The 72,089-nt window shown below is 41.7% G+C and overlaps 1 protein-coding gene across 1 annotated transcript; it reads right to left on the reverse strand.

Moving 5' to 3' along the window:
* Window positions 1–3,938: 3,938 nt before the first annotated feature.
* On the reverse strand, window positions 3,939–15,121 carry LOC141095621 (mycocerosic acid synthase-like polyketide synthase). Its single transcript, XM_073581739.1, has 3 exons — window positions 14,963–15,121; window positions 13,068–13,249; window positions 3,939–11,358 (listed from the first exon to the last, which is right to left on the reverse strand). The coding sequence occupies exons 1-3, from the start codon at window positions 15,042–15,044 to the stop codon at window positions 5,905–5,907; spliced, it is 5,718 nt and encodes a 1,905-aa protein (XP_073437840.1). The 5' UTR covers window positions 15,045–15,121; the 3' UTR covers window positions 3,939–5,904.
* Between the last annotated feature and the right edge of the window lie 56,968 nt (window positions 15,122–72,089).

Genomic DNA, 72,089 nt, shown 5'->3' on the forward strand with positions numbered 1-72,089 from the left:
TCCATGTAGAATCATTATTAACTTAATCATGCATAAGAAATTGATTCGGTGTGACCACCTGATTTTTATGGCCTAAATGATGGCCTGGAATAAACTCCAGAAAATAAAAAATGGCTTCCCTAAACTGGAGCGTCTGCAGAGACTTCCCCTTTCTTTTGTAAGTTCTATTTTTATGTTTGATTTGGATCCTAGTTGGGCTGATTGGGGAATCTCCAAAATGCAAGATATCTATGATAGCAATACATTTTTTTCATTTAATCACCTTAATAATAGATTTAACGTTCCCCATCTGCTTTAATGAGGTTTATTATTTTAAAAGATCTTGTGAGGCCATTTGTTCGCGCTAATCCTCCTCTCTCGGAGCCTGCGATCAATGTCCTATGCAATTTGGGCCACAGGATATTTTGGACCATTCAATATTTATACCATTGGTTTAACAAAGATTTTAAATTTATCAAATCCCCATACATGATTAAAATGGAAGCAAGTCTGAATATTTCAATAGATATAGATGATTGGGAACAGGCCATCTCTCTAACCTATTCCCCACCTTGTCCATGGCTCTCCGTGAGTCGTATTTTAAAATAATTTCTAGGTGGTATTATTCCCCTTCTAGATTGGCACTTATTAACCCAACCACCTCCCCTCTTTGCTGGAGAGATTGTGGGCAATACGGAAGTATTTTACATTTATTCTGGTCTTGTCCACATATTAGACCCTTTTGGATTGAGATATCCTCCCTTATTGCAATTATTCTGAAGAATTCAGAGTTTTCCCTGTCTCCCCAATTGGCCCTTTTTTCTTTAAATTCAGAACAATTAGGTCCGCCTTTAAGAAAGCTTATTCTGCATCTGCTACTAGTTTCCAAAGTTACTATTGCCCTTTTTTGGAAGTCTACAAAGATTCCCTCTTCGAAAGATATTGTGAAAAAATTGTCTCTTCATAAATCTTATGAGCATAAATTAGCATTGATGAATAATTGTTTTCCTAAATTTTCTAAGAAATAGTATCGCTGGCTGGAAATATTCCCATAAAGTGTGATCTAATGTTTAAATATTGTTTATTGTTTTTATTTATTCATACCCAGGATGTTTCATGTAACTGCTTTTGTGAACTACTTGCTACTCCTATGTATTGTTTATTTATTCATTTTCTTGAACATGTTAATAAAAAGTTTGCAAAAAGAAGATGCCTATTATAATATTTGACAGTCACAGAACCTTGGAGATAATACAGAGGCGTCCTTATACCCTTTCAGGACGTAGAAAGAGATTTAAAAGGTCAAAGGGGTCTTCAGCAAGATGTATCAGAGAAGCCATCAAAATAACCTATGTAAGGGCAGGTAGGGCTGTTCAAGAAGGTCTGAAGGCTTACTCCACAAGAGCGATGGGAGCATCCTGGGCAGAGAGGTTGGATGGCTCCATCAAACAAATCTCTATGACGTCAATATGGTCTTTCCCTTCCACCTTTTATAAGCACTACAGGCTGGATTTATCTATCTTTTGTGACCTCACAATCAGGAGAAGGGTTCTGTCATGGTTTTGGACAGGGTTCATGCTGGGTTCATGCCCTGCCCTCTCAAGGTTAATTGGTTGTGGCCTCCTTTTGGTTCTGGGAGGGATATTTATACCCACTCTGGACTTGGATTCTTTGTCAGTTATACTTTCATTCTGTCTGTGTGTCTGACCCTCTGGTGTGCGTGTACATACTACGGTTGTCTGCTCTCCATGCATGACCCGGTTCGTTTACTCTCTCGGCTTCTCTGCTTGACATTTCTAGTTGTTTGGCTCCCTCGCTTCTGACCTTCTGGCCTATCTGTTCTGACTCTGCTACTTTGTGTCCCTTTTGTACCTCGTTGCTTTGCTCGGTTTTCTGACCTCCGGCTCCCACCTGACTATCCTTCTGTTTCACCTCTCCGGTACCTCGTTGACCTCCCTGTTTTGACCTTGGCACATTTGACTTCTCTCCAGCGCAGTTTGGCTCCCCTGCACGTGGTTCAGGTCCTGCTCGCTGCCCGGTGAATTCCCCGCTGTTCTGCTCTCGGTTCCCTTACCGCAGCGAGCAGCCCTCACTGCAGCAGTTGCTCCTGGGGTCCGTGACAGGTTCTACATGCTGTGGTCCCTCCCTAGAAGTAACTATTCTCTGTAATTCTCTCATGGTGCTGTCATGGGTGACTGAGAAATAAGACATTTCATACCGCTAATGTGTTTTTTCAGAACAGCACCCTTATAATCCTCCCGCTACTAAGCAGTTCACTTTTCTGGTTGGTGGGTCTCACTCGTTGAGTGAAGAGTTTGTATATAATGTGTAAATAACTATTGGAGATCCTCTCATGCTCTGTAATCCAACTGATGTGGAGAGAGGTGCCGCCCCTCTCCCATAGTACTTTCATGGGTTCCGAAAAACACATTGCTAGAGATGGGCAAACCCAAACAGTAAAGTTCGGTATCCGTACCAAACACCTACTGTTCGGGCACGGACACCGAGCATGGACTTGACCGAACACCGGGTGTTTTTTTCGCGCTGTCATGTGTAAGACAGCTTAGCAAACACTGCTTCTGATCAGCGGTAAAATCTTTACCGCCGGTCAGACAGCCATGGTTCCCACAGTGTCAAATTACTGTACAGTTACTACAGTTACTGTAGTCGGCTGATGGGACTACTGCTCCCAACAGCCGACGCCTATTGCTGCTAATAACAGTGGAAGCAGGGCCGGCGCCTGCGATGTAAATAAATAATTTAAAAAAAAAGTGGCGTGGTTCCCCTGTATTTTGATAACCAGCCAGGCAAAACTGACAGCTGAAGGCTGCAACCCTCAGTTGTCAGCATTAGCAAGGATATTGTTCTTTTATTTTGGTTTTATTACAGGAGACGAGGGCATTAATGGAATGGGCGATGACGTGAGTATGGTTTAATGTAGAATAATTAAAGGAGTCTGTGTCATTCTTTCAATTAAAAGACTTTATTCTGGCTGTGTGTTTATTTACAATATACAGTAACTATAGGAATAGTAATGGAGAGGTGTCTTATAGACGCCTCTCCATTGCTAGGCTGTGGGCTTGATATCACCGGGCAATACAAAGGTGACACCAACATCAAAAATATGAGCCCCACTTGCCACTGCTACAGGGCAAGTGGGAATAGCCGGACAAAGCGCCAGAATTGTCACATCTGATAGATGTGCCTGTTTTGGGTGGCTGCCGGCTGCTGTTTTTAGGATGGGGGGAGCCAATATCAATTGCCCCTTACCAGCCTGATAATACCAGCCCCTAGCTGTCTGCTTTAGCAAGGTTGGTTGTCAAAAATGGTGGGAACCCATGTTACTTTATTAAATTATTTGAATATTAAAAAAACAGCATGGGGACACCTCTATTCTTGATAACTAACCTTGCTAATGCTGACAGCTGAAGGTTGCAGCCCCCAGCTGTCAGTTTTGCCTGGCTGGTTATCAAAAATACAGGGGAACCCACGCCGTTTTTTTAAAATTATGTATTCACAGCGCCGGCTGATGAATACTCCCATCAGCTGTTATTAGCGGTAGCAGGCGTAGGCTGTTGGGAGTAGTAGTACCATCAGCCGACACCTGTGACCGGAGGTAAACTTTTGTCATTTGACAGCGTGGGAACAGCTGCTGTCTGACCAGCAGTGATGATTTTACCGCCACTCAGAAGTAGTGTTTGCCGCGATGTCATGCATATGACACTGGATGTTTGGGTCCCCCGTTCAAGTGAGTTGGGTTCGGGTCTGGGTACTCTTCTGGTAGCCAAACCCAAACTTTTTTTTTTATCTGTTCGCCTGAACCTGCGGACACGAACATCCAGGGGTCCACCCATCTCTATACATTACCTGTACGTAATTTTGTATTCACTCCTTTTTGATAAAAAGATGAATTTATTGTGAATTATTGTTGTCACACAATAAGACTATAAAAGCCCAAGTAGAGGGAGTGAATACTTTTATTAAGCAGATTATAAATATAGTGCTTGTAGTTCATTTTAAATATTGTTTCGTATCGCAGTACAAGAAAATCGCCAACATATTCCTATTCAGGTCTCACTGTAAATATATTTAAACTTTGTCTAAATTATATCTAAAATACATATAAATTGGACACATATTCATAACAAAGATGGCAGAAGGAAAAACATCCAGAAAATCCAGAAAAATCAGTTACAGTACTGCTCATATACAGCCATAGAAACAGCTGCTCATGATATAAAATAAATGTTCTAAACAAATTTTTAACAGAATCAGTAGTATTTCAATAAAATAAATGATAATATAACTATATATAGAATATCAAACTATCATGGCTCTTTAATAACTGAATAGAAAAATCAGAGCTTACGGATTTAAAATTGGAAAACAATAAATTGTTCAATAATACTGACTGCTTTCATCCTTCATGTGTGCTCCTACTACAGGAATGACAACTACAGGGTCATAGTAACATTATTATGGGCAGAAAGTGGCCCCAGCTATCGCAATGGCTTGCAATAAGACAAGTACATTGAGTTAATTTTTCAATTTTGAGCCCATCTGTGCCAATTAGACTTCTTTAACATGTTTAAAAAGAACTAGTCACCTTGAAAATACAGTTTAATCTCCAGCATATAAAGCAGTAGAAGCTTAGTAGATTTAAGATACAGTTTTGTGGATAAAGATTCAGTATAATCAGTGTTTTCATCATTTCATCCTCTGCTCGTTTTTGGTGACTGACATCTTTCGTTGTATAAGGGTGTATTCAGAGATAGTTGTGAATCACTGATATGACTGCCCACAGGACTGAAAATCCAAGAACAAGCAAAGGTTTAAATTATGAAAACCAGGTTGTCCTAAATCCTTTATTACAAAATTTTGCATAAATCTGCTCAGCTTCCCCTGCTCTATAACATGGTGCCTGCAGATTGGACTGCATTTTCATTGTGACAGATTCCCTTTAAAGAATTGAGTAGTATTATATACCATATATACTTGAGTATAAGCTGAGTTTTTCAGCCCCCTTTTTGGGCTGAAAAAGATCCCCTCGGCTTATAATCGAGTCACGGTCCCTGCGATTGAAAAAAAAAATGACATACTCTCCTCTCGTCGCTGGGGGCCAGGTGTCGGTGTCCTGAGCAGGCGCGCCTCTCTGTCTTCCGGGTCCCTCTGCAGTGACGTTCATGTCAGAGGGCACGATGATGTAATTAGTGCGTGCTGCGCCCTCTGCTGCCTGAATGTCACTGGAGAGAGACCCGGAAGACAGAGTGGCGCGCAGCAATGGAGTGGGGACCGGTAAATATAGCCAGTACTGGGGAGCCTGAGCCAGCAGCGACACCGGCACCTGACCCCCAGAGCGCGCCTGTGTCCCCGCCTGCTCAGGACATCGGCACCTGGCCCCCCAGCGACGAGAGATGAGTATGTCATTTTTTTTTAAATAGCAGTAGTAGCTTCAGCAGAAATATATGGGGCATATATATCAATGGAGCATCTTAAAGAGCCACCATTATCCTTTGTGCAGCATTATATGGGGCATATTCATCTATGAAGCATCTTATAGGGCCACCATTATCATATGTTCAGCATGAACTGTATGGCCCATTATATGGGGCTCCTGATTCAATATGGATATTCAAAAACATTTAACTTACTGATGTCTCAATTAATTTTACTTTTATTGGTATCTATTTTTATTTTTTAAATTTACCAGTAGCTGCTGCATTTCCCACCCTCGGCTTATACTCTGGTCGGCTTATACTCGAGTATATACGGTAATATATACCGAGCATTTTGGCAAAATGATCAACCTATAAGGGGAAACTTGCCTAACATCACAATGTATTATCATATATTAATAAAATTGCTCAAAATGCTGTAAAGAAAAGTGCTTCAGTTTAATTCAGTTGTTGCCAACTTGTTTCCATATCACAGATAAGTTTCTTCTATTATTTCACTACTTTGCTCTTTTTCATCCCAAGTTTCTTTAACCAGTGACACCAAACTGGAGACTGTTGTGCTGGGATCCAGTAGTTTTACCAGAGGTATATTTACATTCTTCTCTTTAAAGATACGACTTTGTAATGTCATAGCCGACATTGAGTCAATCCCCAGAGAACTGAGAAGAGTACTGCTACTGATGTCACTTAAGCTGACTCCTGTTAGCTCCGTAACTACTAACAAAATGTAATCTCCACTGGTTTCTCTATTGCCATCAGCAGGTTGTCTTTCTTTTGGGGTTTGCTCCCAACTCTTCATCTCTTCCATTACCACATTATAGAACCGCTTCTTCAGACCTGGAATATGTGACAACATGCTTTCATACATGGTTTTGAAGTTAAAGTTGGCAATTGCTTGATTTGAGTTATTTATTTGAAGGCATTTCTTCAGATACTCATGAATTTCCACAGTATTTAAAAGGAGTATTCCTTTTGCTTCTAAGAGTTTATGAATTTGGTGCTGATTGAGTAAAACTCCAAGGTTGAGGCCACCCCAACAGATCGATTGTCCACAAAGTCCCTTATTCCTTCTGTATTGGCAGAACATGTCTAGAAAGGAGTTGGCAGCTGCATAATTTGCTTGTCCTGGATTTCCAACAAACGAAGCAACAGATGAATAGCACACAAAGTAGTCAAGTTTCATGTTTGATGTGGCAAGGTGAAGATTCACTGCTCCACCTACTTTTGGGCTGAGAACTTTCTCAAAGTGGAGCAAGTTTAGGTTCTGCAGAATTCCATCATGAAGAACAACAGCACTATGGAAAACGCCTTTTACTGGGATATTTGGAAATATTGTTTTCATTAATTCCATAGCATATTTTACTTCAGTGTAGACGGAAATGTTACATTGTATGGCAACTATCTTGGCAGCTTCCGTTTGATTCTGAACTGCAGTTAATTGTTGTTCCATTTCTGGGTTTGGCTTTCTTCTGGATAATATTGCTATATGGCTACCACCATTATTGACAATGAATTTCACAGTTTCGAATCCGAGACCTGTCAGACCACCTGTGACAACGTAAACTCCATTATCTTTGAAAAGCATTGTATCAGATGCTGACATTGGTATCTTGGAGATAGCATTGGTTAGCTCAATTACAAGTACGGACTGGATTACAAAGTAGCTGGTTTCTTTAATGTCCAAGCCAGGTTCATGTTGAACCAAAACGTTTGGAATGATAATGTTGGTTTTTGGAGATACAGAATAAAGCCACTTATGCAGTTCTTTTGCATTCTGATGTAAATATGCCTTCTGGAAAGGAGCAGAAATATCAAGCAAGTGAATGTGAAAGTCTTGATTGCTGCTAAGAATTAGATTGTGCCAGTTTTTAACATTTTTATGATCAGATAAAAATACCAAATCTTTAAGAAGTGGTAATGTATTAAGCATTTCTATAGGGACAGCTCCAGCTGTTGGAAGAATAACCATGGAAGTGCACTGCTTATCAATCACACTACTTCCATCAGATATCACTGTTTCCCATCCAGATTCTTTTGCCATCTTGGACAAAACTGTGCATAAAACTGACTTTACATCAGATGTTAGAATAACAAGTTTAGGCTTATTCTTTGCACGTGGTAGCTGATTGTGCAGAATTTCCCAGGACAAGATAAAGAATGAGATACAAGGTGCATTTTTTATCATTGGTACTTTTTTGACTAAGTAGCACACATTTTCTGGGAGAATGACATTAGAGGCTGCAGTCATCGGATAGCAGGCAACAACTCGATCACCAACGTTAATTTTCTTAACAGCTTTGCCAACAGCAGTCACTACACCGGCGAAATCAAGAGCAACGAGCTCATGCTTATCACTAGCCGAAGAGTTCCAGTACAGAGTATTCCCATATTTCCAGCTTGAAAGGCTAACAGGAAAATAATCATCTGTGTGGATGCAAATTTGATCAACACGAATCGTTAAGTCTTGGCTTTTAAGCATAGAAACATTAGAGTTAGTTTGCTCAGCAGAAATTTTAGCCACCGTATAAGGCTCCGACGTGTGAAGGGTAAAATTATCAGATTTTATTTCCTGTGTTCTCCTTTCAGTGATGGTGGTAGTAATTTCACCTGTGTAAATTGACCCTTCTTTAATCCAGATCTCTGGATACTCCTCCGGATTATAGTGAAGAAGAACCTGGGCTAATGCTGCGACATCTTGGGAAGTTGAGGAGCTAACATCGATCAGCTGAAATGTTATTTCAGGTATTTCTATGATACATGATCTTGTCATTCCAACAAAAGCAAATCCAGCGTTAATACGATCAACAGTATTGTCAACAGTTCTGAATGTCACTGTCCGGATGGAAGGCTTGGGGGTCTTTTTTTTCATTGTTAAAATCAGCTCTTGATAGACTTCACAGCATTTTGCTAGATATTGCGTAAGATTATCTGGAATATCTTCACTTAATTCTTGGATTCCCCACATAAATACAACATCTTCGCAATCACTTTTAAGAAGCTTATGTGGTTGAATACTCGAATTCCAACTGTTGAAAGGAATGTATTTCACGTCATTCTGCATGTAGTTTGATAATTTTTCACCTATTCCAACTTTGTCAGAATAAATGAAGAACTTTGTGTCCTTTTCTGATCTCTGACTGAATTGTGAACTCTTTGTCCAGTTTACGTGCAAAAAAGTGTTTTTTATTTTATTTGCAGTTTGTTTTACAAATGTCAACTGAGCACTTTTTATTTCTACTAAAATGGAGCCATTGATATCTGCAAAACATCCGCAAAGTTCAATGTACTTTTCTGTTGTTTTTATCATTTTCATATAAATAATCATTTCTTCTTGAAGAGGCTGTAGCATTGTTAAACTTCCTATCGATGATGGGAAGAGAGCTGAGTCTTTTGTTCCCGTTCCCACACAAACTACCATTTGAAGGAAACAATCTAAAATGACTGGATGTATGTGGTACTCGTACATTGTTTCCCTGACTTCTTCACTCACTGATATTCTGGCAATTCCTTCATTAAGATCTTTTCCATAATGAACATCCCCCAGCTGTTTGTAAGCCTTCCCATACTCAAACCCAAATGTGGAGAGTTGTTCATACACATTTTCTGATTTGAAAACTGAAGTACATCTTTTGAAGATTTGTTCAGCTGAGATTTTTTTGTCTTTGTTCAGTTTATAGTTATGTTTCTGTATTTGCCCACGTGCAAAAACATGTGATGTTAGAACTTCAAATAGGGTTGCTTTGTCTTCTTGGCGTAACTTGATTTTTAGGTCCACAGAGTCTTGGTGGAGAACACAAGGGCTGGAAAATGTTGCACTGATTTCTAAAGAACTTAACGGCAATTTAGGTTTAAAGCTGGTAGCCGCAGCTGCCAATCCAAGTTCTACATAGAATGCACCTGGAATAAGGGTAGAGCCTCCATTTTTATGTTCATAGACATATGGTGTATTGACTTTTGAAACCTTGCAGTGGAAGTCAGACAAATCTTCACTCAAGCTGTGGATTAATGGATGATTGGGACTTGATGATGTTTGGTTCCCTTGTCTAATTTTTTCATATTTAATATCTTGTTTGACACAATCAAATTGATATCTTGGAATTGTTGAGGGTGAAGATTTATAGGCATCGAATACCTTACTCCAGTCAGGATTGTATCCTTGAGTAAAAAGTGACATCAGCATGGAAAAGACAGTTTCATATTCTTTTTGGGGCTGTATAGCAGGTAATACTGTTGTTTTTGCTCCTAAAGTTTCAATGATGTTCCTTTGCAATGCTCTCCGAGGGCCTATTTCAATGAACAGTGGATTTTCTTTATCTGTTGCAGAAGCTTCTACAGCTTGTTGAAAAGCAACTGGTTCACGAATATTTTTAGCCCAATAATCACCAGTGGTGAAATCTCCTTTGGATGCTAGCTTACCTGTCACAGTAGAAAAAAGATCAACTTCCATGTTTTTTTCTTGCAAATCATGTAAAGTCTCTTCTACTTCATGTAATATAGGATCCATCATTGGGCTGTGGTATGCTGCAGGAACATTTAGCTTTTGGAGAAATATATTCTTTTCACTGTAATTTTTGGTCAGTTCCCCATGAAGGAGTTCTACTGAGTAAGAATCGCCCGACAATGTGCATGAAGTAGGACTATTGTAAGCAGCAATGCATACGTTTTCTTTGTATGACTGAACTATTTTTGATACTTCAGTGACTGGTAGATTGCTAACTACCAGCATACTACCTCCGGTGGCTTTGCATTGCAGCATACTTCTGTAATAAATGACTTTTACAGCATCTTCAAGTGAAAGAAGTCCAGAACAATGAGCTGCAGCAACTTCTCCAACTGAGTGTCCAACAATGCCATCTGGCTTGATCCCCCAATGTGTCAGAAGAGCCACTAACGAAACCTCAATTGTAAAGAGCAGCAGCTGGGCCACATCTGGTCTTGAGAAATCATCAAACTCTGTCTCTAATAACTGCAGCACAGAAATGGAGGTGTAAGCTTGGATCAACTTATCGATTGCCACACATTTTGCTCTAAATACTGGCTCATGTTCAAGTAGCATCTTACACATTCCTTTATAAAGGACTCCATTCCCACAGAATATAAACACAATGTGAGGGCTGGATTTAACCATAGGAGCCAATTTGCTCACAGTTTTTAGCTGTTGGTATAAATGAGTTATAGAAGAGGCGAGAAATGCTGTTCTGTATTTGTAATTTAGGTGACTTCTCCTGCAAGCTGCTGTGTAGACCAGGTTCTCCAGGGATAATGATTTTGTGTTGCTTAACTTTTGTTTTGTATCTTCAATACAGAGTTGAAGGGAATTGCTGGAAGATGCTGATAATATGAATAATTCGGCTGGTCTTTTTGAATGATACTTAGGGTAGTCTTGATTATCTTGCTTGACAACAACATGAACATTAGTTCCTCCAAACCCAAAACAATTTATTCCTGCCATTCTTCCACATTTGATGTCCTCTTGCCATTTTTCAGAACTGGTTGGAATTTCTAGATTGGATTCCTCAATGATTTTGATGCCATTCTCTTTAGAGTAGTGTAACGATGGCGGAATAATTTCATGTTGCATCATGAGAAGAACTTTGATCAACCCAGCAGCCCCAGCAGCAGATTCAGTGTGACCAATATTTCCTTTCACCGATCCAATCTTCAGGGGCTTCATTCCATCACAACGTTTTTTCCCAATAACATTTCCTAAGCTGGCAACTTCTGTTGGGTCACCAGTTGGTGTCCCAGTGCCGTGGGCTTCAACATACTGTACAGAACATGGATCTGTCCTACTGTAGATATGCTGTAATAGATGTTCCTGCTGATGTTGAGATGGCCGTGTAATTGGTGATACAGTGTGTCCATCTTGGTTTACTGCACTTGCAGTTATAAGTCCCCAGATTTTGCAGTATTCTTCTTTAGCCTGAAAAAAATGTTAAAAAAAGTTAAACAGAATGTCCACAGGAAAATGGAAGTAGACAGCATCATAATAACCTTTACACCAAAATGTAAAATGGTTATCTATTTTTTTATGGGACTAAACACTTATGAGTCTGTAGTTTATTACATGCTTGTTTTGCCATTTGCTGATCTCTCCTGGATTCAATCGGTCACAGATTGCTCCTGGTGGTGTTTCCTATTTTCTGTGATGTCATGTTGTCAGAGCAGTTTCTTCTCTTCCGCTCTGCTCTATCATTGGGGCATGAGTGCTGATGTCATGCTGATTGACAGCTCTCTCCCCACTGCAGAACTCAGTGCAGATGCATTGGGCTAGTGTGATTTATGTTTTATGAGCTACCACATGAGCAGTGCAAAGAATTGTGTAAGTGATTGTGATTTCCAGCACCTTCACTGGGTATAAGTGTCACAAGCAGACCAATCAGACATCACTGCTCATGCAATGGAAATCACAGAAACTCAGTGTGCCTGCACTGAGTTAGGTAGCAGGGAGCTGGCTGTCAAACAAGATGATGTTGACAGTGACACATCGTCGACAGAGCAGAAGCGAAGGAACTGCTTTGTCAACGTGATGTCACAGAAAGTAGGAGAATCGGTGCCAGGAATGGTCTGTGACTGCTTTGAGTCAGGAGAGATTGGTGCATGGCAGAACAAGCAGTAAATTAGCAACTACCTACTGTTAAGTGCTTAGTCCCAAAGGAGAAAAAAAACACCCAGGTAATCGCTTTTAAATGAACTTAGGAAAAGGAAAAGTCTCACAAAAGTATTGGTCACTCTGGAGAAAAGTTGATGGTAGATGAAGCATAGGCAGTTAGCAAGTGGAAGATTGCAATTAAAGAGAGAAGAAAAACAACTAAAATGAATGATACCTAGAGGTGTAAGAAAAGATTTGTGGTACACAGATCTGACCTAGTGACTAATCCTCACGCAATGCCATGATGTCATATGTCTTAGGGCCCCGTTACACGTTTCAATGTCCCAGCGATCCCACCAACGATCCGACGTGGATGGGATCGCTGGGACATAGTTAGCTGATCGCTGGTGAGCTGACACATAGACAGACTCACCAGCGATCAGGACCAGCGAGTACGCTGGTATCCAGGGTAAACAGTGGGTATCTAAGAGCCGTGGGGCTCTTAGTTACCCGGTGTTTACCCTGGATACCCGATCAGGACCAGCGTGCATGCTGGTATCCAGGGTAAACAGTGAGTATCTAAGAGCCGAGCGTTTACCCTGGATACCAGCTCCCAGCGTCTGCTGTATGGCGCTGGGAGCTCGCTGATCGTTGGTCTCTCGCTGTCACATGCAGCGATGTGTGCTGCCCAGCGGTAGATTTATGGCCCAGACCATTAGGCAACGATTAGCGATCAGCCAACTGATCATTGATTGTTGCTACGTGTCACACGCAATTATGACATTTCGACATCGCTGCAACGTCACCAAACTGGTGACGTTGCAACGATATTGTTCACAATATTGTTATGTGTAACGGGGCCTGTAGGAAGCAACAGATTCAGCTAGAAGATACCGAGGTAAGGATGTCAGCCACAGAAGTGAAGTCCTTCTGAAACAGACTGGAAATGACATCGAAATTGGACGTCTTGAATATTTTTGGTCATTTCTAATAATAACAATGAGGTAGTAGAAAACATTGAAACTGTAAACATTTCATACCTTTTTTAAGGGTTTTAGAAGAACAATGCCACATCCTTCTCCTCTTCCATATCCATCAGCTTGATTGGAGAAAGGTTTACTTATACCATCAAAAGAAAGCATTTTCGCTTTACAAAGTGCAACAAAAATGCGAGGTTCGATGATACAGCTGACTCCGCCACATATCGCCATCTCACAGTCACCTTAAATATACAGAAATAAATATAAATTTTAACACATATTAAACAGAAGTGTGCAATTGTACAATACTGTTCAATATTTGTGTTGAACACTGCGTTTATGGTCAACTAGAGATGTTTATTGACCTCCAAGATTAGTTCACTGTAGAAGCCCTGATTGATAGTCCAGTCAAGATTCAAGACTGTTCCATGTGGACTCCACATTTAGGTTAGACTATCACTGTGGCTCTTTATGAGTAGTGCAAAGAACTAACATTGAGACATAATGATGTTGTGGGGCTTAGACCATGCCACAGGTGCCATGCAAGGCCTCACACTACATCATGACATGTAAATGAGATTATGATGTGTCACACTGTAATGGCGTTGCAGGGCCTTGTCAATGTGAAAGATGCCAGGAGCTGAAGACAGACAAAAAAGATGTCAGACTTGACAGAAGAAGACCACTAGAGCAGTGCTTCTGGGCAGGGCATGGCTGGGTGATTATCATTGTTTTCTTATCCCCTTTTATTAGGGTGAATTTGATTTTTTGAGGATAATTTTATTCAATCCAACTCAAACCGATTCACTCATCTCAAGCCAACAGGTCACCATTCACAGGTTGCTCAGGCATCAGATGATTATGTGCTGAGCATGTTCATCAAAGGTGCAACGCAATAAGAAAAGAAGTTGTAAAGCTTTTATTCATATGGAATACATAGGTCAAGTACAATGAAAGACATATCTATCAAGTTTCAATTTATTTACTGTATTTTTTGCTTTATAAGGCGCTCCAGATTATAAGACGCACCCCAAATTTTGAGGAGAAAAATAGCAAAAAAACTTTTTTAATAAAATGTTGGTGCATCTTATAATCCATGTGTCTTATTGCTTACCGGGGGTGGTGATGGAGGAGGCCGGTGTGGAACATTGCTACTGTGATGAGGGGGTGTTTTGATGTGAAGCGTGCCGCTGCCGGTGTCTGATACTGCCGCCACCCTCTGTCCCCTGATGCTTGCTGCCCCGGTGATGTCCCTCGGTGCCTGCCACCACCCCCATGCTCTGTCCCCCGGTGCCTGCCACCACCGCCGTGCTCTGTCCCCCAGTGCTTGCCGCCGCGGTGCTCTGTCCCTGGTGCTCCCTGGTGCTTGCCACCACTGCCGCGCTCTGTCCCCCAGTTCTTACTGCCCGCCACCGCCGCACTGTCCCCCGGTTCTTACCGCCACCGCCGCGCTCTGTCCCCCGGTGGTTGCCGCCACCGCCGCGTCTGTCCCGTTCAGCGTGGGGGGTTTCTGCCGCTCCATGCCTGCTTTCCTGTGGATTTCTTCCTGGAAAATGGCCACCGCCCATGCGCAGATGGAGATCTCGGCACTGAAATCTCGGGAGATGAGATTTCAGCACTGAAATCTCATCTCCCGAGATTTCAGTGCTGAGATCTCCATCTGCGCATGCGCGGCGGCTATTTTCCAGGAAGAAATCCACAGGAAAGCAGGCATGGAGCGGCAGAGACCCCCCACGCTGAACGGGACAGAGCGCGGGGGTGGCGGCAACCACCGAGGGGCAGAGCGCGGTGGTGGCGGTAATAACCGGGGGATAGCGCCGCGGCAAGTACTGGACACCCTCAGTGGCAGCACAGAAAGGTATATCCTCTTTGTAAGATGCACCCCCATTTTCCTCTCAAATTTGGGGGAAAAAAAGTGCATCTTACAAAGCAGAAAATACGGTAATTGTTTTTACCTTGTCTAATTGCTTGGCATGCATAATGTAAAGCAACTAATGATGACGAACAGGCAGTGTCAATTGATAGGGATGGTCCCATCAGATTAAAGCAGTATGATATCCTGTTAGCAGCTATGCTCGTTGCTGTCCCAGTTCCATTAAAATGATTAATGTTATCTGGAGAATTATTATAGACACCGTTGGCATCTCTGTTCATAAGACCTAAAATGTATAAAATAGTACATTATTATGAGTTAACATCTTTATCATTTATTTTCTTATTCTCTACATGATGGAATAATGATTGTGTAATGAAAACATTACTATAATATATAGAAAGAACATAATGACAACGTAAAATCCAAAACATTCTAATAATTGATAAAGTGCAATGTAGTTAGTGAAGGTCAGAGGAAAAAAGTAATGGTAGTGATAATGACATGTGGAATAGCTGTATTTACACAGGAGAGTGGAGATCATTTGATTTTGTTTAATCACACAGGGTAAAAAGATGCCCACATCCACAGAATCAAAAATGTAAAAGAGTTTTCTAGTTTGGGAGTATCCATTTCCCAACTGCAGTTTTTTAAAAAACAAACTGAACTGTACTCACCCTCACCAGGTGCGGTTCTGAGTCCCCGCTTCTGTTCTGTTATTGTCTGCAGCACCGTCATCATGTCAACAGTGCCACAGCCAATATCTTAGCTCATCAGCTTGTGCCATCAGCGGAGGCAAAGTCACTGAGCTCAATGATTTGCTACAGTTCTGTTAATAAGAGCCAGTGCTGGCCTTGGGGAAGGGGAGTAGGGCTCATGTTTTTAAAACAAACTGAAGTCAGTGGACATCTCTGCCCTTTGTATCAGCCAGCATACTATTAACTCTGTAGGGGCTTTGTAGAAGAATATTATATACCGTATTTTCCAGACCATAAGACGCACCTGGGTTTTAGAGGAGGAAATTAGAAGAAAAAATTGAAGCAAAAAATATGGTCAATTCTGTAATAATATTCTCTATCCTGGCATATATATCTCCCAAATCCTGTTATGCATGCCCCCCTCATCCTTATCCTATTATGAATGGACCCCTCATCCCTATCCTGGCATGCATAGCCTCCTCATCCCTATCCTGGTATGCATGGCCTCCTCATTCCTATCCTGATATGCATGACACCCTCATCCCTATCCTGATATGCATGACCTCCTCATCCCTGTCCTGTTATGCATGGCCCCCTCATCCCTATCCTGGTAGGTATGGTCTCCCTCAACCCTATCCTGGTATGCATGGCCCCCTTATGCCTATCCTGGTATGCAGGGCCCCATCTCAGTCCAGTTATGCATGGCCCCATCCCATCCTGGTATGAATGGCCTCCTCATCCCTGTCCTGGTATGCATGGCCCACATCCTTGTCCTGGTATGTGTGGCCCCCATCAGAAAACATAAACCATTATACTTACCTTTCCAGCGCTCCCTCACAGCATCCTGTTCCGATGCCAGCAGCTGATTTATGCCAGTAAGAATTTCACAGCATTGACGTCATGCGCTGTCTACAAGCAGAAGGCAACTGCTGGAATGCTCACTGCTCTACACGCCGAGATTATGGGACTAAAGGAAATGAATATTCAATGCTCTTCACTCCCATGGGAGTGGAGAGCAGTGAATATTCATTCTCTTTAATAGTGGGCACACGTGATCACCCAGCAACTTCAGGAAGTCGGCAGCTGCTGCTGTGCCCTGTCATGAGGTGACTTGTCCTGTGTGATGCGACCCGCAGGTTGGTGCTAAAACGACAGGACAAACAAGGGGAACACCGGGGAAGCAGTTACAACGGTGGGCCCTGCAATAGGGAACGGGGACGTGGAGACCTCCTGCACTCCTCTGAGGCAGTGTCCCTGAACACTCCTAACGTTCCCTATACAGGCTCTTCACCTGTCGCCGAGCAGGATACCTCAATCCCTAACTCGCCCTGCACCTATCCCTTACTAGTGAACTGGATGGTGCAGACACTAGTTCCACCGCTGTACTAATACACACAAAGGAAATACAACAAAACAGGGAAAACACACAACTTAGCTTTGCTCTGCTGCAATTGCTCCAAGCAACAGAGTACGACACCCAGATCCAGCTTCCACCTGAATAGCTGCTAATCCAAAGGTCTGGCTGAGCTGCTAGGAACTCCTCTCAATAGCTCCTCTCTCCACCAAGGTTGGTTGGGAATGAATAATATTACCAACAGTGATTGGGAACACCTGAAACCCCTTTATAGGTAGGAGGCAAGGTAATCACACCTGCTGAGTAATTTATGTGTAATAACCCCAGCGGCTACCGGGGGAAAAACCAGCACTAAAGCAACTACAGTTGTAGTAACCCCAGCGGCCACTGGGGGCAAAACCCACACTTAAGCAACTACAGTGTAGTAACCCCAGCGGCAAAACTAACCTTAAGCCAAAGGCTTAAAAGAAAAAAAAGGTTATATGTGCTAGATCTGCCACAATCCAACATGGATCGTGACACTAAAAACACACATGTGACATGCACAAATGTGAACAAGTCTGTTGGACAATGTTCACACCACCCTGACTGAAACACAAACAAAGAGCACAGAATGACAAATGTGCAAAAATACCTTGCAGTAAGACATATGACAGTAGTCAGCACTTGCTGACTACTGTCATATGTCTTACTGCAAGGTATTTTTGCACATTTGTCATTCTGTGCTCTTTGTTTATGGATCGTGACATGCCCGCTATTAAAGATCAATGAATATTCACTGCTCTCCACGCCTATGGGAGTGGAGAACAGTGAATATTAATTCTCTTTAGTAGCTGGCACATTTGAAAGCCTAGCAGCTGCAGGAAGTTGGCGGCTGTGACTAACAGTGTGTCCGCTATTATAGAGAAATGAATATTCACTGCTCTCCATTCCCATGGGCACAGAGAGCAGTGAATATTCATTTCTTTTTACTGGCAGGCACAGGCATTAGCCACAGCAACCGGCTCCTGCCTCCTGTGACCTGCTGCTCTGCCGCTGCCCCTCCCCCACTTCCCCATCCACAGTAGAGCAGGTTCATCCGGAATAAAAGATGCATCCCCCATTTTCTCCACATTTTTGGAGGAAAAAAGTGCGTCATATTATCCGAAAAAATGTGGTAACCCCTGTTGGTATTATCTGCAGGACATCTCAAAACTCCCTATCATATAGTCCCTGATTTTGAGCTGCTTAAAGAATGAAGAATAAAGTATTAACACAGTCATATAACTAAATACAATGCGTTATATAGTTATTAGTTAACCTATTTTAGTGAATTTTCTAACCAAAGCTGAAGAGTACAATCAGGTGTATGCACAAAAATCATAGGACCCTGTAGCCAAACTGTATGAGTCTCATAAGTCACTCGCAGCTCCCAAAAATCCAGCGTTTTGCTTTTAAGACGAAACAGGAACTCTTAATAATCACTGTGCAAAGGGGATTTCAGTTTCTAATTTTCTTTCCCTGGTGCAGATACCTTTGGTGACACAACGAATAAATCTTTTTACTGGCCTGAGGTAGTCATGGCTGAAAGTATTGGCTCCCTTGAAATTGTTCCAGAAAATGAAATATTTCTCCCAGAAAGTTATTGTAATTACAAATGTTTTGTTGTACACATGGTTATTTCCTTTGTGTATATTGGAACAACACAAAAATAAACAGAAAAAAAAGGCAAAATAGACATAATTTCACCTAAAATGCTTTAAACAACATTGTTTGGTACCTTCAAAAAAACAAAACATGTATATTTAAAATAATTTTCTGTGAGAAATACTTCATTTTCTGGAACAATTTCAATGGTGCCAACATTTTGGGCCATGACTGTATACCAGACATCTGGAGCATTTAGCTTAATAAATCTGAAGCCTGAAAGTTGATCAAAGAATATAGACCATTATGCATCTGTTTAGACAAATGATGCCAAAATTTATAACACCCTAGAGAGTGTTGTCTATGCAACTTACTTATCTTTTCAAAAAAAATTTTATTTATGTATTTTAGGAATATTTATTCTAATTTTCTTACCTATAAACACTCCAGTGTTACTTCCATGTATAGTTTCGGAGGCATAGCCTGCATCTTCGAGAGCTCTGTATGTGCATTCAAGCAATAACTTATGTTGCGGGTCCATATGTTCAGTCTCTGATTTATTCATTCCAAATACTTTGTAGTCAAATTCATCAATCCTTATTAAATGAAGGGATTTTTTTTAGCCTTTTTATATTTCTAAAAATCTTCTTTATAGCTTAGATATGTATTATGATACAGTACATGATTCCAGTATCATCAAGAAAAATGCAAAAAACCCAAAATGTATTAGTTGTGAGGTTTTTTCATTTAATAAATTGCCCTATGATGTTACAAACTTTTGCGTACTAAGGAATACATTCTTGTATTCAATTTGAAATGATCCCTACATTTGAAGTGTATATTAGATTTCTTTTATAATGTGTTTACTATTTGGCAATTTCTTAACAAACAAATGTTGTTTCACAAATAAAAGTTGTGCTATTGTTGGTTGCTACAAGAAAAAAAACCTTTATTTTTCTGTTTGAGAGTTTTGATAAATGAAACCCAGGATCTTGGGTTGCCAAGATATAATTTTTTCAGGTATGTACAATTAAGTAGGGTCATACAAAATAGTGAATGGGGCATAATGGCGTAATGGAATTTTTGGAGAAGCAAATAAATATGACAGTTATTATGTCTAAATTTTATTAGGAAATGTAGATTAAAAATATGGTGATATTCTTACGGATATTGGAATGAAATGACAAAGAAATGGTGGTGGTGTAACAAAAAATCTATGGGATAGAATGTCTTTCCTCAACTACATCACGTAGACTAAAGCAAATATTTATTTTATATAGCGCTTTTGCTCTTCATATAGAATACCAAAATTTCATAGAAGTTATACAGTCATATGTAAAAGTTTGGGCACCCCTATTAATGTTAACCTTTTTTCTTTATAACAATTTTGGTTTTTGCAACAGGTATTTCAGTTTCATATATCTAATAACTGATGGACTCAGTTATATTTCTTGATTCAAATGAGGTTTATTGTACTAACAGAAAATGTGCAATCTGCAATTAAACAAAATTTGACCGGTGCAAAAGTATGGGCACCCTTATCATTTTCTTGATTTGAACACTCCTAACTACTTTTTACTGACTTCCTGAAGCACTAAATTGGTTTTGTAACCTCATTGAGCTTTGAACTTCATAGCCAGGTGTATCAAATCATGAGAAAAGGTATTTAAAGTGGCCACTTGCAAGTAGTTCTCCTATTTGATTCTCCTATGAAGAGTGGCATCATGGGCTCCTCAAAACAACTCTCAAATGATCTAAAAACAAAGATTATTCAACATAGCTTTTCAGGGGAAGGATACAAAAAGTTGTCTCAGAGATTTAACCAGTCAGTTTCCACTGTGAGGAACATAGTAAGGAAATGGAAGAACACAGGTACAGTTCTTGTTAAGCCCAGAAGTGGCAGGCCAAGAAAAATATCAGAAAGGCAGAGAAGAAGAATGGTGAGAACAGTCAAGGACAATCCACAGACCACCTCCAAAGACCTGCAGCATCATCTTGCTGCAGATGGTGTCACTGTGCATCGGTCAACAATACAGCGCACTTTGCACAAGGAGAAGCTGTATGGGAGAGTGATGCGAAAGAAGCCGTTTCTGCAAGCACGCCACAAACAGAGTCGCCTGAGTTATGCAAAAGCACATTTGGACAAGCCAGTTACATTTTGGAAGAAGGTCCTGTGAACTGATGAAACAAAGATTGAGTTGTTTGGTCATACAAAAAGGCGTTATGCATGCGCTGTATTGTTGACCGATGCACAGTGACACCATCTGCAGCAAGATGATGCTGCCGGTCTTTGGAGGTGGTCTGTGGATTGTCCTTGACTGTTCTCACCATTCTTCTTCTCTGCCTTTCTGATATTTTTCTTGGCCTGCCACTTCTGGGCTTAACAAGAACTGTACCTGTGTTCTTCCATTTCCTTACTATATTCCTCACAGTGGAAACTGACTGGTTAAATCTCTGAGACAACTTTTTGTATCCTTCCCCTGAAAAGCTATGTTGAATAATCTTTGTTTTCAGATCATTTGAGAGTTGTTTTGAGGAGCCCATGATGCCACTCTTCATAGGAGAATCAAATAGGAGAACTACTTGAAAGTGGCCACTTTAAATACCTTTTCTCATGATTTGATACACCTGGCTATGAAGTTCAAAGCTCAATGAGGTTACAAAACCAATTTAGTGCTTCAGGAAGTCAGTAAAAAGTAGTTAGGAGCGTTCAAATCAAGAAAATGATAAGGGTGCCCATACTTTTGCACCGGTCAAATTTTGTTTAAATGCAGATTGCACATTTTCTGTTAGTACAATAAACCTCATTTGAATCCAGACATATAACTGAGTCCATCAGTTATTAGATATATGAAACTGAAAGTGCTGTTGCAAAAACCAAAATTGTTATAAAGAAAAAAGGTTAACATTAATAGGGGTGCCCAAACTTTTACATATGACTGTATTTGCTGAAGATGTAAAGTGGTATCTGGAAAAATACAGTATTCCTTATGTTATTGGATTATAGTAATGTGAATATAAATTTGATATTGATGATTTTGGGGGTATTTATGTTGATAATATTTTAGGGATTTATAGTTATATATTTTAATACTAATAAAGATGAAGAAAAAAACTACTTTTTTATGGATTTATCAATCAACATAATATTTTCACTGTATTGTATGGGTTTTTACAATTACAGGGATGTCAAATATGTTTGTTATTTACTTATTTGTGACATTTAGTTTTTTAAAACGTGTGATTATTGTATTGTTTTTCCATTAATAATTTTGTAAGAATCTTATTCTATTACAGGTATATAGAGTGCTGGTATATATATAGAGTAGATATATCTCTATCTACCAATACAGTTTGCCTGTAAAGAAGAATAAAACAATTTAGATCTTTAGACAATTTTTTTTCACATTTAAATCACCGACCTGATATGAAAAGGATGTGAGTTGAATTCTGAGATCGACCACACTTAAAGATAATATTTACCTATATATGAAAGCATGTACTAAAACAGTGAGAGACAAAGGGGCCATTCCTCTAATGTCCTGATTTGGAGAAGGAGAATGTATGCAGGGAGAAAGTGGAACAATCACAGTAGCATCTTAGAAACCTGATGTGTGACCGGATCTCCTTCTCCGTGGGCCCATGTGTAGTTGAACTGACTACCCGTGGTTTGTCTGCCACTGCTTATCTGTGCCAAAGTTTTCAAAGTGTCACAAAATGTTAGACAAATTTGTCACAAGTTCAGATATTAAAATTCTAAAAATATTACTCCACTTTTAACATAACCCCCACCCACATACTGGAGTTTACAAATTTTTTGTGTAACATTTCAAAAAGTTCCAAGTCATAAACATAGCAAAACATACAAAATGATGAGGACCTGGCTCTTTTTAAGCGCTACTAACAAAAAGAACAGTTTTGGTGCAAAATTCATGAAACATGCAGAAAAACTTTTATAAACATGTCAGAAAAGTAAAAATGACACAGAGTGCTTCAAAAATTCCTCCCAGTGTACTTACCCGTTTACAAAAGCTGCTCGCCTGGTATATATTTTGCCTGGTTTGGTTTGATCGGCATCATACCATTTTTTCAGATCAAATCTTTCTTCTGGTATCTCTGCTGCACAATTTTTCCCATTAGAAATAACTTTCCAAAAATTTTCAATCCCTTCACCTAGTAAATGAGCATTTTAAATATTATAGAAGAGAATTGTATCAAAATAATTTCATCACACAATAGTTGATAATTATACGAGGAAAAAAGTAGACTAAAAAGAAACATTGTTTGCTTTTTTATTTCATTTTACTTTTATTATATAATTTATGTTTATAATATATTTATATTTCTTGAAATAGGAAATAATAAAAGTTAACTAATAATTTGTATTAACCCTCAAATTATTTTGATAAAAAAAAAAATAGAACTCATCATGCCAAAAAAACTAACATATTTTTCTGTGTTCGATAGAAAAATACATTAATAGTTCTGAATCTTGGAGTATGGAGTTATAAAGCATAATTTATTTTTTTCATGTAATGTACTTTTGTGCAAAAGTAGTAAAACATAGAAGCTGTATATTTACTTGGTTAATGGTGCAAAGAAAAAATGCAAAAAACAAAATTGCTGCATTTTGTTTTTTTCATTTCACTGGAGAGTCAATTTAAATGAAACATTTTTTTTAGCAAAATGTAAAAAATAGCAACTTTTTATTTTTAGGATTAAAATTTACCATGCAGCATAAGTAAAATATTTTAGTAATAATGTATACAAAAAATGACAAGATTTTAACACTGAATGGAACAATGCAACAAGATAAAAAAACCTGACACAACTCTGATTCCCAAGTGCACTTATAGTTCACTTTACCTACTTGTAGTGAATGAAAGTGAGGGGAGCAATTAATTTTCACAAGGAGCCACATGAAACACCTTGACAGTTGCAGAGGGCCAAATCAACAAGCCAAGCGTAACTGTTCTCAGCATTATTAATACTATTATTATTGTTTTAATTATCACTTAATATTGAGCAAAATTAAGTATGTTGATTAGCTGCTACCGCTTATACATGTTACGATAGATCTAATTCTAAAGTATTCCTACCTGTAACAGCTGTTCAAAATAATATAATTTACTGCTTTTTTTAAAGTTTATAAAAAAACAGTAAATTGTACTGCTCCTGTTGTTCAGCCTTAAGTATGTATAATAAGTATAGATGTACCTTGATCAACAGCTTCCCCTACCCATAGTATCATGCTAACCATAGCTACATTACATATAGTGCAATGCCCCCACTGACTCCCACACACTATGCCTTCAGAATCCCCCACACAGTATAATGCCTCCATAGCCCCCACATACAGTATGATGTCAATCACCCTCACACAGTATGATGGACGCCACAGCCCATCCATACACAGTATGCTGTTCCCCACAGCCTCCCCCATTCACAGCCCCTTGAATACAGTCTGATGGACCCTACAGCTAACCACATATAGTATGATGTCCTCACAGTTCCCCACACAGTATTTTGAACCCGACAGCCACCCACACAGTGTGTTGTCCTCACAGCTCACCATGCAGTATAATGTGCCCCACAACCCCCCGCACATATAAAGATGCACCCCACATCCTCCACATACAGCATGATGAACCACGCAGCCCACCACATAACACATTATAATAAACACTACAGCCTCCAGCACATTGTGATTGATGGTCAGACACAGCGCCCCACAAAATATGAAGATCTCACAGCCCCCAAACAGTACAATGGCCCCCCCACATAAGTATGATGTCACCTCATCCCTTCCCTCAACACCCCATTTTGCGAGCACTCAGTTTCTCCCAAGTGCTGATTTATAATAAAAAAATAATAAAATCACCTACCTAACCCTGTTCACGTAATCTTTCATTGTATGCATAGCTGCGTGCATGTGGTCTCACTCTCGCATGAAAACCTGGCAATGCAGCCGGCACTCGGACCAGAGCGTGCGGCTACATGTATTTCTATGCAGCCGCACTATCCGGTCGCAGTGCTGGCAGCAGTGCAATTTTTTCATGCGAGAGACTCGCACGAGAATCATGCGAGTCTCTCGCAAGTGAGTATGAGCCCTAAGGATGAATTAAAGGGTGGCAGTTGGCAAAATGGGCCTGGGGATGGAGCAATCGGCTTGGGGCTGGAGGAAATGAAATTACGGGCCATATTCGGTACTAAAGTCGTTGGTTCCCCACCCCTGCACTAAGCCATCAATTATATTTTGGGAATACCCCTTTAAATTGTGAATCCTGGTTTATAACACTCACTCACCTCCAGGGAAATTGCATCCTATACCAACAACTGCTATGTGATCTTCTCCATCCTCCATCCTGATCCTCTAGTTCTAAAAAAAGAAAAAATTAGAAGATTAGCATATTGGTCTTATGGTCTTATTATAGGAACGCAATTACCATTGCTACCATTTTGCTGAATGATTAATTCAATTTTTATTTTTTTTGCATGTAAGTTGATAAATGACACTGCAATGAATCGTTTCACATTTATTTCAAGAAATTCTTAGAAAAAAAAGTTCTGCTGTTATGCCAACATTGTACACTTTTCTAGATCCCACTGTCAAAAGGTATGTTTCTAAAATATTTTTTAGTAATTTAAATTGTCCTTGTGTTGACAGTTATAGATATAAGAACACTCACGTACTAATGTGCATTTGTACCATACTTTAAGCTAATGTTCGCTTTTAATCACATTAACATTTATAGGGCTTACTTTTTTTCACTAAGGTTTTTTTTTCCTGATATAGGATATGTGCACAGGTTGAGTAGAATTTCTGTACCATTTCTGCATCTCTTGGAAGTAAAAAGACAGCTGCAAAAACACGTCTTTTTGGTGTTTTTGAGCCTGCGCTTTTGATTGATTTAAGTGAAGTCAATGGTGAAAAATGCACAGAGAATTGACATGCGGCAGATAATTTTCTGCACCAGTTCTGCAAGTCAAAAATACTCAACGTGGGCATGACGCTTTAGGTTTCTCATTCACTTTGCTGCTGTCAGGTTTTGTCACAAATCCACTCAGAAAAAAAACGCACCAAATCTGCAACGTGTGCACATTGTCATAGAGGTTTAAAACCTGTTCACATCGATATAAAATATTTTTTACACTTTATTTTTCTCTTAATTGCAAGTACATCGGTGGGAGTCTGGATCGCTGAAATACTCACTGATTGCTGAAAAATGCACAAAAAGGTGCACAGCTCAGGAGCGCACAACTCTCGGCACATGCATAATGGAGTACAGGTTTAGTGGAAAGAATAGGCTTTCTAGTGTATCTGCACCCCGGTCTGTGTGGGCATTGAAGCGCCAGATTTGTGTTCCTGTATCCTAAGCTGCTCACCTCTCTAGAAGTTTTTGTGCAATTGGTGTGGGTCTCAGGAACCAGACCCCCACCAATCTACTTGCATTTAAAAAAAATAAACTTCATATAAAAAATAAGCGCAAAGGTTTAGTTACTTTTCAAAGATTAAAAAAATTGTTTCAGCTGCCACTAGTGGGAGCTTATGAGCTTACTATATATTATGTCACCTCTGTTATCAAGATCCTATTCAAGAAAGTACGTCAGGGATAGTTATGGAAATACATTTAAAAAAGATGCCATATGAAACTAAAGCTGATTAATATTTTTACGCCAAACTTTTGCCTGCCATATATAAATTGCAAACTAATTTTCTAGAAAAAAATTATTAATCATTCTTGCATATGTATGTTTCAATTCTTTCCAATTTCCAGGTTCCCTGCTTGCTATAATTTATAACAATCTTGTTATATTGCTGGGAAAAGACAATGCTAGGATTGCTGTTTTTTCATAGCTGCTGGCCAAAAAAAGCAAAATATAAAGCAAAAAAAGAAATCACGTATATTTCAAAATAGTATCGATGAAAATCTCAAATGATCTCTCAAAGAACAAGTCCTCAAAGACAGAAAAGTTTCAAAACCAAATTATATTTATATGTAACTAGATTTTCTCGGGCAAAAGTATTAAAATATAAAAAAAACTATAAATAAGCTTTTAGCACAATCATACTAATCTGTAGAATAAAGTTATAATTTCACTGATGCAGAGTGGATGCTGAAAAAACGAAAGTGAAAAAAATTGTGCAATTGCATTTCCATTCCTTCCTCTCCCAAAAAAGAACAATAATAGTTTTTCAGCAATAACTTACTACAAAATAATTTCAATAAAAAATACAACTTGTACAGCTATGATTCATGGAACACATTAATTAAAAAAAAGAAATCTGTGTCTTCGAAGGTCAAAATAGTTGCCCCTGAAGGGATTAAGCCTGTGGATGTAACCAGGAGTATTTGCAGTGACTGGCAAAGAAGTAGAATCATGATCAAGGAATTGATGCACAAGTGCACTATAGAGCTGCCTGCCTTTATTATGCAGGGATTAATCTATGTTTATATAGCATAAAAATATCTATCTAACACATCTTTACTTATAAAAAAACATTCAAAATGTCATGCAACTTACTATTATTAAAATTATAAAACAATAGAAAATAGATTACCTTATTTTCCGGTAAATAATGTCTTTGCTAGAACTAGACGAAAAGGTCGTGCTCGACGGCAGTTCACTTTTATTATTATGGGCACAGAAATTGCCAAATCAATTTATCCAATCACAACAGAAAATTAATTATATCATGATACAAACCATGTAAAAGAGGCTTCAATAGCAAAAAAAATACCAATACTTGTAATACTTACATGCCTGGGGTATTGAGTGAGTGGTAGGAATCTAATGGGATTCCCTCATTTTGTACTTGCAATCCCCCAGCCCATCCTTATTTTTGATAACTTGGGTTTCCTTAGAAGAAGGATTGGCTGTGATAACAAGCCAGAGTGCTGAGAGATAGCTTTAAATGACTTAATCTAGAAATGGAAACTGACAAGTAGGGATGAGTCTAACTTTATGATGCACATTTTGTTTCGTTTAATGATTCTGTCTTCCTTGTTGGATTATAAACAGACTCCAGGACTCTCATTCCTTTCTCTCACCACAGTCTATTTCTTTCATAACCTTTTGACATGCCTCATCAAATATTAGTGCATATTCATTTATACTAATCCTTCCATTTACTTTGTGTACACAGTATTTTTATGTCGCTAGAAGGATTTGTCACATATAGTTGCTTATCTTTTTTTTGCAATCATTCATTTTCAGATGTTCTGGAGAACTTAAATTTTTACAGTGTGGTCTAAAATTATTTATTGAATGGAGTGAAATGTGATTCACATTTGCCATTTTTTTTAGGAAATAGTGCCATTTTAAGGCTGTGTTCACATCTGATTTATGGCTTTTTCGTACAACCGATGTTACAATGCAATGCCTGTTCCATCATGTATCTGATGCCAACAGCATCTGAAAGACTCTATTTAAAGGGCGTATGTCAGTAGGATCAAGATTCCTAAGCCATCTATTTGGGCATGTAGGGTGTATAAAGTTGAATCAAATGACACCTTGATTGTTGTAATCCGATGAGCATTTTCTGAGATATTCACGTTTTTTTCAAATAGGTAAATAATTTGAAAAGATCTCTGGAGGCAGATTCTATGGAAGATCCTGCACTGGAACAGAGATCTTTTAATCTCATTTAGAAAGTGTGACTTTTTCAGGAATCATTCTTCACATTACAGATATCAAGATATCATTTGATTCCAGTTTCTATGACCTGCATGTCCATTTAGACAGCTTGATTTTACTGAGATGGCCTTTAAATTCTGGTTTCGTGCTCAACATTTTGAAAAAAAGAGTAATATAGTATTCTTCTGGTCGAATTGTTCAGAGCTAAGTGTGAACATAGCTAAATCACATCACTGAAAATCATATCCTAACATGTCACCCTTTACAAATTTACCAAACACTAGAAAGGAGCAAATCGATTTGAGGCAAATAATAAAAATATAACACTTTGAAGTTCACAAGAAAATTGAGTTTTACCAAAACCTTATCTTTTTGCGATTTGAGTAACATAAAAAAAGCCATATGGTTACCTCCTCACCACTATTTTGCTTGATTCTAATGATGAGCGAATATGCTCTGATAAGGTGTTAACCGAGCATGCTCAGGTGCCAACAGAGTGTCTTCGGCATGCTTGAATAATATATTTGCATCCCCAGGCCTGGATAGCAGCCGCAATGCATGCAGGGAGTGCCTAACAAACAGCCCGAGACATGCAACCGCGGGGACTCAAACATATTTTTAGAGCACGCCGAAGACATTCGGTTAGCATCTAAGCATGCTCTGAGAGCACCTTATCTGAACATGTTTGCTCATCACTACTTCATTTCTCTTTAGGGTGGGTAAGGCCGGTTTCACACTAGCGCATTTTCAGCGCGCGCACGGCCGGGGGTAGCTCCGCCCCCGAGCCGGCTCTCTGCCCGGCGTGCCCGCCCCTTCCTTGTAGCGCCGCCTCCTAGCGGACAGCGGCGCCTGCGATCGGCGCACCCTATCTTTAGCATAGGGTGCGCCGATCGTGCGCAGGCCGTGCGCTAGTTGCGCTTTGACCTGCGCTGCGCACTTTTGACGGTGCGCCGTGCGCGCCAAAATCCGAAAAGTTTGATTTTGGCGCGCACGGCGCACCGTCAAAAGTGCGCAGCGCAGGTCAAAGCGCAACTAGCGCACGGCCTGCGCACGATCGGCGCACCCTATGCTAAAGATAGGGTGCGCCGATCGCAGGCGCCGCTGTCCGCTAGGAGGCGGCGCTACAAGGAAGGGGCGGGCACGCCGGGCAGAGAGCCGGATCGGGGGCGGAGCTACCCCCGGCCGTGCGCGCGCTGAAAATGCGCTAGTGTGAAACCGGCCTAAGGGATTAAAAAACATTATACTCATCCTTACCCATCACCGTTCGCTCATCTCTACTTGATTTCTCTTTAGGGCAGGTAAGGTGTTCAAAATTAAAAAGCATTATACTCATCCTTACCCATCACCTTTTCTGGCTCCATAGCTCTCTTCTAGTTCTCCGCTGGCTTACTTGCTCCGTCTTCACTTTTCAGCACTTCTGTCACTTACTAGGCCTCAAGTGACATCATGATGATGCATGTAATGATGACGCATGAGGCCGAGTTGATATGAGAACTGGAGATGAGCGACCTTGTTTCAAAAATGTTCACCAATCTCAAATTCGGCACAAACTTATCATATTCGGATTCGTGTTCGGTTTCCCGAACATTTTTACTCAAAATAGGCAAAATTCGGTCACAGTACGATAAATCATCGCATTTCCACTAATGCTTTTGTTATGACTTTGGCTCGGATAGTGGTGCTGTATGATGAACAAGGGGAACGTGGGGACGTGTTTAATGAGGGGAGGGGTGTGGAGAGGTTAGAGGAGCTGCGGAGTGTAATTTTTTTTAGTTTTTTTTCTTTAATAACTTAATGTGTATACATTCTGACAGCCAACCAGGGTGCAGAAAACATCCACAACATCATGACACCAAGTCGTCTGTGATTGGCTGCCGAAGTCCCTGTCCATATAAAAAGCAGACATCTTGTTTTGCTGGCGCCATTTTCTTAGTTTCACAGTGCAGAGAGGCCGCTCCTGCTAGTGCTGCTACTGAAAGTAAATTTGTCTCTTAGCTACAGTTGTGGCCAAAAGTATTGACACCCCTGCAATTCTGTCAGATAATACTCAGTTTCTTCCTGAAAATGATTGCAAACACAAATTCTTTGGTATTATTATCTTCATTTAATTTGTCTTAAATGAAAAAAACACAAAAGAGAATGAAGCAAAAAGCAAAACATTGATAATTTCACACAAAACTCCAAAAATGGGCCAGACAAAAGTATTGGCACCCTCAGCCTAATACTTGTTTGCACAACCTTTAGCCAAAATAACTGCGACCAACCGCTTCCGGTAACCATCAATGAGTTTCTTACAATGCTCTTCTGGAATTTTAGACCATTCTTCTTTGGCAAACTGCTCCAGGTCCCTGATATTTGAAGGGTGCCTTCTCCAAACTGCCATTTTTAGATCTCTCCACAGGTGTTCTATGGGATTCAGGTCTGGATTCATTGCTGGCCACCTTAGAAGTCTCCAGTGCTTTCTCTCAAACCATTTTCCAGTGCTTTTTGAAGTGTGTTTTGGGTCATTGTCCTGCTGGAAGACCCATGACCTCTGAGGGAGACCCAGCTTTCTCACACTGGGCCCTACATTATGCTGCAAAATTTGTTGGTAGTCTTCAGACTTCATAATGCCATGCACACGGTCAAGCAGTCCAGTGCCAGAGGCAGCAAAGCAACCCCAAAACATCAGGGAACCTCCGCCATGTTTGACTGTAGGGACCGTGTTCTTTTCTTTGAATGCCTCTTTTTTTCTCCTCTAAACTCTATGTTGATGCCTTTGCCCAAAAAGCTCTACTTTTGTCTCATCTGACCAGAGAACATTCTTCCAAAACGTTTTAGGCTTTTTCAGATAAGTTTTGGCAAACTCCAGCCTGGCTTTTTTATGTCTCGGGGTAAGAAGTGGGTCTTCCTGGGTCTCCTACCATACAGTCCCTTTTCATTCAGATGCCGACAGATAGTACGGGTTGACACTGTTGTACCCTCGGACTGCAGGGCAGCTTGAACTTGTTTGGATGTTAGTCGAGGTTCTTTATCCAACATCCGCACAATCTTGCGTTGAAATCTCTTGTCAATTTTTCATTTCTGTCCACATCTAGGGAGGTTAGCCACAGTGCCATGGGCTTTAAACTTCTTGATGACACTGCGCACGGTAGACATAGGAACATTCAGGTCTTTGGAGATGGACTTGTAGCCTTGAGATTGCTCATGCTTCCTCACAATTTGGTTTCTCAAGTCCTCAGACAGTTCTTTGGTCTTCTTTCTTTTCTCCATGCTCAATGTGGTACACACAAGGACACAGGACAGAGGTTGAGTCAACTTTAATCCATGTCAACTGGCTGCAAGTGTGATTTAGTTATTGCCAACACCTGTTAGGAGCCACAGGTAAGTTACAGGTGCTGTTAATTACACAAATTAGAGAAACATCACATGATTTTTCGAACAGTGCCAATACTTTTGTCCACCCTCTTTTCTATGTTTGGTGTGGAATTATATCCAATTTGGCTTTAGGACAATTCTTTTTGTGTTTTTTCATTTAAGACAAATTAAATGAAGATAATAATACCAAAGAATTTGTGTTTGCAATCATTTTCAGGAAGAAACTGAGTATTATCTGACAGAATTGCAGGGGTGTCAATACTTTTGGCCACAACTGTAGATAGGATACTGTCCTGTCCAGAATCTAACTAGAATGTGCTAAAACTGTGTTGCAGTCTCAGGAGGCCCTATTTGCTAATCCAAATCGTTTGTGATAAAACTGTTGCAGTGAGAAATGAGAAGGCCAAATTTCCACTTAAAAATTGTTAGGCCTAATATTGTGATTCAGCCAGGAAGCCCAATGTGTTAATCCAAATCATTTGTGATAAAACTATGTTGCAGTGAGAAATCAAAAGGCCAAATTTCCACTTAAAAATTGTTAGGCCTAATATTGTTGCTCAGCCAGGAGGCTCAATTTGCTAATTCAAATCGTTTATGATAAAGCTGTGTTGGAGTGAGAAATCAGAAGGCCACATTTCCTCTTAAAAATCGCTAGGTATAACAGTGTTGTTCAAGCTCATTATCTAGGAAAATAAATAGTGATTGTTCATTTAGTGACAGGTGACTGACAGGTGTGGGTCTAAGGTTGTGAAACAGCAGGTTAAAAGAGGGGAAGGATACATACAACTTGAGTGGGAAGAAATGAGGTCTTGATGGAAGGAGGAATAGGCTTGGTGTTTAGGCTTCTGTCATTCTATCCAAAGAGAACCGACTACATCTGTTACTGGATGAGCTACTCGACTCCCTTTCTTTTGCCAGCAGTATACCTTATAGATGAGGCTCAGAAAGAGCATATGCTCCAGTGGATGGCAAGCGCTGCTTCAGGTGGCCTCATAACTCATATTATCTTCCAAATTTGTAAAAAAAAACTTAGTAGAGGCAAAATTTGAAATGATTTGACAACTACATGCATGAACCGGCACATGCGCGATTAACATGCCTCAGTCTGGGAATCTCACTGCTCTAAAATGCCAACTAGTGGGCCTCGCCAACCACCGGTTGTCCCATCAGCCACATCTGCTTCTTTCTCCTCTGTCACCGTGCCAAGTGTTCTCACACAGGTCTCCAGATGCAGAAAATCTGTTGGCCACGGAAATGCTGCCTTTCCACCTGGTGGATGCAGTCAGTTTCCAAAAGTTGATGGCCGTCTCAGTCCCCCAGTACCAGTTGCCTAGTCACCATTACTTCTCTAAGAAAGCTGTACCTGCGCTACTCCAGGATGTCACAGACAACATCATCTTTTCTCTGAAAGAATCTATATATGCCTGGGTGCATTTCAATACTGACACCTGGATGAGAAACATGGGCAGAGGCAATACATGTCGCTGACTGGACACTGGATGACTCTGGTGGCTGTGGGGGAAGGCGGTCAAGGGGTTGCTCCACTAGTCTTGGAATCTCCAAGGCTTGCAGGACAAACCTCAGTATCTAACACTTCCTCCACTGCTTCTGCCTCCTCCATCTGTGCCCTCAATCTCTCTGTTAATGAGACACGCGTTCCAACAGTGCACATAAAATCCCCCCATCTCTGTACTGCACAGCCATGGCTCACCGCAATCGAGCACTGTTTAATTTAATTGTGCACAATGAAGCAGTCATCAGTGTGGGATGTGTTCAAATGACGTCCACATCTCTGCATTTTTGTGACTCTTCTAATCTCTCTGTATCTCTCTTGCAACTTGATGACACTGACAGTAAGCTCAGTGGCCACTTCCATCTGAGAACATCCTGCTTCAAGCCTCCCAATGGAGAGGTACTGTTGATCAATTGTTAGGTCTCGTCTTGGTTTCATGATGTCAAAATGTGAACAGCATGATGTGGAGGACTTTTTAAATGCCAACTCTAATTGAACCCCAAAATTTATTGGCCAATTTATGGATAATAATAATAATAATAATAATAATAATAATAATAAATTTTATTTTTATAGCGCCGACATATTCCGCAGCACTTTACATTTCAGAGGGGATTTGTACAGACAATAGACATTACAGCATAACAATAATCACATAGATCATAACAGATACCAAGAGGAAAGAGGGCCCTGCTCGCAAGCTTACAGTCTATGAGGAAAGAGGTAGACACGAAAGGTGGATAAAACATCTGTTGTGAATTTTGCCATTAAGCTCTTTTTAGAGAACAGCAAGTTGTGCAAAAAGTACTGAATAGTTGGACATGTGCATTTATAAATTTAGAGAAGGTCACATTACGTTCATCTGAAAAGGTTAGCATGCATTTTAGAATCATCCTGAAATTTCACCCAAAAAGCCAAACATCACTTTTTATGATTAGTGTACATAAATTATTTAAAAAAACATATTTCTGAAAGCGCTTTCTCCTCATTAACCTAATGGGCAGCATCATCCAAGGGGGGTAAAGAGTGTAAGGTTGCAGAGTGACATGTAGATGTGAGGAATATTCTCTTCGCTGTATAGGAAGATGAGGAGTCATGCCCACAGTAGTTTTCACCACTTATGTGCAAGACACCAAATATGCAGCCACTTCTGGCTGCAGATGTTCATCTGGAAGGCGTTCCTGTGCAATGGCTGGTTGGCTGAGTGCTTGTTGCCATCTAAGTTGACGCCTATGCATGAATTAAACCATCATCATAGTAAAGTTTATAGCGTAGAGCCGTAAAAATAAAAAATCACATTTTCCCACGAAAACAAAATAAACAAAGACACAAGCAGCAGTGGATGTTCCTCAGTGAAAACTATACTGCTATTGTAGTGCCCAGAATGTCGTAGTGCCCAGATCATGTTTCAGGAGATATGCACTCGTAAATTAGGCGGACTCTTGTCGCTACAAAAATGCCAAACATATGGACGCTAAATGTGGTTTAGGCACACTGGGGCTCAGAAGAGAGAGTAATTTGGATTTGGGAACGTAGAATTAGCTGAATTTCTTTTGGGGTGCAATGAGCCATTTTGCTTTTCCAGTGCCTTTGTACTACCAGTAACATGGAAAACTCCTATATTTCTGTTAACAGATGAAAGACCTGAGTGGGGGCTTTTCTGTGGATTGATTTGAAGCTTTTGTTTGGAGCATTTTACATAACATTTTGGATCACGTTTATCCTGCGCTCTACACTGGGCACTTTGGGCTTTCCATCTAAATCTCTAAGTGACGCGATTCAGATGAAGCCCTCGAGGGATTCATTCACTATAATGAGGCAGCAGAGTTACTCTGGACTCCTTCTGGCCTCTTTTCTGTGTTTTCCTTTTTTTCAGAAGTGCACAAACCTTCGGTCAACCATGCTTTTATGCACGCCTAAAAACATGGACACCGTCGGATCATAGGATAGACGTTGTCCACAGTGCCTCCATTTGTCTCATTATAGGGAATCTTCCCTTGGGAATTCCATCTCAATCACATATTTCAGAGATTTACACGGACACCCCGTTGTAAAACACTCTGCGTAGAACAAAGGATAATTGTGAGCCAAACCATACTTAATTCTTTGAGGGGCAGAATAAAAAAAATCAACAGCAGATGAAGAATTGGTTTTATTTATTTTTTACCCCGTTACTCGCGTGACATAAATGATTAGATTACTTTATTTTTTGGGTCAATGTGATTACAGTGATACTGGATTTTTATTTTTTTTTTTCTGTTTGGCCGCTGTCACACACTAAAAGACTTTTTATTGCAAAAACTTCATCACCATATGTTGAGATCTATAATTTTTGTATTTTTCTGCTGAAATGGTCATGCCAGGGCTTGTTTTTTTGCAGGACGAGTTGACGTTTTTATTGTCATTCTTTTTGCTCACATAACATTTTTTGATCGCTTTCTATTCCGATTTTTGGGAGGCGGTATGAACAAAAATCAGCGATTCAGGAATTTTTTTTCTTTTTTTTCTAAACATTTTTTATGCTTTGGCACTTTTACAGAATAAAAACTTTTAAGAATAAAACTTGTAAACCTTTCATCCTTCCTGGCTTCTGCTGCCTCACCACTAAGCCTACAGCTGCATCTTCCCCCGACCTCCCCCTGACTTTGGAATACAGCCATCCCCTCCATGGCACTCACAAGTGCACTATCCTGAAGCACCTTAAAGGTATAGTAACTGAAGTTGTTGCACCATTGTTATTAATATACTGCACCACCGATGATAATAGGGAAAATAAGGAGCATACACCAAATCTAATGTACTAAAGACATCTGGCAAGAGTAATTACTATCAGGGCAGCACGGTGGCTCAGTGGTTGGCGCTGCAGCCCTGAGTTCGAATCCCACCAAGGACAACATCTGCGAGGAGTTTGTATGTTCTCCCCGTGTTTGCGTGGGTTTCCTCCAGGCACTCCGGTTTCCTCCCACACTCCAAAGACATACTGATAGGGAATTTAGATTGTGAGCCCCATCGGGGACAGTGATGAAAATGTGTGCAAACTGTAAAGCGCTGTGGAATATGTTAGCGCTATATAAAAAATAAAGATTATTATTATCAGTATCATCATTTTTTAATTGTTTTTTTTCCTGCAAAGCCTAAAGTGATGAACTACAGTGACAAATTATACTATAACTGATTACAGCAATTGTCAGTAGAGACAATATTCATTACTAACTGCAAAGTTGCTGTTCACTAACCACAAAATTAATGCCTATTGACGTTTATATCTATGAATCTTATCACACTGGGTGAGAAAAACGGAAAGCACTCCTCAGTCCATGTCTGGGCAGGTCTGTAAACGTATCCCTTTATAATCTATTGATGTGCTATATTTGATATATCTTTTGTTCTAAATTTAAAGATATATTCTTTTTTGAGTTTTCAGCTCATCAGATTCCTTTATTAACAATAAAAGCTTATTTTGTAGAAAAAATAATTACCGTATTTTTGTATCTCTTTTCTATACATTGGGGGAAATAAGTATTTGATCCCTTGCTGATTTTGGAAGTTTGCCCACTGACAAAGACATGAGCAGTCTATAATTTTAAGGGTAGGTTAATTTTAACATTGAGAGATAGAATATCAAAAATAAAATCCAGAAAATCACATTGTATAAATTGTATAAATTTATTTGCATTTTGCAGTGAGAAATAAGTATTTGATCCCTCTGGCAAACAAAACTTAATACATGGTGGCAAAACCCTTGTTGGCAAGCACAGCAGTCAGACTTTTTTTGTGGTTGATGAATAGGTTTGCGCACATGTCAGGAGGAATTTTGGTCCACTCCTCTTTGCAGATCAACTCTAAATCATTAGGATTTTGAGGCTTTTGCTTGGCAACCTGGAGCTTCAACTTCCTCTATAAGTTTTCTATGGGATTAAGGTCTGGAGATTGGCTAGGCCACTACATGACCTTAATTTGCTTCTTTTTGAGCCAGTCCTTTGTTGCCTTGGCTGTATGTATTGGGTCATTGTCTTGCAGGAAGACCCAGCCACGACCCATTTTTAATGTCCTGGCAGAGGAAAGGAGGTTGTCACTCAGGATTTTTATGGTACATGGCTCCATCCATTCTCCCATTGATGCGGTGAAGTAGTCTTGTGCCCTTAGCAGAGAAACACCCCCAAAACTTCATGTTTCCACCTCCATGCTTGACAGTGGGGACAGTGTTCTTTGGGTCATAGGCAGCATTTCTCTTCCTCCAAACACAGCGAGTTGAGTTAGACAAAGACCTCAATTTTTGTCTGATCTGACACCTCCTCCCAACCACTCACAGAATCATCCAGGTGTTCATTGGCAAACTTCAGATGGGCCTGCACATGTGCCTTCTTGAGCAGGGGGACCCTGCGGGCACTGCAGGATTTTAAACCTTTACGGCATAATGTATTACCAATGGTTTTCTTGGTGACTGTGGTCCCAACTGCCTTGAGATCACAAGCAAGTTCCCACCGTGTAGTTTTAGGCTGATCTCTCACCTTCCTTATGATCAAGGATACCCCACGAGGTGAGATTTTGTATGGTGCCCCAAATTGATGTCGATTGACAGTCATTTTGTATTTCTTCCATCTTCTTACTGTTGCACCCACAGTTATCTCCTTCTCACCCAGCGTCTTACTTATGGTTTTGTAGACCATTCCAGCTTTGTGCAGGTCTATAATCATGACTCTGACATCCTTAGAAAGCTCTTTGGTCTTGCCCATGTTGTAGAGCTTAGAGTCTGATTAATTGAGCCTGTGGACAGGAGTCTTTTATAAAGGTGTGTAAGACAGCTGTCTTTAATGCAGGTAAGGAGTTGATTAGGAGCATCTAACTGGTCTGTAAGAGCCAGAACTCCTAATGGTTGGTAGGGAATCAAATACTTATTTCTCACTGCAAAATGCAAATAAATTTATATAATTTATACAATTTGATTTTCTGGATTTTATTTTTGATATTCTATCTCTCAATGTTAAAATTAACCTACCCTTAAAATTATAGACTGTTCATGTCTTTGTCAGTGGGCCAACTTACAAAATCAGCAAGGGATCAAATACTTATTTCCCCACTGAAACTTTTCTATTTTTACACTGATGGAGCTGTATGGTGGCTTGCTTTTTGAGGGACTCAATTAAGTGTTCAACAATACAATTTTTATTTATATTTGTCTTTTTGAGCGCATTTTATTTTACTTTTTGTTTGGCAGTATGATGAAAAAGCATGGATTTTGCCCCGTCTTTTTATTTATTAATTTACTTATTTTGTACTGTGTTCACTGAAGGGGTTAACTAGTGTGGCAGTTTTATGGGGTGCGTCATTCCAGACAGGGGTGGACCTATCGGTGCAGCCCGTGCATTGCACAGGGGCCCTGGGGGAGAGGGGGCCCTTCCAGCCTCCAGCACCGCATGGCTAATTATTCAAATTAGCCGTGTGGAGTGCCAGGGGCAAGGAGGAAAGGAGCCAGCCCTGAGGTGAGATGATATCAGTGTCAGTCACGCTGTGCTGCACTGCTGCTGTGGGGGAGGAGAGGAGGAGACAGACTGTCTCACTCACTGTGCCTATGGTGCTGGCCAGATGGTGGCTGCAGCCACAGGTCAGTCAGTCACTTGTGTGTGTATGTGTGTATAATGTATGTGTGTGTGTCTGTGTGTATGTCTGTGTATGTGTGTGTATGTATGTCTGTATGTCTGTGTTTGTGTGTATGTTTGTGTATGTGTGTGCATGTCTGTGTGTATGTTTGTATATGTGTGTATATATGTATGTGTGTGTATGCCTGTGTGTGTTATGTGTGTATGTATGTATATATGTATGTATGTGTGTTTGTATGTGTGTGTGTATGTATGTGTGTATGTCTGTGTGTATGTCTGTGTGTGTGTATGTCTGTGTGTATGTGTATGTATGTGTGTGTCTGTATGTGTATGTGTGTGTGTATGTCTGTATATCTGTGTATGTTTGTGTATGTGTGTGTATGTCTGTGTGTAAGTGTGTGTATGTATGTATGTATGTCACATGTGAAAAAAGAGAAAAAAAAAATGCGGACGGCACCGCTGTTACCATTAAGCTTCTTGGGGTATGCGGTATCTGGAGCTCTCAGTGCTGGCAGCTGCGGGTGCTGGTCTGGGAATCCACAGTGCTGATTATATCCAAGAAGAAAAGAAGACCGCACTCCTGGAGCTGGTGGAAATAGTGTTAGATTTATTGGCACATGCTATACATGTCGGCTGGGGGAGTGATAACAGGAGAGGGAAAACAGCTGACAACGTCCGTTTCGCGCTACCACAGCGCTGAGGTAGCGCGAAACGGACGTTGTCAGCTGTGTATGTGTGTGTGTATGTCTGTGTGTGTATGTATGTGTGTGTGTGTGTGTGTATGTCTGTGTGTGTATGTATGTATGTCTGTGTGTATGTATGTGTGTGTGTTTCTGTGTGTGTAGGTGGAGCCTGGCCCTGGAGGAGATGCGGACATGAGGAGAAGACTGTGATGAGGAGAGAAGGCCATGATACCCGGGGTGATGGGAGAAGGCCATGAGGGGTAATGGGAGAAGGCCATGAGGGGTGATGGAAAGAAGGCATTGATGGGATCATGGGAGTGATGGGGAGAAGGCAATGATGGGAGTGATGGAGAGAAGGGAGTGATGGGGAGAAGGCAATGATGGGAGTGATGGAGAGAAGAGAGTGATGGGGAGAAGGCAATGATGGGAGTGATGGGGTGATGGAGCAGGCAATGATGAGGAGAAAGCAATGATGGGAGTGATGGGGTGATGGAGTAGGCAATGATGGGGGTGATGGAGCAGGCAATGATGGAAGTGATGGGGAGAAGGCAATGATAGGAGTGATGGGGTGATGGAGCAGGCAATGATGGGAGTGATGGGGAGAAGACAGTGATGGGGTGATGGGGAGAAGGCAATGATGGGAGTGATGGGGAGAAGGCAGTGATGGGGTGATGGAGAAGGCAATGATGGGAGTGATGGAGAGAAGGCAATGATGGGGGTGATGGAGAGAAGGCAATGATGGGGGTGATGGAGAGAAGGCAATGATGGGGGTGATGGAGAGGGCAATGATGGGGTGGTGGGGGAAAAAGAAATGATGATGGGGTGGTGGGAGAGACTGCACTGGTGGTGGTGGAAAAGGCAATAATGGGAGTGGTGGTGGAGGAGGAAATGATGGAGGTGGTGGAATGGGCAATGATGGGAGTGGTGGCGGAGAAAGCAAAGATAGTGGTGGGGGAGAAGAAAATGATGGAGGTGGTGAAGAGGGTAATGATGGGGGATTGGGATGTTAGGAAGGGGGACTTATAATGGCCTTAGGAACAGGGGGAAGTTGAGGAAGACGTTATCGCTTATTATGTCTAACACAGTCCCTTAGTAATAGTGTACTCACTATGTCTAACACAGTTCCTTAGTCTATAGTGGACTCACTAATTCTGTATAACACCACCCTTAGTTACATAGTTTCCTCTTTTATTATGTATAACATGTCCCTTTTTACGTACCATCCTCTCTAATTATATATGGTGCCGTCCCTTATTATATAGCTTCCTCTGCTGTTATGTATAGTGCTGTCTCTTACATAGTGTATTCTTGTTAATTTTGTTATTTACAGTGCCCTCTTTTAGTACATAGTCCCCTCTCTTGTTAGATATAAAATGACTGCTGATGGAGCAGCCGGTGACCAAACTACCAGTCTATCAGCTCCTCCATTAGAAAGGAAGCTTTCCCATGCTCCATCAGCCATCATTGCATTATACAGCTAACAAGACAGGACGGTATGTAATAAAAAACAGGGCTCTATATAATTCAATATGTAAGGGACGGTACTGTACATAAGAGAGGGCACTGTGTAAGGGACAGCAATATACATAATAAAGGCGACTATGTAATATATATACATGTATGTGTGTGTGGCTATATAATATCTCTATATATATATGTATATACACATGTAGCATTGATGCCATAAAAGGAGGGGGGCCTAGATACATTTCTTGCACAGGGGCCCCAAGCTGTCAGTGTCCGCCCCTGATTCCGGACGCAGTAATACCAAAAATGTAGCTGCGGTGATGTAAGCTCGGAAGTATGCTCCGGCACCTATAGTGCTGAGAGAGTTATTTGGGCCATTCCAGGGCTGGGTTTTGTGAGCAGTCACTAGAGATGGGTGGGAATGACCGCTCACATATCTCAACCCCAGAGGCTTGGTTTGACAGATAAAATGGAGGCCGAGTCTCTCATTCAGTGTGTGTGGCAGGACGTGTGGAGTCCACAAGTGTGTGTTGTTAAAGATATTGACCTGTGCAGGTGGACCCGCAGGGCTATATGGACTATTTGCCTGCAGTTCATGTTTACCTTCAGTGTGTGTTGCTAAAGGCACTGACCAGAGCGGGTGGACCGGTGATGCCATATGAACTATTTCTTTTCAGTTTGTTTTCACTTTGTGCCAGAAAAAGCTCTGTTTTTTGTGCCATCTGGAGCGGTTTATGAAGTTAAATAATCTTGCCTGGACTATTGCATGAAAACCGCCTCCTGTGCCTACCTCAAGAGCAGCCGAGTGAGTACAAATCTCTACAATTGGTGGAGAAGGCGGGCATCAAATCCCAAGAAGCAGGCCAAGGGTCGTCATGATGTCACTATGGCAACTATAGGACTCTTGCGATGATGTCGCAGGGGCTCCGATCAGACGGGAGAGGGAGCCCCTTCCCTCTTCCTGCATTCTAAATCGATATCAATTGCAATATTTAGAGGTAAAACTGGCAGGTACTGCTCCTGGTAGTGAGAGACAGGTGTCAGCTATAATGTTAGCTGAACACCTGGAGGTTTCTGTGCACAGAAAATCGTCATTACTAGAGTTGAGCGAAACGGGTCGAAAAATTTCAAAAGTCGCCGACTTTTGGCAAAGTCGGGTTTCATGAAACGAAACCCGACCCTAGGATGAGGTCGGCCACGAGGTCGGCGACTTACGCGCCAAAGTCGCGTTTCAAAAGTTTGTTTTGCGCTCTTTTTCAGCCAATCAGGATCCACGGACACTGAGGGCAACGTGATGACATAGGCACGGGTCACCACCATCTTTCAGAAGGGCATGCAAGTGATTGGCTTGCTTTGGGGGGCGTCACTGGGGGTATAAAAGGGCGTGCACGCCGACCGCCATGTTACTCATGCTGATCTCAGAATAGGGAGAGCTGCTGCTGATGATGATTTTGTAGGGAGAGCGTTAGGCAGGGAAGAAGACACCAAAAACTGCTTCTGCTGCTAGCGATTTTGCCTGTACAACACACCAGTCACTGTGTGTGCAGTGCAAGGGGAGGCTATATAGTGGTGTATCAGTGGTGTTGGTTGTTGGGCTGCCTTCTAAGGCTTCCTGACATTCCTGCATTGCTGTTTACCCACTGCTCCGCAAACTGCTTTTTTAAAAGCAATCCCAATTTTTTTTTTTGTCCTGCTGAGAAGAAAAAAAAACTGCTTCTGTTGCTAGCGATTTTGCCTGTACAACACATCAGTCACTGTGTGTGCAGTGCAAGGGGAGGCTATATAGTGGTGTATCAGTGGTGTTGGTTGTTGGGCTGCCTTCTAAGGCTTCCTGACATTCCTGCATTGCTGTTTACCCACTGCTCTGCAAACTGATTTTTTAAAAGCAATCCCAATTTTTTTTTTTTGTCCTGCTGAGGTACTGAGCGTGCATTTTTTCACACCATACAGCGGTGTACGCTCCTCACACAGTACCGTGTAATGGCTGTTATCACAGCCACAGTGAAGCTATCAGTGTGTCACTCTGTGAGAATAAAACGAGGACATGTTCCGTTCTTACAGACCTGCACTCTAGGGAGATTCCTATTCTGCCCAATTCTACATACACCTTGTAGTTTGTGATACACTAGCCAATTTCTGCCTGTGACATAGCGCTGTGATATTCAGTGGGCCTCACACAATCCATAAGTGTCCAGTGTCCACAAGTGTGTGCAGAAATTCAAAATCTCCCTTATCCTCTAGTCACTTTGGTCACAGCTGTGCCATCAAGCCTGTCACATAGCGCTCAGATATTCATTGGGCCTCACACAATCCAAAAGTGTCCAGTGTCCACAAGTGTCTGCTGAAATTCAAAATCTCACTTATCCTCTAGTCACTTTGGTCACAGGCACAGCTGTGCCATCGAGCCTGTCACATAGCGCTCAGATATCAGTGGGCCTCACACAATCCAAAAGTGTCCAGTGTCCACAAGTGTGTGCAGAAATTCAAAATCTCCCTTATCCTCTAGTCACTTTGGTCACAGCTGTGCCATCGAGCCTGTCACATAGCGCTCAGATATTCATTGGGCCTCACACAATCCAAAAGTGTCCAGTGTCCACAAGTGTGTGCAGAAATTCAAAATCTCCCTTATCCTCTAGTCACTTTGGTCACAGCTGTGCCATCAAGCCTGTCACATAGCGCTCAGATATTCATTGGGCCTCACACAATCCAAAAGTGTCCAGTGTCCACAAGTGTGTGCAGAAATTTAAAATCTCCCTTATCCTCTAGTCACTTTGGTCACAGCTGTGCCATCGAGCCTGTCACATAGCGCTCAGATATTCATTGGGCCTCACACAATCCAAAAGTGTCCAGTGTCCACAAGTGTCTGCAGAAATTCAAAATCTCCCTTATCCTCTAGTCACTTTGGTCACAGCTGTGCCATCGAGCCTGTCACATAGCGCTCAGATGTTCATTGGGCCTCACACAATCCAAAAGTGTCCAGTGTCCACAAGTGTCTGCTGAAATTCAAAATCTCCCTTATCCTCTAGTCACTTTGGTCACAGCTGTGCCATCGAGCCTGTCACATAGCGCTCAGATATCAGTGGGCCTCACACAATCCAAAAGTGTCCAGTGTCCACAAGTGTCTGCAGAAATTCAAAATCTCCCTTATCCTCTAGTCACTTTGGTCACAGCTGTGCCATCGAGCCTGTCACATAGCGCTCAGATATTCATTGGGCCTCACACAATCCAAAAGTGTCCAGTGTCCACAAGTGTCTGCTGAAATTCAAAATCTCACTTATCCTCTAGTCACTTTGGTCACAGCTGTGCCATCGAGCCTGTCACATAGCGCTCAGATATTCATTGGGCCTCACACAATCCAAAAGTGTCCAGTGTCCACAAGTGTGTGCAGAAATTCAAAATCTCCCTTATCCTCTAGTCACTTTGGTCACAGCTGTGCCATCGAGCCTGTCACATAGCGCTCAGATGTTCATTGTGCCTCACACAATCCAAAAGTGTCCAGTGTCCACAAGTGTCTGCTGAAATTCAAAATCTCCCTTATCCTCTAGTCACTTTGGTCACAGCTGTGCCATCGAGCCTGTCACATAGCGCTCAGATATTCATTGGGCCTCACACAATCCAAAAGTGTCCAGTGTCCACAAGTGTCTGCAGAAATTCAAAATCTCCCTTATCCTCTCATCACTTTTGTCACAGCTGTGCCATCGAGCCTGTCACATAGCGCTCAGATATTCATTGGGCCTCACACAATCCAAATGTGTCCAGTGTCCACAAGTGTCTGCAGAAATTCAAAATCTCCCCTGTCCTATAGACACCTTGTACCTTGTTTTACATTACTATATAGTTTGTTGGATTTTGTCTACATTTCTACCAAAAATGAGGAAGGCTGGTGGAAGAGGTCGTGGAATTGGGCGGGGGTTGGCAGCTGGTAATGATGGTGTTGGTGGTGGATCTGATGGTAGTGGCAAGAGCAAAATAGGACCGAATGCAGGAGGTGTTGAGCCTGCGTCATCGTCTGGCTACATAAGGCCTCAAACGCTTAGTTTTCTAGGAGTTGGCAAACCGCTTTTAAAGCCAGAGCATCAGGAAAAAGTTTTGTCTTACATTGCTGACTCAGCCTCCAGCTCTATCGCCTCCTCTTCTTCAGTTGTAAAAAGTAAAAGCACTGAGTCGTCATTGGAGGCTCATGTTCATGAACCACACCTTTCCTTGTGTCCTTCACCCCAACCAAGATTGAAGGATGACGCAGGCCATACTACTGATTACTCCATGGAGCTGTTTTCACATACCATGCCTGGATTATCAAGTGAAATGGTGAATTACCCAGGCCAAGATGAATCTGACATGGAGTGCACTGATGCACAGCCGCTGATGGATGATTCTGCTGGTGCATTCACTCAGAGCACTACATTGTCCTCGCAGTGTACAGAGCCAGATTCTGACCCTGATGAGACTCAGGTGCCCCTTCCCGCACACTATACCACCATACACGGTGACACAGAGGAAGGTGCACATGACATAGAAGAGGAGGTGATGGATGACCCAGTTGTTGACCCAGATTGGCATCCATTGGGGGAAGGGGGAAGAGGGTGCTGCTTCCAATAGCTCAGATGAGGAGCATCCACAGCAGACATCGACATCGCAACAGCTGTTATCTGGCAGGCCCGGAGCACTCCAAAGACAGGTTCCAAACATCAAAAGAGTTGCTGGACAGCTTGTCCAGAGGGTCAAAAGATCACAGTGTGCTAGGCCGCAAAATGTCTGCCAAAGTAGGAAAAGTGCAGTGTGGCACTTTTTTGAACAAAATCCTCATGATCAGGCCAAGGTTATCTGTAAGAAGTGCGCAAAGACCTTTAGCCGAGGGAAAAATCTGAAAAATTTGAATACCAGTTGCATGCTTAGACATTTAACCAGCATGCACTTGCAAGCGTGGACACAACACCAAACCTCAAGTGCCACATGTGCAACTGATCACAACGAAGGTAGTCAGCAACGCTACATTGTTTCCCCCACTGTAAGCCCACCGGTTAGCACAGCAGCAAATGTTGAGGTGTCGTTGCAAGGCCACAGCAGTCAGGGAATCCCACTGTTATATCAACGAAAGACTGATTCTAGGCCATCAGAAAGAACACCAACTCCATCACCATCATCAACCCTCTCTCAGTCCGCCCTGTCCACCGCTACTTCCACCATATGCCGCTCTCAAGTCCAGCTCACCCTCCCAGACACTATGAGTAGGTCAAGAAAGTACTCAGTCTCTCATCCGCATACACTGGGTTTGAACGCCCACATTGCCAAACTAATCTCGTTTGAGATGATGCCCTTTCGGTTGGTGGAAAGCGCAGCTTTCCGCGAACTCATGGCCTATGCAGTACCACGCTATGACCTACCCAGTCACCACTTCTTCTCTCGCAAAGCCATCCCAGCCCTCCACCATCATGTGAAAGACCGCATTGTCCATGCACTCAAGCAGTCAGTGAGCGGAAAGGTGCACCTCACAACTGATGCATGGTCCAGTCGGCATGGCCAGGGCCGTTACGTGTCCATCACTGCGCACTGGGTTAATGTGGTGGATGCAGGGTCTACAGGGGACAGCGGTGGTGGGACAGTGCTGCCTAGCCCACGGTATAGGAAACAGTTGGCTGTAGGCGTTCGACCCTCCTCCTCCTCCTCCTCCTCCAGAAGCGAAAGCTCGTCCACAGAGCGCAGTCGTACGAGCACTCCATCTGCAGCTGCCACTGTTGCACACGAGGTGTCCCCCTATCGAGCAGCTAGTGGAAATCGTCAGCAGGCAGTGTTGCAGATGATGTGTTTGGGCGACAGACACACCGCCGAGGTGCTGGCCGAGTACTTTCAGCGACAAACTGAGTCATGGCTGGGCAGTGTACATCTTGAGGCAGGCAAGGTAGTTAGTGATAACAGGCGTAATTTTGTGGCAGCCATAGCCCTTTCAAAACTCAGCCACATACCTTGCTTGGCTCACACCTTGAACCTGGTGGTGCAGTGCTTCCTCAAAAATTATCCGGAGTTAACAGCCCTGCTCCAGAAGGTGCGAAGACTGTGCGCGCACATCCGCCGGTCGCCTGTACACTCCGTTCGTATGCAGAAGCTGCAGCGATTGCTCCACCTTCCCAACCACCGCCTCATTATCGACATTGCAACAAGGTGGAACTCCACCCTACACATGGTGGAGCGGCTGTGCGAGCAGAGGCAAGCCATAATGCATTTGTGGGAGGATACACGGCCAGGCACTTTGAGAGCAGACATGGAGTTGACCGGTGTGCAGTGGTCGAAGCTGAAAGACCTCTGTAAAGTCCTTCAGTGTTTTGAGGAATGCACACGGCTGGTAAGCGCAGACGACGCCATCCTAAGCATGAGCATCCCACTTATGCGTCTGCTCATGCAAACTTTGACGCACCTTAAAGAGCAGGCTTCTGCAGCCAATGTTGATGAGGAGGAAGAGGAGGAGGGAATCCTTGATGACATTCAGCCATTGTCTGCTCAGGGACCTCTCCTGGACGAGGTGGAGGAAGAAGAGGAGGAGGAGGAGGATGATGGGGATGATTACTTAGGGGAGGAGGATGCATCTCGTGGGGCAAGTGAAAATGTTGGCGTGGCAAGGTCTGGTACAGGGTTTATGCGTGACTGGAGGGATGTGGATTTGCCAGAAAGTGCTCCTCCAACCAGCACTCGCAGTGCATCATTGACACCGGGAACATTGGCCCACATGTCAGATTATGCCTTGCAGATCCTAAAAAGGGACCCCCGCATTGCCAAAATGATGAACGATGACGACTACTGGTTGGCCAGCATCCTGGATCCACGCTATAAAGGCAAATTACAAAACATCATGCCACAGGAGAACCTTGACCTAATATTGGCTAATAAACAAGCAACTCTGGTAAATCGGTTGCTTGAGGCATTCCCAGCACACAGCAGCGGTGATGGTTCTCACACGAGCCGTACGGGCCGGGGGCAGCTTGGCAGAGGTGTTCGTGGTGCACACAGCAGAAGTGGCATTGGAGACAGGGGTTTCATGACAATGTTGTGGACTGATTTTTCAAGTACCGCTCACACAACTGGTAATACTGCATCGATGGAAAGTGACAGGAGACAGCAGTTGTCAACTATGGTTACAAACTACTTTTCCTCCCATATCGATGTTCTCCCACACAGGTCATTCCCCTTTGACTATTGGGCCGCTAAACTGGACACCTGGCCTGAATTGGCACAATATGCCTTACAGGAGCTCGCTTGCCCAGCTGCAAGTGTGCTATCGGAAAGAGTCTTCAGTGCAGCTGGATCAATCCTGACAGAAAAAAGGACCCGTCTGTCAACCCAAAATGTGGATGATCTAACCTTCATTAAAATGAACCACGCATGGGTTTCCAAGGATTTTGTCCCACCTTCCCCTGATGACACATAGGGTGACAGAAAAATGGCTTGCTTTGGTCCACCTCTTCCTGGGACTTGACCTATTTCACCTTTTGCATCAGCTGAATGTCCAACATCAACATATGCCACTTTCTAAAACTCCCTAACTGTGCTGCCTCCCCCCCCATGGCCGGGGTCACCACCGAGCGCACGACACCGTGCGAGTGCCGTTTCCCTGGACAGGTGGGTAGGCCGACTCTTGGTCGTGGGCACTGGCACAGGGTCCTTCATAGTGCAATCAAGTGTCTATGACGGTGGTGGTGCACACCTGCCATCAGACACACCGCCTTACTATGAGGGGCCCAGTGCCAGTACCGACGCCCACGAGTGGGCCCCCCTTGCTTGGGCAGGGCCCCAGCATTTGCAATCTTTACCTCTCCCTGCTCCTCCGCTGTGTAGTCTGGGCCGTCAAATCCATACTGTGCCTGACACCGTCTGAGCCTGCCTCCTGATGTATAGACATATATTTTGAATGTGTACGCTATCCATACATGTTATCTGGGGATACGGTACCCTTTCTAACCTTTGTGCAATCACGTGCAATCCATACTGGGCCTAACACCGTCTGAGCCTGCCTCCTGATGTATAGACATATATTTTGAATGTGTACGCTATCCATACATGTTATCTGGGGATACGGTACCCTTTCTAACCTTTGTGCAATCACGTGCAATCCATACTGGGCCTAACACCGTCTGAGCCTGCCTCCTAATGTATAGACATATATTTTGAATGTGTACGCTATCCATACATGTTATCCGGGGAAACGGTACCCTTTCTAACCTTTGTGCAATCACGTGCAATCCATACTGGGCCTAACACCGTCTGAGCCTGCCTCCTGATGTATAGACATATATTTTGAATGTGTACGCTATCCATACATGTTATCCGGGGAAACGGTACCCTTTCTAACCTTTGTGCAATCACGTGCAATCCATCCTGGGCCTAACACCGTCTGAGCCTGCCTCCTGATGTATAGACATATATTTTGAATGTGTACGCTATCCATACATGTTATCCGGGGATACGGTACCCTTTCTAACCTTTGTGCAATCACGTGCAATCCATACTGGGCCTAACACCATCTGAGCCTGCCTCCTGATGTATAGACATATATTTTGAATGTGTACGCTATCCATACATGTTATCTGGGGATACGGTACCCTTTCTAACCTTTGTGCAATCACGTGCAATCCATACTGGGCGTGAGAACGGCTGGCGAGCTGTTAAGCAAGCTACAGCACCTGTGGTTTGCACACGTAAGTTTTTCATTTTTTCAGGAATGACGGTTAGGCCTAATTCCGGAACTGCGGTTGACCTGCACTTACTGGGAAATCATTGTTCACGGGTAATAATTGTAATCAGTGATCCCCATCACTAACGTTGTTCAGCGGGTTATCTGCACCTGTAAGCGACAAACGCTGGCCTTTTCAGTGTAGCGCACATGCAGCCACGGACATGTAAGGGCATGACACACCAGTTATTGGCCAATCTCATGTGCCAGAGCCTCACGTGTCCCTCTAGTAAGCCGGACTCGGACCGTGGGGCATGACGGAGTCTCGTTCGTTAACGGAATTAAGCTTGCAATGTGTGCATCTGTTCTGTAGCTGGCATGGTTGAGGTTTCCCAGATGGAGTCGAATTTAACCGTAGGCTCCACTCCTGGTGGTGCCCTTCTGGACATTCCTTTAAGGTTCAGCTTTGCAACCATACTGCCCACATAAAACAAACACTTTGCCTTCATGAACGCTGTTTGGAGGGTCATGACTCGTGGGAATAACGCCGCTCAATCAGTTAACCTGCTAGAGAGATCGTTCGTTGCTCCCAAGCATGACATCACACTCCCTAGGAAGAAGGTAATGCCACTGTGGCGACCGTACTCCTGGGGGCGACACAAGTGCACTGATGCCCAGCCACTGCTCGATGAATCTGCTGGTACATTGACCCAGACCACTACATTCCCCTCGCACGCTACACGACCTGAATCTGACCCTGATGAAACTCAGGTTACCCTTCCCATATACAGTTCCATCTTACATGGTGACAAAGAGGAAGCTGCAGATGAAAGTGCAGGTTCGGCCCACCCGCCATCAGACACACCACCTTACTATGAGGGGCCCTGTGCCAGTGCCGTCGCCAACGAGTGGGCCCCCCCTGCTTCCTCAGGATCACAGCACTTGCAAAGTTGAAATACTGTGCAGTGAGATGGAAGATGGGGACGACGAGGAGTCCAGACAAGTACAGGGATTCCCTAGCGAGGAGACTTATTTGATTGTTTTCAATGTTGGGACAGCAATTTTTGGGGAGCACTATACTCTGGAGAATGATAGATGGGGCCCACCATACACTGGAACATTTCAAAGGTGGACATCAGACACTGGAGCAGCATTTACAGGGCCCATTATACACTAGAGCATTAGAAATGGGGCCCATTATGTTTGGAGCATTATTTGGGCCCATAAGACAGTGGAGCTTCATCCATGGGGACCAACGTATACTGTAGCATTATGTGGAGCTCATCATATACTGTTTCAAACATTATATGGGACCAATGATTCTGTATGGAGATATAGATGGGCCTCGTCATGAGATGTAAAAAGTGAAGTATTTTTCATTGTACTATACCGCTATTTCTCTGCCGTATCGGAGCATGATGAGTTGTGGTATGTGTTAAAGGGGCGCTCTTTCGCCCAGGGCACATGAAAACCTGCAGCCAGCCCTCCCCCCCCACAACTTTAGCCAAATAACCCCCATTTTTCAGTGCGTAACTTGTATTATGAAGTTAATTAAGGTTGACAAGCTTAAGTAAGAAGAATTGATGCTTTTGGCATTCAAATGGGCACTGTAGGTGTGTTTCCTGTCCTCCTCTCACTGCCGACTTTTATTCCCCATTGACTTACATTGGGTTTCGTGTTTCGGGACGACCCCGACTTTTCCCTATAATCGGACGATCTTGCTCGACCCGACTTTTGGAAAAGTCGGGTTTCACGAAACGAAACTCGACCCAGCAATCTCTTCTCTGGAACAGATTAGTCAGTAAACCCTTCCAAAAGGAAGAAGAAAAGACAATGTAATGTTACGCAAGGAAAGAACTAATTTTAGCCTTGCCAAAAAAACAGAAAACCCCCAGAAGAATTAATTCATAAATAAAATGGCAAGTGTCCCTTTGAAGAAGCCTATTGGGTATTATTAATAAAGGTTCAAGGTGGAAAAAACGGATCTGATGGTTGATGCGGTTGGAACATTTTAAAGGTCATTTCTTTTATGGCTTGTTGTCTGACCTTCAAGATTATATTTATGATCTTTATTTTTAAAGTCAAACTGTTTGCTTCAAGTATGACTAATGTGCACTGCTGCTTCATACAAAGTCGATAGGGTCTATGCTCAACTGGAGGTCTATTCAAATGTGGCTAGAAGAGAAAATTGGAGAGCTCCATGGTGAGAAACAGGGAAGAGTAGATGGAATCTGCTCACCTGTTGGAGTTGGGCCTTTCAGGCACAGCTCAGATGAGAGTAGTAGTGAAGTAGTATTCATCGTATAGACTGCTGTTCCACCCGTTAAAGCTGACAGAATGGATCATTATAACATTTGTGAGGCAAAAAAATTAGAAAAAAACAAACAAAACACAAACATTGTAGCGGATGCTGTCATGATAAAGATATTGTTTCAAAATCGAACTATCCTTATCTAAGGAAGAAATCAGATTGATTTTGAAACGCGTTGCTGTCTTTTAACCCTTTCGCACCAGAGCCTGGTTTTGCCTTCATGACCGGGTCAATTTTTTCAATTCTGACCAGTGTCACTTTATGAGGTCATAACTCTAGAACACTTCAACAGATCCTGGCAATTCTGAGATTCTTTTCTTGTGACATATTGTACTTCATTATAGTGATAAAATTTCTTTGATATGACTTTCGTTTATTTGTTAAAATAATGGAAATTTTGTGAAAATTTTGAAAATTTTGCCATTTTCAAACTTTTAATTTTTATGCCCTTAAATCAGAGGTTCATATCGCATTAAATAGTTAATAAATAACATTTCCCACATGTTTACTTTACATCTGCACAATTTTCAAAGCAAAATATTTTTTGTTAGGAAGTTATAAGGGTTAAAAGTTGAACAGCGATTTCTCATTTTTACAACAAAATTTACAAAACCATTTTTTTAGGGACCACCTCACACTTGAAGTGAGATTGGGGGGGTCAATATGACAGAAAATACCCAAAACTGACACCATTCTAAAATCTGCACCCCTCAGGGTACTCAAAACCACATTCAAGAAGTTTGTTAACCCTTCAAGTGCTTCAAATGAATGAATGGAATGTGGAAGGAAAAAATAAACATTTGACTTTTTTTCATGAACATTTTACTTCAGAACCAATTTTTTTCATTTTCACAAGTTTAAAAAGAGAAAATGAATCACAATTTTTTTTGTGCAATTTCTACTGAATACACTGATACCCCATATGTTGGGGTAAACCACTGTTTGGGCGCACAGCAGAGCTCGGAAGGGAAGGAGCGCTGTTTGACTTTTTCAATGCAGAATTGGCTGCAATTGAGATTGGATGCCATGTTGTGTTTGGAGAGCCCCTGATGTGCCTAAACAGTGGAAAACCCCACAAGTGACACCATTTTGGAAACTAGACCACTCATGGAACTTATCTAGATGTGTGGTGAGCACATGTGGTGAGTAAGTTTATAACGTAGAGCCGCGCAAATAAAAAATCATAGTTTTTCACAAAAATGATATTTTTGCCCCCAAATTTTTATTTTCCCAAGGGTGACAGGAGAAATTAGATCTCCAAATTTTTTGGTCAAATTGTCCTGAGTACGCCGATACCCCATATATGGAGGTAAACCACTGTTTGGGCGCATGGCAGAGCTCGGAAGGGAAGGAGCGCTGTTTGACATTTTCAATGCACAATTGGTTGGAATTGAGATCGGATGCCATGTCACGTTTGGAGAGCCCCTGATGTGCCTAAACAGTGGAAACCCCTCACAAGCTATGCCAATTTGGAAACTAGACCACCCAAGGAACTTATCTAGATGTGTGGTGAGCATTTTGAACCCCCAAGTGTTTCCCTAAAGTTTATAATGTAGAGCCGTGAAAATTAAAAAAAAATTTTTTTTTCCACAAAAATGATCTTTTAGCCCCCAATTTTTTATTTTCACAAGGGTGACAGGAGAAATTGGACCCTAAAGTTGTTGTCCAATTTGTTCTGAGCATGCTTGTATCCCATATGTGGGAGAAACTACTGTAAGGGCACACGTCGGGGCTCGGAAGGGAAGTAGTGACGTTTTGGAATGTAGACTTTGATGGAATGGTCTGCGGGCGTCATGTTGCGTTTGCAGAGCCCCTGATGTGCCTGAACAGTAGAAACCTCCCACAAGTGACCCCATTTTAGAAGCTAGACCATCCAAGAACTTTTCTAGATTTGTGGTGAGCACTTTGGACCCCACGTGTTTCACTAAAGTTTATAAGTTCATAATGTAGAGCCATGAAAAAAAAAATCATTTTTTCCCACAAAAATGATCTTTTAGCCTCCAGTTTTTTATTTTCCCAAGGGTAACAGGAGAAATTGGACCCCAAAAGTTGTTGTCCAATTTGTCCTGAGTATGCTGGTACCCCATATGTGGGAGAAAACTACTGTTTGGGCACACGGTGGGCTTGGAAGGGAAGTAGTGATGTTTTGGAATGCAGACTTTGAGTGAATGGTCTGCGGGCATCATGTTGTGTTTGCAGAGCCCCTGATCTGCCTAAACTCTTGACACACTGATAGCAACACCGCAGTAGAAATGCTAGGACAGGCTTCCTGTATCCGTTGTTTCAGATGCTGCACATCTCGTATCTTCACAGCATAGACAATTGCCTTTAGATGACCCCAAAGATAAAAGTCTAAGGGGGTCAGATCGGGAGACCTTGGTGGCCATTAAACTGGCCCACGATGAACAATCCACTTTCCAGGAAAATGTTCATGTAGGCATGCTCGGACCTGACACACATAATTGATGGTATGGTGTGGTATATGGGGTACAAAGATAATGGGGCCATTCTTCATCAATGGAAACCTCAGTGCCACTGGATATCTGAAATTGCTACATGATGATGTGTTGGCCTGATTATGTACTGAAGATGGCACGCTCCCTGAGTTTTTCCAGCAAGATGGTGCACCACCACATTATGGGTGTCAGGTCTAAGCATTCCTACAAGGAATCTGACCCCCTTAGGCCTCTTTCACACTTCAGTTTTTTACAATCAGTCACAATCCGCCAGGTTTTGAAAAAAACGGATCCGCAATTTTCTTTTGAGGATCCGTTTTTTTCCCCATTGACTTTCATTATAGGCGGATTGTGGCGGATTGCCGTCCGTTGCATCCGTTTTTTTTGCGGATCCGCCAAAAGTTGCTGTCCATCACCATCCTCAAAGTTTTCAAAACGGAGCTTGCAAAGTTTTTTTCTCTGGCGGATCCTCCAGACACTGATTTAACCCGAAATTCTTTCTGGTTGCCGGACAAAAAAAAAATTCTCTCTCTCTCTCTCCCTCTCCTTTTCCAGGCTGCGATTCCTTTAAAATTCTTCATTTTTCTGATCCGTCAAAAAAACGGATGGGTGGCATCCGTTATCACCAGTTCTAAAACGGATCCGGCATCCGTCCTTTTGGCGGATTTTGACTGATGCAAAAAAACTGAAGTGTGAAAGAGGCCTTAGACTAGCATTTCTTCTGTGGTGTTGCTATCAGTGTGTCAAGAGTGGGAGAAGAGGGTTGAATTGACAATCCAACACAATGGTTATCACTTTGAACACATTTTATAAGTGGTTATAAACTTGTAAATAACTCATGAAAGAATAAAGTTACATTAAAACCAAGCACACCATTGTTTTTCTTGTGAAATTCTCAATAAGATTGATGTGTCACATGACCCTCCTCCCAGTGGAAAAAATAAAGTTGGATCCAAAATGGCTGACTTCAAAATGGCCGCCATAATCACCACCCATCTTGAAAATTTTCCCTCCTCCCATATACTAATGTGCCACAAACAGGAAGCTGATATCACCAACCATTCCCATTTTATCAAGGTGTATCCATATAAATTGCCCACCCTGTATATATTTTCACTTTCAGACCACCATAGAATAAAAGCTTTAAGGGGGGGGTGTAGGCTTGGGACAATTATCTGCAGCTACTCTGTAACAACAGACTGCCAAATCAATACAAAGTGTGCGCACAATCAATGTCACCTGTATGCTCCATACTAGTCAACATAAGTAGACAATTTATATACCTGCGATTATTGCAATTGCGACATGCCAACTAATTTACTCTGGACTCTCTCAATTCACTTGTTTTGAAAGAAGCAAACACCTCTAGTTGACAAGTGATGCCCGCTCGCATCAGGAATACTGGCGAGTCGTGACAGCGAATTTTCTTCCAAGCATGGACAACTCTTTTAACCCATTAAGAACCGGATGATTTTCTGTTTTTGTGCTTTTGTTTTTTCCTCCTATGCCAAGAACAATAGCTTTTTTATTTTTCTGTCGACATAGGAGGGCTTGTTTTTGTGGGACAAGTTGTACTTTTGACTAGCACAATCTATTTTATCATATGTAATGGAAAGGGGAAACAAATTACAAGTGTAGCAAAATAGCAACAAAAGTGCCATTCTGCAATTGTTTTTTGGGCTTTTATTGACAGTATTTTACCATAAAAAATGGCTTATAATTAGAATTCTCCAGGTCAGTTCGATTATGCAGAAACCAAACATATATAGTTTTTGTTTTATTTAAATGCTGAAAAAATTCAGAAATTTTCGCTTGTGACGCCATTTTCCAAGAATTGTAACATTTTCAGTGTTAGGGATATGGGGTTGTTTGAGGATTTGGGTTTTTTTTGCACCCTGAGCTGTTGTCTTTATTGATATAATTTTGGGGTATATCTGATGTTTTGATCACCTTATTGCATTTTTTCTGTTGTGACAGCGGAAAAAAGCAATTCTGGCGTTTTTTTTTCTCGTTATAGCAATTACCATTTGGATTAATATATTTTATACTTTGATAAATAGATCGGACTTTAACGGATGCATCGATACAAAATATGTGTATTTTTTTCATTTCTTAATTCTTAATGTGGCAAAATGGAGTGATTTCAACTTTTACTTTTTTTATTTTACTTTTTGGATTTGTTAGTCCTTTAGGGTACGTGAATCTGTAAACATCTGCTTGTGCTATATGTATACAGCAATGCCACAGCATTGCTGTATTTATATATGTATATTTATAAAAATTATGGTCTCCTTTGAAAGCCAGACAGGGGCTGGTTTTCACAGGTGTACTGTGATGATAGACACCGGGTCTTCAGCAGACTCCTGTCATGTGAACTGATCGGTGTCCTGCGATCATGTTGCTAGTGCACTAAAGAGGGTTTAGAACGGTGCATCCCCTGCTGGAGCTCCACCCGCGGCTGCTAGAAGCAGATGATGTTCAATTACTGTTAGGTTGAAACAGTTCTGTATCCCTTGGCAGGTTTCTCACAGAAAAATCCCTCCGTTGCACTTTAGTGAACTCTAGCATCAGCATAAGGACTCCTCCTCATGCCCACAAAGCTGCAAGGTGATAGAAGAGCTAGGAGCACCTGCAAGTCAGCAGACAGTGTCAATGTGTCAATGAATGGGCAAAAATGACCCCAGCGCCTACACAACACACAAGTGACAAGATGTCATCTCATCATCTTGCCACTTGCTAAATATGAAGGTTAGGGCTTGTGAATTCTGTAAGGTGAGGAAGAGTGTTGCCTCTAGAGCTACATTCACTTTAGTGCATGGTCTCCTTCCCCTTCTGTGCTATTCCTAGTAAATGACTGACACCTCTATAAAAACAGCTGTCACTGATACTGACTTCTGCTGAGGTGTCAGTCCACCTTCATTTACTCCTGCTACTACAGCAGAAGTAGGAGACAGAGCACTGATGTGGATGAGCCTCAGCTGATCAGTGCACTGCTAAAGTCTGGTGAGGTGAACTGACAACTCTCTTGACTGCTGCCAGGGTGTCTATCTGACTTCAATACCAAGTCCCCTGCTGTGCAAGCTCAAGTAAATGAAATGATACTGAAACCTCTGCAGGAGAGCTATCACTGATAATGAAACCTCAACTGGCTGATGCCAAGATGTCAGTCCGACTTCATTTACTAGCACTAGCACAGCAGGGGACTTCATATTAAAGTCAGACAGACACCTTGGAAGCAGTCTAGAGAGTTATCACCTCCCCTTACCTGCCTGACTTTAGCATTGCACTGATCAGCTGAGGCACCTCAGTGGGCTGTCTCCTTTCCCTGCCATTGTAGTGCTTGTAAATGAAGTTGGACTGACATCTCAGCAGCAGTCAGGAGAGGTGTCAGTATTGCTCTGCTACAGAGGTGTCAGTCTAATATCATTTTCTAGGGCTGTCATGGCATGGAAAGGAGACAGTGCACTAATTAGTGCATCCCTATGCTTGAGCTGTTGGGGAAGGGGCCCACTGGAGGATTCACGGGTTTCCCAGTGGGCCAAGCCTGCATACATATACTGTATATATTCACACACAAATCTAAATGTGTGTGTGTGTTTGACATAAATGAGAACACCCCAAGAGTTTTGTCAGAAAAGTCCCTTTCATAATCAACATTTTCTATGGGACACCATACTACAAAATACTCCCACAAATCTGGGCCATAGATTACAAACAATATTTGTTATTTTGCATACCCAAAAAAATAATTTTCCGAACAAATTAATTCAAGACCAAGTAAAAATACTGTAAGTATATCCCAATGAAAGTCGTAGGAGCTAACAAGAATTCAACCATAGGTAAGTCTAATTATTCTTCATTAAAAAGGTGTCCAGTAGTGATGAGAGAACGTCCTCAGTGATACTTGGTTATCACTCGAGTATCACGGTGCTCGGATCTGCTCATTCCACCTTGAAGTGGAATAAAAGTGTGACACCCTTGTTCTCAGCTGCGATCTGGGAATCAGATGATTCCAGGGGTCCTCCCCATGCTGTTCTCCTTTCATTCAGCACTTTTCCCATCCATTTGAACATTTTCACTATCTCCCAGACCTATTTGTAGGGTGTGCTGGAAGAAAGCTTGGCTTTTCCCATTGACTTCCATTATACTCAGTATTCGAAACAAGCAGGCACCTATTAGGAATGGCTCAGTTCTAGCAACGAGCACCCGAACATTTCACTGCTCTCTCCTCTGTCCAGTAGACACATTAGAGTAGGGACTCAGATACACTCTGTATTAGCTATCAAAGAGGGTCTCATACACATTCTGTTCAAATTGTTGCGTATTGGGGCGTGGCCTGAGCTGGCGATGGTGTAACATGCACGGCTCAGGATCTCTGAGGAGGCATCTCCTAAAGCGACAAATATAGTAAAAGAAAATCGCTCTCTTCGCTAACCCACGGAAGGATTGTTTTCTCATTACTCAGAGGTACATTCTGATACCCCTTGTCTGAGCTCTGGACATTAAAAAAGACATTTTTGAAATCTGAGGCCTTTTCCCGCCATTTTACTGCAAGGTGACACCATTTTGAACCGTGAGTGAAAAAATCCTTTCCCTGCTCCCTCCATCACCCACCGGCTGTCCTTGTCCTCAGAAAAAGTATCTCCACGCTTGTGTTCCACATTTTAAAGATTTTTATTGTCTTTTGGAGATTTTTTTTTACAAAAATCCTGTCATATACCAGCTGATTGGCGGAAGGATACAAAATAGTCCCCACCCTGTGCCTAATCTGACAGGATTTCTCTCGTTGCATAATTAAAAGACATTGACTTTTTTTTTTGGAAGTCCCAGGATGTCCTAATTTAGCTATATTCCCCTGCTTTGTGCGAGGCTGCGGGAGCTATAATGGCTGCGGAGGGATCTCTTTCATCTCAACGTCCTATCTCAAGTACGCCATTTTCCTGTCATAACAGATCTGTGAGGCGGAAGGACACAAAATAGTCCGTGATTTGTGCCGATTTCTATGTTACCTCCGCTCCCCACCGCTCCTGTGCGGCTCCACTGGGGTGATCTGCCTTTCTTCAGCGGTGCCGTGTATCAGCTGCCGGCTCCCCTGTTGCATATTTTATGAGCGGGGACTAACGTCACTGAGCCCTGTGTGAAGACTAGCCGCCTGTCACAGCTGCATCTAAAGTCACAGGGAGCGTGTCTATATCGGCGCGCAGTTAATAAAGGATTTTACTGTATGCATCATACAATCTTAAAAGTGCCATCTGATTCTGTGGTGAATCTCATTCCTCACGGTCCCTTTTATAAAAAGGCATAGGAAGACACAAGAATTTTCTATATTTTTAACGTTTATTCAGTATCAACATCATCAATAATATCAATTCTCTCTAATATAATCCCTGCAAGGCAGGATTCAAAAAAGGGTACAAGATGAGTCACAAGGCTACTCCAGTGTCCAAATCAACGAAAGTGTCTAATACGACTCCTCAAAAAGCACAACATTTTCAGGATTCTTACATTCCTCACTTTAAAGATCAAGTGGATATTGTTAACCCATTTAATCCCAGATCTCCTCATAAAGAGGTCATGGATACATATCTCTCATCAAAAAGGAAAAATCCTGGTAAAACTTCTGAAAAATTTACATCGCCAGCAGACACTTCAAGTCCTGAGTCTGGAGATAATTCACGAAACTTTTCGCCGGAAAGGTCAAAATTTAAGATGGATAACACCAATCCTTCTCCTTCCCAAAATCTGGATGTTATATCCATACACTCTTACATGGATACTTTCGCCCAGAAAATCACGTCCAGTATGTCTCAATCATTTGAAAACCAAAATAAAATTTTACAGTCCACCTTGGATAAATTTAGCAGCAGGTTAGACACCCACGAAAAACGGCTAACTGTAGTGGAAGAACACACTGATGATTTATCAAAAGACACCCATGACCTCAAATCTGAATTTCACAGACTTAAAAATTAAAGTTGCAGATATAGAAGACAGGAACAGACGAAACAACTTGAAAATAAGAGGAATACAAGAATCTATCTCACCGGATAAACTAGAAGACTTCGTCAAGACAATTTTCAAAAAATTACTACCGGCACTTACAGACCAGGATCTCATCATAGATAGGATCCACAGACTTCCCAAACTATGGAATATCGATAAAGATCTACCTAGAGATACCATCTTAAGGGTCCACTTCTTCAAGATCAAGGAAAAAATTCAAAAATCGGTTAAAGATCTAGGAGGTTTTCCAGAACCCTATGCTCACCTTCAGCTATTAACGGATCTTTCAAAGGAAACGATTGAAGGAAGAAAGTCTTTTAAGCCAGTCACCTCCACCTTGAGGGAAAATAATATCCCCTATAAATGGGGCTTTCCACTTAAACTTTTGGTATTCTACAAAGGAAAGACGACCGTCCTATTCTCGCTTAAGGAAGGAAGAGATTTCCTGTCCTACTGCAGGATACCCGATCGCCATAGAAACTCTAACTCTCAAGACCCCAGGCCCTCTTCAGAGACGGGATGATCCAATGGAAAGACCCTGCCTACATATTTTCTCTCCTGGTTAAAAGGCCTCTCTACACTTTTTGATTATTTGTTCAGTGTATGACTCTGCTTATTATTCTTCTTTCCACAGGTTTTCTAAATTCTCTACATCTTTATGGACTCATATATCACATGAGATTATTTTCCCTCTAGGAACAGTGCAGTTATGATTGACAGCTAAAGGATGCCTCTAATGGGATCCTTACACAAGCTTTCCCCACTAAGGAATTAGAGCCTACCGGCTAGGCTCTTTCTGAAGAACAATTTTGTTCTCCATACTTAATAAATCTATTTCAGATCATTCTCCGGTAACTGCAGAATTGACAATAGGGCCTCCAACTCACCCCCAATTCATGTGGAAATTCAACTCCTCTTTGCTTCATAACCCCTCCACCAAATCTGAAATCAGCTCAGCCTTACAGAATTATTTTAGTGAAAACGAATCCGTCCTCCTAAATCCATTTTCCTGTTGGAACGCTCACAAGGCGGTATTGAGGGGAGTTTTGATCCAAATTTCTTCCAGACAAAAAAAGTTAACAGAGATAAAATCCTTACCCTACAACAGTCAATTAAATCTAAAGAAGAGGAACTTTGTCGATCCTCTGTTTCCTCTAGCAAACAAGCTGTATTATCAGAACTTACCTATCTTAGAATGCAATTAAGGAAACTCATATTCAATTTTTACGACTCAGCTATTAGAGTGGCAAAATGCAAGCATTACTTATCTATAAATCGCCCTTCAAAATACATGTCAAACAGAATTAAGAATATACGGAAATGGAATAGAATTCACACTATAACTTCCTCTAATGGTACATCTCTGGTCCACCCTAAAGATATTGTAAAGATCTGTATAATATTAATCAGGATAACCCTAATTTGCAGCCAACTACCTCAGAGATTGGATCATTCCTTTCCAGCATGAACCTTCCAAAACTCAACTCTGAAGACTTATCTTTTTTGTCTTCTCCCTTCACTAAACAAGAAATCCTGGAAACTATAAAAAAAAACATTTAAATCACCCAGACCAGACGGGCTTAGTAATGATTATTTCAAGTCTTTTAGTAATTTATTGGCCCCTCACCTTGTAAAAGTATTTAATTCAGCTTTCCAATCAGGTCAATTTCCCAAAGAGATGCTGGAAGCGACCATTGTCGTAATCCCTAAACCAAATTCTGACACTAGCCAAGTTTTTAATTATAGACCTATATCCCTCATCAACACAGACGTTAAAATTTACGCAAAAATCTTGGCTAATAGACTAAAGGGCCTGTCACACTAAGCGATATCGCTATAACGTCACCTTTTTTTGACGTTATATCGATATTGCTAGCGATATCGCTATGTCTGATACTTACCTCCGACCGCTCCCCCCCTGGTTATCGCTGATCGCACGAGAACGTCCTGGGCCATTTCTCGTCGTCAGCTTCCTGCTGGGCTTCCTGTGGCGCCAACGACCGACGTGTGGACGCGGGCGGGAGGACGTCAGGATCGCCTCGTCTGACAGGTAAGTAGCGACCCCCGACCCCTGCTATGTCGCTGGTGAGATCTGCCTGTGTGGCAGCTCACTAGCGACCACTTAGCGATGCACCAGCGATCCTGACCACGTCATATTGCTGGTTGGGATCGCTGGTGCATCGCTATGTGTGACAGTACCTTAAATCAATTTCTCCCGACACTAATTTCCAACGATCAGATAGGCTTCATTAAAGGAAGACAATCCATAGATGGTACGAGAAGGCTCATTAACATAATTAAGCTCATTTCCTCGAAAAACCTCAAAGCCACTGTTATCTCTCTTGATGCTGAGAAAGCGTTTGACCGCCTTAATTGGTCTTATCTCTAAGCGACACTCAAAAAATTTGGAATGAATTCTCGACTCACGGGAGGTATTATGGCTTTGTACTCTGGCCCTGGGGCGAGGGTATATTCCAACAATCATCTTTCCCCTACGTTTAATATAGCTAATGGGACTAGACAGGGCTGACCCTTGTCACCATTGCTTTTTGCATTGGCCATTGAACCTCTGGCCCAATTAATCAGGAATAGTACAAAAATCTCAGGAATTAAAACCTTACATAGAGATTTTAAAATAGCATTATATGCAGATAATATAATTCTTACCCTTACCGATCCAAGCAACTCTATCACTGCCTTACAAACTCTAATCCAAACTATTTCCAAGGTCTCTTATTTTAAAATAAACTACTCTAAATCCAAAATACTTGGCTTTAACCTGGGAATAGACCAAGGAAAAATTGAGGGCCTCTCTCCTTGGGGTTGGGCTACTGATGGGCTGGCATACCTAGGCCTAAAATTTGTCAAAAATATAAACTCTCTTATAAAATTAAACTTAGAGATTCTTACCAAAAACTTTTTAATGAATTTCCTATATCTAGAGATGATGGACTCTCTTGGTGGGGAAGAATCATGATGGTTAAATCACACATCTTCCCAAAAATCCTATATCTGCTTCGCTCTCTTCCTTTAAAAGTTCCCACTTCTTCTCTTACAAATCTCCAAGCCTCATTGAATTCCTTTATATGGAATAACAAAAGACCCAGTATAGCAAAAAAACATTCTCTACAATCATAAATCTTATGGTGGAGCTGGTTCCCCAAATATCACGGCTTATTACACTGCAAATTTAGTCAAACAAAGCGCATTCTGGTGGCCACATGATAAGACACCAGCTTGGCATGAACTAGAATTGTCTTTTAACAATTATAAACCTCTTCATCTACTAATTCTGAACCAACTCCTTCATAAAAAATTAATTGAAAACTCTCATCCAATTTTTCAAGCTATTTCTGAAGCTTGGAAAATTTTTTCTGTTCCAAAAAGAGGCTCTAATAAAGAAGTCACATTAAAAAATTTGACCTTATCAGTTATTTTTCAAGCATCCAATCAGACTATTGACCCCGTTTGGTCTGCACTTGGTCTCAAAAGACTCAAAGATTTATGCGATGGTGCTCTTTGTACACCTTATAACAAACTCAAGAATAGATTTCAATCTACTACTCCTGCTTTCTTACAATATGTCATCCTTAAAGACAAACTCCATGAGTCCTTGCTATTTCACCAAGAATTTCTGAACCAGCAGTTAATCTTATTTGTAATATAGACCATAATATTTTCTGGAGTTTTGAGTATACTTATAAGTGGTGTAATAATAGCTTTGCAGTGGTCAAGACTCAAAATATTATCAAATGGGAAAACGAATTACATACAATAATTGACCCTCCTGACCTCCCTCTCGTACGCCTCTACCAATTTCCTTATCACTACAAGAGACCCACTTCAAATTTTTAACGAGATGGTATTATACCCCTGTAAGACTCCATAGCATCAACCCTGACAATTCTCCGCTCTGTTGGAGGGGTTGTGGAAGGCCAGGAAATATTTTGCATGTATTTTGGCAACGTCCCAAAATTGTTCCCTTTTGGAGAAAGGTTTCAAATCTTATCGATTTTATCTTAGGAACGCAACTTATTTTGTCTCCTCGTCTGGCCCTTCTTTCTCTAGACGCTAACAAAATTGACCCTACTAACAGGCTGTTGATTATGCACATTTTACTAGTTTCCAAACACAATATCGCTTTCCTTTGGAAAAATCCAAAACCTCCACAAATTAACGATATTATAGACAAAATTAGCCTTCATCATTCCTTTGAACTGAAATTTGAACATATGCATGATCAATTTGCCAAACATGCTAGGAAATGGTCTAGATGGCTGGAGCTGTTCTCTTAAGGTCTTCAACCAGAGTGCGCCTGCCTAGGCCCCTTTGGGGTTAGGTCTTTGGCTTGGAACAAATTTAATATATTATATGCTTAAATACTTACCTTTGTAATAGTTCATTGTATAATATGCTTCTGCATTAACATGTTACATTTTATGTATTCTTTACATTTAGACATTGTTGTCCTTCCTCTTTTCCTTCTTTTCCTTTTCATCTTTCCTTCCCTCCCGTACACCTTCTTCCTCATTTATTAAAACTCCAATAAAATGTTTGGAAAACAAATTGTTACGTATTGATACTCCTATCCTAGACTCATAAAGGCTATGCACTTTTGAGGGTTATATACCAAGGAAATGTACTCCAAACCATGGAACTATGGTTGAGCAAAATAACATAAAATATACAAAGGCAAGGAGTACATAGAAAAATGCATGGTGCCAACAGTGAAACCTGGTGGTGGCAATGTCCTTATGTGGGCTGTATGAGTGCTGCTGGTCCCGGGAGCTACATTTTAATTAATGGTGTTATGAAATAACAGATGTCCTACTCTATATTGAAAGAGAAGATGCTACCATCACTTTATGTCCTTGGTAGACATGTACTTTTCCAAAGTGATAGTGATCTAAAACACACATATTACATTTCTGAAGAAGAACAGGGTGAAGGTGATTCCGTGACAAAGTGTCTCTTTATCTGAACCCAATCGATCACTATAAGGAATTCTAAAGAGACAAGTTGAGCATCACTCCCCATCCAGCATTCAGGCTCTGAAAGAAGTCAGTCTTGAAGAATGAAAAAATATAGATGCTACAATATGTCGCCAACTTGCTCATTCCATGCTTAGAATAGTTAGTGCTGTCAACCTTAACCCCTTAACACCCAAGGATGGTTTGCACGTTCAAGACTGGGCCAAGTTTTACAATTCTGACCACTGTCCCTTTATGAGGTAATAACTCTGAAACGCTTCCATGGATCCCAGTGATTCTGACAATGTTTTCTCGTGACATATTGTACTTCATGTTAGTTGTAAAATTTCATTCAAATAGCTTACGTTTATTTGTGAAAAAAATGGAAATTTGGCAAAAAATTTTAAAATTTTGCAATTTTCCAACTTTGAATTTTTATGCCCTTAAATCACAGAGATATGGCACATAAAAAGCGTAATAAATAACATTTCCCACATGTTTACTTCACATGAGCACAATTTTGGAACCAAATTTTTTTTGTTAGGAAGTTATAAGGGTTAAAAGTTGACCAATGATTTCTCATTTTTGCAACACCATTTTATTTTTAGGGACCACATCACATTTGAAGTCACTTTGAGGGGTCTATGTGATAGAAAATGCCCAAAAGTGACACCAATCTAAAATCTGCACCCCTCAAGGTGCTCAAAACCATATTCAAGAAGTTTATTAACCCTTCAGGTGCTTCACAGGAATTTTTTGAATGTTTAAAAAAATGAACATTTAACTTTTTTTCACAAAAAAATTACTTCAGGTCCAATTTTTTTTATTTTACCAAGGGTAACAGGAGAAATTGGACTGCAAAAGTTATTGTGCAATTTCTCCTAAGTACGTTGATACCTGATATGTGGGGGGAACCACTGTTTCGGCGCATGGCAGAGCTCAGAAGGGAAGGAGCGCCGTTTGACTTTTTCAATGCAAAATTGGCTAAAATTCAGATCGGATGCCATGTCACGTTTGGCGAGCCCCTGATGTACCTAAACAGTGGAAACCCTCCACAAGTATCCCCATTTTGGAAACTAGACCCCCCAAGGAACTTATCTAGATATGTGGTGAGAACTTTGAACCCACAAGGGCTTCACAGAAGCTTATAACGTACAGCTGTACAATTAAAAAATCTTATTTTTTCCACAAAAATGATCTTTTCACCCCCAATTTTTATTTTCACAAGGGTAACAGGACCCTAAAAGTTATTGTGCAATTTGTCCTGAGTATGCTGATACCCCATATGTGGGTGTAAACGACTATTTGGGCGCATGGCAGAGCTCGGAAGGGAAGCAGCGCCATTAGACTTTTTTGGCTGGAATTGAGATCAGACACCATGTTGCGTTTGGAAACCCCCCACAAATGACACTATTTTGGAAACTAGACCCCCCAAGGAACTTATCTAGATGTGTGGTGAGAACTTTGAACCCCTAAGGGCTTCACAGAAGTTTATAACGTACAGCCGTACAATTAAAAAATCATATTTTTTCCACAAAAATGATCTTTTCACCCTCAATTTTTATTTTTCCAAGGATATCAGAACCCCAAAAGTTATTGGGCAATTTGTCCTGAGTACGCTGATACCCCATATGTGGGGGTAAACCACTATTTGGGCGCATGGCAGAGCTCGGAAGGGAAGCAGCGCCATTTGACTTTTTTGGCTGTAATTGGGATTGGACGCCATGCCGCGTTTAGAAAGCCCCTGATGTGCCTAAACAGTGGAAACCACCCACAAATGACACCATTTTGGAAACTAGACCCCCCAAGGAACTTATCTAGATGTGTGGTGAGCACTTTGAACCCCCAAGGGCTTCACAGAAGTTTATAATGCCCGGGTGTGAAAATAAAAAAATCATATTTTTTCCACAAACATGATCAATTAGTCCCCAATTTTTTTATTTTCCCAATGGTAATAGGAGAAATTGGACCCCAAAAGTTGTCCAATTTGTCCTGAGTACGCTGATACCCCATATGTGGGTGAAAACTACTGTATGGGCACACGTCGGGGCTCGGAAGGGAAGTAGTGACGTTTTGGATTGCAGATTTTGATGGAATGATCTGCGGGTGTCATGTTGCCTTTGGAGAGCCCCTGATGTACCTAAACAGTGGAAACCCCCCACAAGTGACCCCATTTTGGAAACTAGACCCCCTAAGGAACTAATGTAATGTGTGGTGAGCACTTTGAACCCCCCAGTGCTTCACAGAAGTTTATAACGCCCGGGTGTGAAAATAAAAAAATCATATTTTTTCCACAAACATGATCTTTTAGTCCACAATTTTTTTATTTTCCCAAGTGTAACAGGAGAAATTGCACCCCAAAAGTTGTTGTCCAATTTGTCCTGAGTACGCTGATACCCCATATGTGGGAGAAAACTACTGTATGGGCACATGTCGGGGCTCAGAAGGGAAGTAGTGACGTTTGTGAATGCAGGCTTTGATGGAATGGTCTGCGGGTGTCATGTCGCATTTGGAGAGCCTCTGATGTGCCTAAACTGTTGAAACTCCCCACAAGTGACCCCATTTTCGAAACTAGACTCCCCATGGAACTTATCTAGATGTGTGGTGACACTGTTGAGCACTTTGAACCCCCAAGTGCTTCACAGAAGTTTATAACGCCCAGGCGTGAAAATAAAAAAATCATATTTTTTCCACAAAAATTATATTTTTTCCCTCAATTTTTTTTTTCCTAGGGGTAACAAGAGACACTGGACCCCAAAAGTTGTTTTGCAATTTGTCCTGAGTAGGCTGATACTCCATATGTGGGGGTAAAACACTGTTTGGGTGCATGGCAGAGCTTAGAAGGGAAGGAGCACCATTTGACTTTTTCAACGCAGAATTGGCTGGAATTGAGATTAGACGCCATGTTGCATTTGGAGAGCACCTGATGTGCCCAAACAGTGGAAACCCCCCAATTCTAACTCCAATCCTAACCCCAACATACCCCTAACCCTAATCTCAGCCCTAACCCTAGCCCTAACCCTAATGGGAAAATGGAAATAAATACATTTTTTTAATTTTATCATTTTTCCCTAACTAAGGGGGTGATAAAGGGGGGTTTGATTTACTATATATGGCGGGTTTTTATGTTTGGCAGCTGTCATACGCTAAAAGAAGCTTTTTATTGTAAAAATAGTTTTTGCATTACCACATTTTGAGAGCTATAATTTTTCCATATTTTGCCCCACAGAGTCATGTGAGGTCTTATTTTTTGCGAGACGAGTTGACGTTTTTATTAGTACCATTTTCGGGCATGTAACATTTTTTGATCACTTTTTATTCCGATTTTTTTTGGACGCAGAATGAGCAAAAACCAGCATTTCAAGAATTTCTTTTTGGGGTGCGTTTACACCGTTCCGTGTGCGGTAAAATTGATAAGGCGGTTTTATTCTTCGGGTCAGTACATTTACAGCGATACCTCATTTATGTCTTTTTTTATGTTTTGGCACTTTTATGCAATGAAAACAATTTTATATAAAAAATCATTATTACTTTTTTATTTTTTAGCTGATGACGCTGTGTGGTGGCTCGATTTTTGCGGGACAAGATTACATTTTCAGCAGTACCATGGTTATTTATTTCCGTCTTTTTGATTTTTGCTTCGTTTTTTATTTTTGTTTTTTAAGGGGTTCAATAAAGGGGTTAACTAATGGGACAGTTCTATAGGGTGGGTCGTTACGGATGCGGCGATACTAAATATGTGTACTTTTATTGTTTTTTTTTTATTTCCAAAAAATGAATTTATTAGGGAACATTTTTTTTTTTAAATTTATTTAGCGATTTTTTTTATAACTTATTTTTACACTTTTTTTTTTTTTTTTACTTTATTACAATGTCCCAGTGGGGACATAACTGTCATGTGACAGATCGCTGATCTGTCACATCACAGATCACTGTGACAGATCAGCGATCTGTCACAGGCACTGCAGAAGGCTTCCTCGTGCCTGCGCTTTGCAGGCACTGAGGAAGCCGGCTCCCTGCAAGCCCCCGAAGGTCACCGCCGCCATTTTGGATCCGGGGACCTGCAGGGGAGGAGACCCCTGCAGCAGCGCTGCACATTGCTGCGGGGGTCGCAGGGAAGCACGGAGGGAGCCCCCTCCCTGCCGATGCTTCCCTAAACCCCCGGTACGCTGTGATCGTGTTTGATCGCAGTGTGCCAGGGGTTAACGTGTCGGGGGTGGTCCGTGACCGCCCCTGACACATAGTGCCAGGTGTCAGCTGTGGTAATCAGCTGACACCCAGCCGCGATCAGCGGCGCTCACTACGCCGTGAGCGCCGCTGATCGCTTTGACGTACTATCCCGTCCATGGGCATAGGGGCCCGGGTCCCATTGATGGGATAGTACGTCAGATGGCAGAAAGGGGTTAAAATTCATGTAGGTCATGCCAAACACAAGCTGTAGTTGTTTTTGATATGAGGTGTGTTCATTTTTTCATTTACTAATTTGAATAAACTGAAGATTTTGTAATGAAAGTTACATTATTAACCTTTCATTTTAGAGATTAAAAACATGTTTTATGAAACTCAGCCTTTTCAACATTTTGGAAATTGTTCCTGTGTTCAGTCACATATTGACTAAAATCTTACCTTTCAAAGGGAGTGCACTCATTTTTATTGAACACTATATATTGTAGAAACTAAAGAAAAAACAGCATATAAAGTCAGCCACATGTGAAGAAGTTGGAGAAACTACAGAAGTTGATGCTTTTCTGAACACTGATGTCCCTATGGATGTTACTGAAAGGTTTTAAGATGACCCAGCATTATGACCAGCAGCAGTCTCTCATAACCATATATGAACTAGTGAAAATAGTGTAAGAGGGTGTGACAAAGTATGAAAATCCCCAGCCCTATGCGCCATTTGTGCAGGAATACTTCCATCTGCTGTCCAAACAGGACTCTGCGGACCAAACCATAAGAGGGAAAGTTTCTGAAGGAACAAGTTCTGATGGAGCACTGGGTCAGGTGACCTTGATGTCTCAGTTCCCCTGTATAAAAAAACAGCGTGCCAAAACGGGAGCAGATTTGTTGCCAAGAGAAGAGGCGTTCAGGACGTGTGTGGAGGAAGACACTGAGGCTGGGGTGCCAGGCTGTAGCAAAAAGTGTGAAACAATGGGTTGTGGCACTCTTGGAAGCAGAACCCAGGTGGCACCAGACAAGTTACAGGATCCAGACATCACCAGTCAAGAGCCGAGGTCCAGCCATCATCCCAGTGGGTACAAGAGACATCTGCCGTCGATAAAGAACCAAAGTTTTTTGAGGAGACTCTGCTCGGGGGTCGACACCTGCGGTGGTGAATGGGAGGTGCAAGTAATTCGGGCTGTTGCTTCCAGTACAGGGGCTAGGCTGGGCTAGACGCTAGTGCAACAGACAGGGCGAGGGCAAGTTGAAGTGAGGGTAGGCCCAACAAGCCTTGTTTGGCTTTGTCACCACCACTTGCGGCCTACCAGGAAGAACCAGAGACCCCCGTTAGTGCCTATGTTAGAGGAAGAAAGAGTACAGTGACTCTCATGGTACCAGGATTATCCTCCTTGATGGAAAGTTACAAGAATATATAATAACAGTTGTAATAGTTGGACTGAACCTAAGGATTCATTGTATATCTTATAATGTATATTTCATACTGTAATTACTCTGTTTTACACCAGTCAGAGTTGCTATAGTTACCATAATTTCCCGCCACACTAAAGTTTCATTGGTTACTTCCGTCTAGTCTATTTCTGCGTGTTGAATTCTGGTCACCTGCTTACAGTAGGACTCAAGCAAATTCGGAATATCATATTCATACAAGATAAGACAAAATGCCCAAGGCGCTTTCATCTTAAACCTATTTTATCTAAGTATTCAATGTTGCCAATTGCCTAGAGAGGTGCTGGGGTTGGTCGGGGGCTTCGTCGGACTAGACTGGTCTCCAGCTATGTTCCCCGTTCGGTTCTTCAAACTAAATCATCTCTAAGATGTCAGAGCATTTTATAAGTAAAGTTACCTGGGTAAAATTATGCTGGCCATGCTCTGCATCATTCTGCAAGTGGTTTGGGCATAATGAATCGCCTGTTAGGTTCCCTATAAGAAATAAATTTAATTTCTCTGCATCGTGACATGGATGATGGTTTTGAATCAGCCTTTTCTGTTGCAAATGGTATAAAGATGCAGACGTGGAGGTTTCATTGACAATTAGAAGGAAACAAAAAAAAATGTTTGGATGTTTGAGGAAAACTGCTCACCCCAGGAAATAAAGAAGGTTTCCTTTTTAACTGATGATTCAGTTGTGGAAATAAATGAATGATTTTCTCAGGTGAAAGAGATTTTTACCACCTTTATTGCTTCATTTTTCTTTTTCTTTACTTTTCACCACCATGAAGGAGGAAGAGAAAACATACATCCTGCTGGGGGAAGAAGAGAGAGCAGTGGAGATAGCAGCGCAATATGTGAGCGAATGCCATAGACTGCGAGAAAGAGAACTATGATATGCCATGGACTTCTATGGCCCCCACCCTGGATATGCCCCAATCCCCCATCCACCTTCTCTATGCCATGGACTTCTATAGCCCCATCCTGGATCTGCCCCATCCACCTTTCCTACAGCCCCTTCCCAACATCCCTACAGTCCCTATCCCTATTCCCTTCTGTACACCTGCTTTGGCAAAACTAATGTGTATTTAGTCCTGCCAATAAAGCTTCTTGGAATCTTTAAATGTTTTTATTGCTTGCTTTTTAACAAGGAGGACATTAAAGCTTCAAAAGGTAAACAAAGGCTTTAGGAATTCCAACACTTTTCAGAAGAAATGCGTAATGATGATCCCAGTGACTTATAAAGGAGCGTGCCAGATG

Source organism: Dendrobates tinctorius, unplaced genomic scaffold, assembly GCF_039654945.1.
Source record: "Dendrobates tinctorius isolate UK_male_01 unplaced genomic scaffold, ASM3965494v1 ptg000070l, whole genome shotgun sequence".
NCBI lineage: Eukaryota > Metazoa > Chordata > Amphibia > Anura > Dendrobatidae > Dendrobates > Dendrobates tinctorius.

Bases quoted from the DNA above. Each gene is read 5' to 3' on its own strand.
- LOC141095621 (XM_073581739.1), bottom strand. From the start codon at position 15,044: ATGGGACCATCCCTATCAATTGACACTGCCTGTTCGTCATCATTAGTT. The intron at 13,250-14,962 runs GTAAAAACAATT...TGTATATTTAAG, and splicing joins ATGCCAAGCAATTAGACAAG to GTGACTGTGAGATGGCGATA. The intron at 11,359-13,067 runs GTATGAAATGTT...CATTTTTTTCAG, and splicing joins TTCTAAAACCCTTAAAAAAG to GCTAAAGAAGAATACTGCAA.